This window comes from Podarcis filfolensis, assembly GCF_964270895.1.
Source record: "Podarcis filfolensis genome assembly, chromosome: 2".
NCBI lineage: Eukaryota > Metazoa > Chordata > Lepidosauria > Squamata > Lacertidae > Podarcis > Podarcis filfolensis.
In genome coordinates this window covers 84,977,547-85,038,880 of record NC_139605.1, presented here as the reverse complement: position 1 = coordinate 85,038,880, position 61,334 = coordinate 84,977,547, and the positions used below count along the sequence as shown (strand labels likewise).

At 45.2% G+C, this 61,334-nt stretch overlaps 1 protein-coding gene across 1 annotated transcript; it reads left to right on the top strand.

Moving 5' to 3' along the window:
- Positions 1-13,961: 13,961 nt before the first annotated feature.
- Positions 13,962-45,141, top strand: LOC310755256 (heparan sulfate glucosamine 3-O-sulfotransferase 3B1-like). The gene is made up of 2 exons (XM_083597779.1): positions 13,962-14,751; positions 41,680-45,141. The coding sequence occupies exons 1-2, from the start codon at positions 14,171-14,173 to the stop codon at positions 42,296-42,298; spliced, it is 1,200 nt and encodes a 399-aa protein (XP_083453905.1). The 5' UTR covers positions 13,962-14,170; the 3' UTR covers positions 42,299-45,141.
- The last annotated feature ends 16,193 nt before the right edge of the window (positions 45,142-61,334 follow it).

The window sequence follows — 61,334 nt, the reverse complement described above, 5'->3', positions numbered from 1 at the left end:
AAGGTAACATGCTGGTCTTGCAGGGAGGGATTTTAAATGAAACATTTAAGTGAGCAAGTTTCCATTCATCAGAGGGCTGTGAATGGTTTCCCTGGCCCACTTCAAAAGACCGGGGCAGTGTGTCCGCTGGGGTACAACTCATTCAGGGGCACTACAGGAGATGTGAAAACATCTGCTCAAGTCAGGCCGGCGTCTTTCAGGACTGTTTTCCCCTTGCTAATAATTGTCTGTGTTCTGTCATCTAGAAAGGGGACTTTGTATGTTGTCTCCCAGGTATTCTAATGCTAATTTGTTTAGTTAAAAAGAGAGGAGGCTAAACAGATGTGAGCCATTTGGTTAGGTTGTAGTTCATTTGTTAGAAAGTGCAAAGGCTTCTTGGGAGGATATTAAATATTACCTTAGCTATTCATGAACACTTCATATTTCAAGAGAGGGAGGGCGGCAGGGATTGCACTCAATAAATCAAGCTTTTTTAAAAAAAAAAAGAATAATGGAAAAAAGCAAACATTTGATAAATCTATGTCATTATGCCTGCAGATCAAAGGGCTTTACATATGTATTTATGCAAGTGGCAACCTAGGAGACAATAATAACAAACATAGATCTCCGGCGGCTTTGCGAAAATAAAAATTAGCCTGTTCTAATCTGTAATTATCTGGGAAATGTGCAAGGCAGGAGGTTGCTGGCTGCAGGAGTGTTTCAACTTGGTAAAACCAAAGGGATGAAATGGCTTCCACTCAGTTGCCAAATCCCAGGAAACACTGAAACTGGCAAATGTTGCTAAGCACAGTGCATATAGTTTGGGGTAGTTAGATGTCTGTCACTACATTGTACTAATATTTTTGAGCAAAATATAAATGGGGCTGGTTTAATAAATAGGAAATCAAATGTGCTCTTAAGATATTTGCATATATAACATAATCAGGCTGGAATCTTATGCCCATTTACCTGAGATTGCCCAGTGTTTATTATTCCTAAGCAGACATGCAAAAATAGCCAGCTCTTGAGTTTTGTGTGCTGTTGATGTGAGATAGAAATCAGAAGAGAGTCATTTTTTAATCAGTTGTACTCTATGAGCCGTGTTTGCATTCCATGTGCTTTTAAGCAACAGCAACAACAGGCTTCAGATGTTAAAGTACTTCTCAATTATGCTTGTAGAATCTCTGCTCAATCTTGAGCTTTACAGCAGCCTTTTAACTCTGGTGCCTTCAAAATTCCATCGGCACCATGTATATATAGCACAGTTGGGCTAGCTGATACTGATGCGAGTTATAGTCTAAGAACATTGGGACCAGGCTGGCAAAGGTTGCTTTACATTATGATCCTATGCAAATTAGAAGTCCCACAAATTTCAGTAAATATGCAGAGGGATAATAACAATGGCAGTTTGATCTTCCACTGGTTGACTTGGAAGTGACTCTCGCCGTAATCAATGGGCTTCCTTCCTCAATTCTAGAAAAATCATAGAAAGGACCACAAGGGTCAGCTAGTCCAACCCTCTGCAATGCAGGACTCTTTTGCCCAACGTGGGGCTCAAACCCACAACTCTGAAATGAAGAATCTCGTGCTTTACCAACTGAGCTAAGTCCCCATAACTTCTGATGCATTGGTTCCAGTGTAAATAGTTAATGAATGCGGGAAAGATCCATCAGTTTGATTGGCCCAAACATTAAAAGTTCATAAAAGGGCATTGTTCTCTCTGTCTGTCTGGCTCGAGTGAACACACTGTGTATTTGTGCTCTAAAAAGAGAAATGGAAGTGAAGGACTTTATTTATTTATTTACTTTTCTTCCTTGTTTGACGCAACCACAATTGTTCTCTGTGTCTTTCCATTCCCCAGCACTGTTTCAGATATTCCAGCCATTCGATTTCTACCTCTTCCCTCGAGCAATGTCCACACTCCATCCATCTAACTAAAAAATAAAAAAATAAAAAGTTATTTGACATCCAGCCCACATTTTTTCTTGACTCAACTCTGTCATGTCACTCCTACTCATCTCTCCTTGGAGCGCTGGAAAACACTCCTCCCCATTCAAGCCAAATGGCCTTGAGCCAGCAAAGAACGGTGTTTGCAGAAAGAGGGATTAAAACTTTAGGGGCAGGTCAAGGCAAAAAAAAAAGTATAATGACTTCCGGTTTCTTGGGAGAAGAAATGGAGCTGCCTGGGTGTTTATGACAGAGAATAAGAGTACACCCCGAACCCACTCAGCCAATGAAACCCAAAGGAGGGAGTTGTGTTACAACATGAAAATGATTCCCTTTGGCTGAACATGGCAACATTACAAAATGAAGTTAGGCCTGATTTACACATTACAGACATAAGACTATGGAGACTGCTTGAAATTGCTCCACTACTTGGCTGATACAACCACAGAGTTGAAGGAAAGATTAAACTGACAAACACCCTGAACTTCTGATATGAAACTAAAACCTGCAAGTAGTGTGGATTGGCCACAGAAATGGGGAAACAAATCCACTCAATCCATGCATCTCTATGATGCCCATTTGTTTCTGCTCCCCACTCAAAAGGACCACATTGCAATGTGCATTGGAACTGGGACCTGTTGGTCACAAAGGGGAAAGCTATTTGTATGAAATTTTCATCAATCAGTTCAAATCTCCAATGATGAAAATGGAGTATGTCCAATGATGAAATGTCCAATGATGAAAATGGAGTATCATATAGCTATGATGAAAATGGAGTATTAAAAGCCCACTGATTCAGTCCAGGACAACAGCCACATGGTAGCTGAAACATAGATATCAGCCCTTGTTCTACCAGAATCAGAGCAAATGCTGCTCTCTTTTTAGGCAAACCCAGGGCTAGGATAGCTCATTTTGAAAGGGAATTAGTTTCATTTCCATTTCATGCCCTCCAAAAGGAAATTCAGTCCAGTTCAAGATTGCCTCCTTCAAAAAAGAACTAATTCGATTTGAGTTCAATTCGCAATTCATTCATGTGGTACTTGGCATTTTCTCCAGCTAACGTTTAAAATATAGTTAAGCAAACTAAGAAACCATCTGAACGCACATGGAGTGTAATGTGAACAACGTTGTCATTTATTTTCCCAGTGATTGTACTCTTTCAGCTTAAACAGCAGCATCCGTTCTCAGATACTGTAGGTACAAATAGTAGGCACAGTGGCTGCAGTCAAACACAAGAGTTAAGTGTGATGAAACCTGTGTGTGTGTGTGCTGAACTGAATTTAAAATTACCCAAAGTTCCACCACAATAGGAACTTAATTCACATTCAGTTCACCCAGAAATTATCAGAACTCCTTTCAGATGTAATTTAGAGATTTTTTGAATTAATTCAGTAAATTAGTAGGAATTAGCTCATTCCAGGCACACTAGGCTGCTTAGATCAACATATGAAAGGAAATAATGTCAGAGGCACTTTGTCTCATACTCATTCTTAAGAGCATTGAGAGTCGGTCCAAATGCATATCAAAAGAACAACAGTACAGCTCACTCCAGGGATGGATTGGGGAAGCCAGGAGATGTAGAGGGCTACAAAATGTGGGTGGTAATAAACTCCAGCTCAGTTCTATAGTACATACTCAGTCCTTGGCTGGGGCTGCTGAGTAAGTGATTCCTGACCTGAGATTCCCCTTTTCTCTCTTTCTTCCACTGGCTGGAGGAACATGAGGGTATGTGAGGGGTGTGACTATAGGCACAGGACTTTTCTCAGTTAAGACACAAGCCGCCATTAGTGTGAAAGGGGAAAAACCACATTCACATTCTAATAACAAAGACATGAGACAAAAGATGCAAATAATTAGCTGCCAATTCACTCTTTAACATGTTGGATCAAACAGCCACCATGAGTAACAATCAGATTAGGTCAAATCCTACAGAAAAGACTAAATAAAGCACAGTCTTGCCAATCAAAGCTATCTAAGCAAACAAATACAAAGTCATGTCGACCTCTTTCCCTTTATTGGTCCAGATTGGGATTTTATGTTAGCCACTTGGAGACTGAGGAAAGAACTGGAGATAAGGGGAGGGGGAGCAACTAATAATCTAATATAGATGGTATTTAGGCTCTGAACTTCCTTGCCTACAAAAGACTCATAAATTGTGAAAGACAAGCTGCATCATTCCTCAAGTGACCGGGGAGCCCAGGTCCATCTGTGTACCACACACAACCAAAAAGAATGGCCGCATGAAGAATGGGACTGTTCTTACATACACTGCATGGAAGTTGGAACCAGCTTGCTGCATGATCCCCGGGCATCATTACTCAGAAGTAAACCTCACTGAGCTCAAGGAGACCTACACCCTCGTAAATGTGCTCATGACTGTAGCCTTAAATTGTTTTAACATGTCTTTTTGCACCAGACCTCAACCGGGATCAAATACACTGATCAGTTGCAACTCAATCCATCTGCAGCGTGAAAATTTTCTAACCACATATTTTTCTTGTTGCACAATTTGAGATTTGATGATGCCTGATTTGAAAAGCCTTGATTCAATCAGAGGCATTTTAATTTTATTTTTTTAAAAAAAATATTAAAGCTTTTCTTGGTTTACAAAAGTACATGCCTTTTTCAGGCTGTACAGTCTTTCTTACAAATCAGTTACATTTGTTGTGAGACATTAGTGTTGAGTACAGTATAAGGTTGGGGAAGAAGTGTGGGGAGAGGAGGGGTGGTGAGGCTTATATTCTTTTATATTTTATATTCTTTTATACAGTGTACATGTGGGGTTTTGTGTCATCATCAACTGGGTTGGTTCCCTTTCTATTTGTTTATTACACTTCCTTGGTAGTGAGAGGTTTTGGGGGGCAGGGTGTTGTTGGTTGTCTGTGGTTGGCTGAAGTGGGGTTTGTTTGCATTTGTGAGGGGGGAAGGGCTTGTTGGGTCAGGTAAACCAGATTGCTTTATATGCTGTGAGTGGATTCTTCTTGTTGTTTTGTTGGGCTGTATATGTGATAAAGGGGACCCATACTGGGGTGAAGGTGTCCACTTCTATTTGTCCCCATGACAGTTTCAGTTTATTGGTTAGCTTTTCTGGTAAGGCCATTTCCCATACAATTCGATACCATTGGTCCTTGTTTAGTCCTGACAGGCCTCTCCAGTATCTGGCTATGAGCCTTCCGGCTGCTGAGAGAAGGTATGTTATAAGCTCTGTATAATGTGAGTGGTCATTATGCCCTTGGAAGATGTTCAATAGGGCCAGTTCTGGGGTGAGTTCTAATACCTGTTTAGTTATTTTGCATATCTCTTGTAGGACTGCTGTCCAGAACGGTTGAATATACGCTTCAGGTTACATACGCTTCAGGTTACACACTCCACTAACCCAGAAATAGTACCTCGGGTTAAGAACTTTGCTTCAGGATGAGAACAGAAATCATGCTCCGGCGGCCTGGCGGCAGCAGGAGGCACCATTAGCTAAAGTGGTGCCTCAGGTTAAGAACAGTTCCAGGTTAAGAACGGACCTCTGGAACGAATTAAGTACTTAACCCGAGGTACCACTGTATTGGGCAAGCCTTCCTGGGCTTTTGTAGAAAAAATGAAATGGACCCCTTCTGTCACTTCCTGCCTCTTGGAGATGATGTGATTGGCTCTCGATGCTTCCAGGCAAAGAAAGAAGACAGAAGGGGATTCCACATGCCCCAATAAACTCCTGGAATAAAGCTGCCCTCCAAGTGGCCCATCTAAATAAGAGCCCTGGCCCTTTTCTACAGAGAGAAGTTACAGGAAAGGATCCAGATGCTGGCAGGTAAATCTGTTAAATGGTAATGAGGAGGGGGTATCCTCCAAAAAGCCAAAAGGTGTATGTCATCAGGGCCAGTTGGAGCTCTGAAGAATTGGCCTGGAGTCTCTGAAAAGTCTCTGTGCCTGCAGCCTGTGCAACAGAGCCAGGGCGGAGGAAGCCTTTGCATTGCACTGGGAGTATGTTAGCCATGAATCATTCCTGGGGGGGAGGCGTGGAAGGAGCCAACTTGCACAGCCCCTAACCAGATCCCCTGTGAATTTTACAAACTGTCCACGGCCAATATTATTTTCTATAAAGGCAATATTGTAAAGAACACGGTACTCACGTCCACTTGCTGTAGCAAAAGAAAGGTCATCCCCCACAAGCCCAAGCAGGGTGAGTTTGCTGCTAAGGAACGGCACCTGCAAGTTGACTTCAGAACACACACACACCCTCCACTGCCACATTCATCCCAGGCTACAAAGCGCTGCTTGGCCGGGGGCTGGGCTGGGCTTGACTTTCTTGCCGGAAAAGAAAGCCCAGCTGCTGATCTGCAAGGCTGTAACTGATCTACCCCGGGAGGCCTCTCCGAAGTGCCGTTCCGCGCAACACCACCCCCTTTCCCAGTATCTCCGCACCACTCGGGAGGAAAATGCGAGAGAATCTCTGCTTCGTTTTCCCCACCCGCAGAGAGTGTTGAAACTGGCTCAGGAACGCCTGTTCGTTTTGTGTTGACGGCCAGGAGGTGAGATGAGCTGAACCAAACTGAAGAGGTCCCTTCCTCCTCTGGAAGCTGCCTTGTGTGAGTCTCTACGGACTGATGACGGTGCCAGCATCGTCATGCATTGGGAATGACTCCTGGCAGGACCGGTGCGATCAAACGGTGAGGCGCGCAAATTCTGGCGCGGAAGCGAGGCCCTTCCCTTTGACCCCGAAGTACTGGGAGCGAAAGCGCTCCCCAACTATTCCCGGGAACACATTTCGGAAGAAAAGGCGCTTTCGTCCTTACGATTCTGTGCAGTTACTTGGGAATAAGCCCCGTTGCGATCAGTGGGATTTCCTTGCAAGGAAGCGCTCGCAGAGCTAAAGACTGAAGTGATGGGCAGCAGCCGGGGTTGCCATATTTTGAAGAGCAAAAAAGAGGACACATGAGTTGCCTACTTTTAACTATGGATCGCTATGACGATTCTACCCATGGAAGAGAGGACATGCCCTGGAAAAAGAGGACCTATGGGACCGCGAGGATCATCTAGTCCAACTCCCTGCAATTATTATTATTTTATATATTTATTAAATTTATATGCCGCCCTTCCTCACAAGATCTCAGGACGCTTCACAGAGTAAAATACAAGATAAAAACACAGGTAAATAATTTAAACAGAAGCAGCAAAACAATAACTCCCATTCCCACATAACAATGCATAACATAGCAATGCAGGAATCTCAACTATATCTAAGATTTAGGCACGTTTGCTGAATAGTTGCGATCATGTGCACATTTGTCCACAACTCAGTGGCGCTTACTTCTGAGTAAGGGTGCCTAGGATCAGGCTGGGTAGGCACCACCACCGCTGCTGCCTGGGACGTGGTTTTAGGACCGCGATCTTCCAGGGAACTGACTTGCACTGAAATCTGTAAGCGCCACCCTCAAGTGCCAAGCGGTGTCCACGTCAGTGAATAGCTACCAGCCCTTCTTGTTTCGCCAGGAACGCCTCTTCTGTCACTTATCCGTAAACCCACACTCCAAGACATTTCACCCGCAAATTGTTCGGGCCTTTCCGCACTTACTAGTCACATTGGCAACGTTGCTCTTTGAGCCAACTTTTTAAAGAGTGAATTCGGAGCTGTCTGTCCGCACCTTTGGTCCCATGTGGCTGTTATCGGAGTATGAGGGGAGGTTTTCTCTTCCACATTAATGGTCGGTTGTGCTCAAGTTGGGGAAAGTTCTGGGTCTGTAGTCCCACCACCTCGTGTTCCTCCAGCCAGCAGGAGCTATGAGCATTTCGAGGGAATAACTTTTTAGCATTGCTGGGCATTTTATGCTTTGCTTATATATAATGCCTAGTATTACTGGAATTCTAACCGCATGGGAGGTTAGAAGATATGTCCATCTGAGCTAATCCCCGAACTCTCTTCCCTACCTGTCATGTCTCTCCTCCCAACTGAAGGTCTGGCACAGGAAAGTAGCGCAAAACAGACGACTCGAAACCACACCCACCCATCCATTTTCCCCACAGAAAGTGAGCTGGTGCTTGTGCACATGCCACGCTGAAGAAAATATTGAGGATCCGTTCCAAATCTTTGACAGATGTCAGATGGTGGGGAGGGAAGAAAAAGCGTCCTTTTGAGGAAGATATTCCGGAATAGTAGCGGAATAATGATGACGTCGTGTGGCAACACGCCAAAACATCGCAAACAGCAACAACCCCATAAAGTGCGTGTGTAGAATGGCCCTTTACTTTGCACAAAGCCCCTCCAATGCCCACGAAGTTTTGCGCAAACTTGTGCGCAAACCCTTTCGCGTATCCAGACGCATCCCTTACTCCCAAATGCCGATTCTGAATACCTGCAAGTCTTTCATACATTCACCCGGCACTCAAACATGATCTCTCTTTCACACACACGCACACGCACAGCTTTTTCCACAGGCTCAATATTTTAAATATAAAAATAAAGTCAGGGAGAGAGAGAGAGAAGAGAGGAATTTCTCAATCGTTTCCTTCGGAAAACCCCAAGAAATTAAAAGTCAGTTTTCCTGCCCCGGAAAGGGAAGAAGCAAGATTAGGCAAGGAGACTCTCGGTGTCCTTATGAGTCAGGGAGCTGTGCAGATTTGGATCAACGGATTCCATTTCTCTTTGATCTCCTCATTTTGAAAGGATCTTAATGAATAGTGATCTTCTGGGACTCCTCATCCCCTTGTGTTCTTTGAGTGGAGATGCCTCTTTCGCCATCCCCCCACTTTTAAAGGATTATTGTCAAGTTCCTGAGAAACTGAGGACTGCTGGACAATGAAATACAAATCTCTTCCCAGTCCCCGAAAGAAAGCGAAGTGTTTTTTCTCCTAAGCAGGCTGGGGAGGGGAGCGAACCGGAGCTGCAATCCCGATCGCCCCGGCTGGGGAGTCAAATCCCATTGAGATAGTGGGATTTAGGGCTGGGCTAATACGCTGAGGATTGCAGCTAATGTGAAAATTAGGAACACCTTTGGGGCATCTTGAGAATGGAGTTAAATTGAGCGAAAGATTGGTGTGTGGTATTTGGAGGTGCGGGGAAACAAGGGTTGGTTTCTTCATTCCAGAGCGCACTCTTGCAATTTCTTTCCAAGACTGAAATCGTTAGAATATCCTGAAAGAACTTCACTTCGCTGGGGTTTTCATTTGAGAGAGTCTGTTCGTGATTACCAGCTTTTGTCGACTCAGTTGGAAAGTTCACGCTTGCCCCCCCCCCCCTTTCCAAGCTTTGGCGACCCATAAAATTTCTTTCACTCCAAAAAGAGGGTTGACGGAGGGGAGAAAGAAACTTTTCTCTCCCTCTGAAATCTTGCGGGGAGCCTTCTGTCATTTTTCATGTTGCCACCACAGAAGATTCGGATCACAGGGAACTGAATTTCCCTTCTAATCTGGTTCAGCCCCCCTCTACATGTCCATACATCCCTTCCCGTTCGCTCCCTTCGGCGCATTTATTGTCTTCATTTTAATGTTCGCTGGGAGCTTGCAGCAGACTTCTATTTAAACAGAATCCGATTCGGCTTCGCTTCGCTTCCACACCAGCGGTAACCACGGGATCGTTTTCGGGGATTTTGCCCCGAGTCTCATCTAGCATCAACTGACTCTTTGAGATGAAGAAAAATAAGCGGAGAGAAGGCTATTATTTGTTTACATTGATTTCACTAATTTTTATTTTTATTGCATTTTTGTCCTCCGCGATGGCCGTGTGAGGCAATGAGGTGATTTTCGTCTTAATGGTCTCTTATTCCTACCCCACCCCTCTATACCTCAAAATGTAGTTGGGGGGCTTTCTGCTCATCCTACTGCGTGGGGGCCCCCCTCTGGAATCATGTCCCCAAATCGGCACCGAAGACGTCCCCCACCCCCCGAAGGCAAGTTGCGCCACTATCGACGCGATGCAGTCTTTCCCCCTTGACAAGAAATCCATTGGCACTGGTTTGAAGCGGATCCGAATTATATCGGTTGTACTGTCCCTAGCTTTTAAACCTGTCCCTTCCCGCCCCGCGAAACAAGGAAGACATGGGGAGCGGGAAACTTCACACTTCGACGTGAGCTCTCCTCCCCCCCACTTTCAGCCCGGACGCTGAAATCTATTAGGCAACTGCGTGTCCTCTTGCGCGAGAGAATTTGGACGGCTTACACAGCCCCTTCTTCACATTTTAAGCGCCTTTACTGAGAAAATCCTTCCGACTCCAGTGGACGTGGCTGCAAAGCGGACGTTAATTTTTCTCCCCTCTGAAGTAAAGAAAGCCCCGTTGAGCTCACGGGAATTTGTTTCGGGGAAAATGTGGCAAGGATGGGGAGGCCGGTGTCCTTAGGATCCGGCCCAAGTTCGGCTAACTACAGGATCCTAACCATGTTTACTCGGAAGCAAGTCCCGGTGACTTCATTGGGGACTATCGAATATCTTTTTGCTGAAAACTTGTATGTGCTTGTATAACACACATGCGGCTTAGAACAGAAGCTAGATTGTACGTGACAGTTGAATATGAGGGGAATTGGGACTTCTAGGACCTGACCAAGAAAGAGGGCAGTAAATATAAATAAAATAAAATCCAAATTATTTCCAGGAGTTGGGCTCAAAGAACAGAAAACTTTCTGCCCCTCTAGAACATAGAGACTCCTTTCTTTTTTTCTAGCTGTCTCTCCTTATCCCGTCGGCAGCATAGATAATGTTCTGGAGTGATTTAAGCCCCAACGCTGGAAGACGCCACAGGGGCAGAAATAAAAATAAAAATAAGAGTTGTTTTTTCTTTCTTGTAAAAGTTTTCCACTTTCTGATATTCCTCCCTCCATTTCGAATAAACCAAATAATGTTACACTAATACAAATAATAAAAACAAGGATCAATTAACACATCTTGACAATTCCCCGCACCCCTTCCTTGCTATTTTGGACGCCAGTTCTAAATAAGCACATGAGCAAGTGAGATTTAAATTGGGCCGATACTACTCCTAAGTATTGACAGTTCGAATTTTTCGGCTCACTTGTTCCTAGCTGACTTTTCAGTGGAATATCTCCACCTTCGAGTTCAGAAGTAAACCGTCATGGCTGGAAAATCCTACCGTCCCCCTCAGTCAAGCCGAAGTACTTTACTCAAAGTATGATTTGAGCAAAACGAGCTGCTTGGGAGGAAGCCTCGCGGTTTTAGCCCCGAGGCACTCTGCTGAAAGTGCTTGGAAACTCCCGCGGCAAAAGCGCGGCTTCACACGAAACCAGCTATACCGCATGTCCGTCCCGTGTCACCGACGTTTCCATGTTCTGTACGTTCGATTTGCTCGCGCCTTTTTATCTGGAAATAGGCACACTAAATAGTAAGGGTGTTGTTGTGGTTTTTTTTTTTTTTTTTTTTTTACTTAAGAAGGGGGCACACACACACGCATTTGGGGCATCTTCGTAAAGCTAAAGTCCCACCAGAAAGGGGTTTTGAATAAGGTCCGCACGTGGCAAAAAAAAACAAGGGCGAAGCAGCTCCAGAAGCGTTGGGTGTGGAAACTGGTCTCACACAGTTATGCATGCCTTCATTTCACTACGGTTCTGCTTCTACCTTTGCCTAGGATTGCAGTGAAACTTTAAAAGTAACTTGACTTTGTGGATCAGTTGGCGTAATACGGTCCTGCAGTGATTTGTTCGGTAAGAATGGCAATGGGATCGTGACGCACTTAGAGCTAAGGCGAGCGCTGTGTGTGTTTGTGGTGATTTTTTGCTACTTTTCAGTTCCGGGCCAACCTAAAGCCCGTCACGTCTTCAAATGGATCGGGGCTCTTCCTGCTGTTCGTTTGAACCCAGCATCTGCCACCTTCCAAATCTCCTTCCTCGTGGCCGTGGGGGCTTCCCTCCCTCCTCCCAGGATGTGCGAAAGCGCCGCCCCCGCGCAGTCCCCGCGATCCGAGGATGACAGAAAAGGGCCGAGTTCCTTGGGGGTGTGGGAGAGTGGGAGTTACAGGAAATGGAAGAGAAACCGGACGATTCCCATCGACCCCTCCTTCCCTGGATCTCTCGGGAAAACGCTGGAAGCCTGGCAGACAGGCAACGATGCTGCAGGCAGCCGACTTCTTCAAGAGACGTTATGCACTGGGAGTCGTGCTACTCTAGAGGAAATAGCTCGGGGACACGGGAGGATCTGAGATCGTTTGCCAGGGGAAGACCGATCGGGAGGCAGGCGCGCCCTGGAGAATCAAGTCCTCCCCTCCCCCCCCCCTCATCATTTCACAAAGTTTTCATTCTCAGGTCTGGCACAAGCCATTGTCTGTGGACTGGAGTCCTTGCGGGGAGTCGAAAGAGGGATGAGGATGTGGGAGAGGGCCATTCATTGCCCCAAGGAGGGAGGGAGGGAGGATGGGCGGCGGCGGCGAGGCCTCCTTCCCAGTGCTCCTGTGTGGGAAAAGGACTTCAAGAAGTTTGGATGGGAAAGGGAAGGGAATGGACAGGACCCAGGAAGGGTGGCATCCCTCGAATATCCTCCCAAAGAAGGAAGCAAGACCCTCCAGCAGACCATTCGGTCAGACTTTGATGAGCTCAACCCGCTTTTTTAGAAAATTTCTAGCTGCTGCTTCTCCTCCTCCTCCACCTCCTCCGAACAGGTTCGAAACTAAGTTCTTATTTCCATTTTCGAGACGATCGTCACCTCCGTATTAGCAAGAGCACAACCCCCTTTCTTAGCCTCATGGGATGGTTACCCTGAGTGTAAACAAACGGGGCCCAGTTTCGAAGTGATTCGAGGACCGAGGCAGAGAGAAGGATGGAGGTGGAGACAGTTGGGAAAGGGGGTCTTTGTTTGCGGGACAGGGCTACACAGGACGGCTGCAGGGGGACAGAAGGTGTCGCAGTTTGAGATGGGAGCGGAGCGCTGAACCGGCTGGACAGGCGGAGCAGGAGCGCGCGGCGCCACTGGGACAAGGGCCTAAGTGTGACAGCATCACCTTACACGCTGCTGTCAGTGGTACCTCGTGCACTAGAAGGCCGCGCATTTGCGCTCCTACTCCGTGAATCCGGAGCAGGTTGCTTCGATTCCCTTTACTAATCCGAATCTCCACCTCACCCCACCCGCAGTCCCCAAATCTCGCCGTTTCCGGCTCTTTGACCGACGTGAGATGAAGTTAACTAAGCCCCACGATTTCGTGCTGGTTTATTCGACGTGCCCCTGAGTCACTGAGTGGCAACGAGTGGCCTTAAGCGATCTTGACCGCACCTCCCTCCCAAACCCGGTTAGACGGTTACTCAAATTATATGCCACTGGCATGCTTTGTGTTGCAGCAGGCTTTAAGCCACATAATATGCTGGTGTGTGTGTGTGTGTGTGTGTGTGTGTGTGTGCATGTGTGTATGTGGAGGTCTGGATGGTGCTGGTGCGTGCAGGTAAAGAAACCAGCGTGCTGTTTTGCTAGAGCTCTTACTTCCCGCAAGGATGATGAGAAGGGAAGCAGTTCACTGGGCAGCTGCCTGAAAAGCCATCCCGCCCCCTTCTAAGAGATTTCTCCCCATCCTTTGGTCAATTGCACTTGTTCACGAGGTTCCCTCGAGTTAGCTCAGTCAGTAGATCTCAGGGTCGTGGGTTCGAGCTTCACGTGGGACAAAAGATTCCTGCATTGCAGGGGGCTGAACTAGATGACCTGCGTGGTCCCTTCCACCTCTAAATTCTATGAGTTACTCCTAAAACCTTCTTGACTCCGCAGTCTCCGACGCCTCCAGGCCACGTTGGCTGCTTCTTCACCGTAAGCGCATCTCTGCAGCAGGGACGGGGCGGGCGCGTGGAAACCACGGCCTGCCCGACGGGGCGGTCTGGTCTGCCGCGAAGCCGCCTCGGAAGCAGCTCGCCAGCCTCGGCCGCCCCCTCTCCCCTTCCCTTTGCCGCGGGCTCTTTAACGGCTCATTAGCCAATAAGAATGGCTAATCGCCTCCCGCAGTTCCCCGCTCCCCGCCCATGGGGGCGGTGCGGTTAGCCATTGGCTGCCTTTGCTCCACCAAAGGGGGCTAATTACCATGCGGCGAGCGGCTCTTATAGGCTCCGAGGGGTGCCAGTCAGGCGCGCCTGCTCTCCGCCCTCCCGCGCTCCAGCCTGGCCGGCCAAGGAGCGCTGCTGCGCTCGCCACTCGCTGCAACCGCGAGCGGGACTAGACGGGAAGCGAGCGAGCGCTGCTGCTGCCGCCGCCTCGCCTCCCCCCCGCCGCCTCCTGCGCTTGCCTCGCCGTCCGGGCCCCGCGAGCCATGGTGCCGGGGTTGCCTCCCGCGGGCTGCAGCCTATGGGCCAGCTGCGCCTGAGCGGCGGCGCCCGCCTGCCCCCCGATGCCCCCGGCGCCCCTGCCTCGCCGCCGCTGCTTCCCCCGCCGGGGCGGAGGAGGCTGCTCGCGCTGCTGCTCTTCGCCATGCTCGCCTTGTGGCTCTGCGTGCTCTATTCGTGCGCCGCCGGGGCGTGCGCCTCCGCCGCGCCGGGTCTGCTGCTGCTGCGCGGCTCGGCGCCTCCTGCCCGGCGGGCGCACAACCCCGCGGCGCTCTCCAAGCTGCTGCTGCTGCGGGCGCCGGGCTCCAAGGGCCAGCTGAGCCTCGAGCAGGAGAACAACGACGAGGACGACGACGAGGACGACGACGGGGGGAATAACAACAGCAACGGCGGCGCTGCCGCGGATTCTCCTCTCAGTCCCATATCCAGCTTCCTCAACGGCTCCGGCACCAAGCGGCTGCCCCAGGCGGTGATCATCGGCGTGAAGAAGGGCGGCACTAGGGCGCTGCTCGAGTTCCTGCGGGTGCACCCCGACGTGAGGGCCGTGGGCGCCGAGCCCCACTTCTTCGACCGCAACTACGAGCGGGGACTCACCTGGTACAGGTACGCCCAGTCTTGGGGAGAGCGTCCCGGACCTTTAGCGTAGCCTGGCGCCCCCTTCGTCGGGGGCGAGCCGTTAGAAGCCGGTCAGAAGGCGTAGCTCGCCTCCACCTGAGACCCCACGACCCCACCAGGGTGTGAATGGACGGCAACCCGTCCACGTGTCTCCATCGACCCAAAGTGGGAGATTTCCCTCTGCCCCACTCCTAGGGAGAATGCGACTCGCTGAACTCTCTAGCAGTTTACTGGTTACTTCACCCCCCAAACACACAGGGCTTTTACTGGGTGTTGATGGGTAGGAGTTAAGCGGGTAAGGTAAGAGAGAGACCCGGGCCGAATCGTCCTGCTTTTCCGTTGCACCAACAGTACGCGCGGTGAAAGCCACCTTTGAAGCTCTTAGGAGTTTGAGCAGCCTTGACTCCCAAGTAACGGGTTTAGACGCGACTTGTTCGAGGGTTCCCCCTTCTCCCCGCTTTCCCTTCCGGGAAAGAGGGATGCGTTTAAAATGTGTCCGGGACTGTGGATGTGGATGGAAGCGGGAATTAACTGGCGTGGGTCAAGGTGGGAAGTAAGCAAGGGAGGCCGCTGGCCCTCCTGGCCGAGCCGCTTTGGAGCCTGTAAGTGGGCCTGCCCACACGCCGCCTCGAGGGTCCTCTCCAAGCCGTGTTGTTTCGAGGCTCCGGTGGCCTCTCCAAGGTCTCCCCGCGCGGCCTCCAGTGTATCAGGCATCAAGTGTCCGTGACCCTCATGATGGACGGGGTGAGACTCGGCTGCCCTGCAGTTATTGTTCAGACGGCAGTGAGGTCCGTGTGTATCTGAGCAGCGCGCCGGCGAGCGAGTTTGAAGGCAGCGCAAGGAGGCGCCGGCCGTGCGCGGAGAGGTAGTGAGCTCTGTTGGGCGAAAGGGAGCACTGCAGCTCCTGCTCCGCCAGCCCGCGCGGGATTCTTATTATTTTGACACGGGAACCCGGCGATCTGCTGTGCCGACTGAATCTCGGCAAACGCTAATGAAAGTTAAGCTTCCATAACTTTCCTAGACCTGCTTTGTGGAGCAAACGCGTCTCCATGGGGTGCTTTTTAAGGATACTGGGATTTAAAACGACAAATAGATCTGGAATGGTTGTGGAGTCCTTTGGGCAGTTTCACGCGTCCTCTGGGGGTGCAAGGATGGTTTTAAGGCCACCCGATCCCGCCGAGTTTAAGTTCTGCAGGACTGGGAGAAAGAGAGTTGCCCTTCCCGATCTAGACAGCGGCGGCTCCACTCCGTCTTCCTTGTCATTTTCAACGGCAGCTTCTTGCGCGCTTCACAATTCTCGGTCCTTGGCCGATGGACTTCTCTCTTTGAAATGACGCTTTAGAGAGGAAAAAAGGGGGAAAGTTTTAAACAAAAATGTCCCATTGAGGGCATGCAGGAAAAACAATAATCCAGAGTTCAAAACGAGAGCAGAGAGTGGAACGAAAAATCTTAGGCAACGGATTTTCTTAAGCGGGTCTAAGATCAGCCTGTGTGGTTTGACTTGCGAGCTTGATCTCTCCGTCCTCCTGCTAAAGGGGAGAATTTTATTTGCGGGGGGGGGGGCAGAAATCCTCCGCTACCTTATGGGGGAAAGTGCTGTAGACACCAGTTATCAAGCCAGCGGCAGGTGATTCTCTCCTCTCCCTCCTTCAGATATATGGGAGAGAGGGAGATGGTGCGATTAAAAAAACAACACCCTGCAGCTTTTAAACGGATCTGTCCACTGACCTTCTGCACTTCACGGGGACTGACTGCAGACCTGCGAAGAGAAGTCTCTGAAGTATCTGTAATGGGATGCGGCCGTCGTCTGTGCAACATGTGTCAGGGCATGGAAATGAATCCTTGTACAGTCGAGGTGTCCATTGATTTATAGGGTGGTGATAACTTGGAGGGAGAGACTTGTCTGTTATAAATAAAAATGGTTTTGATTTTACATTCCTAGCCCTGCACTCAGTCAGGTGACTTCCACTTCCACCCCCCCTCCAAAAAAACCCAGCTTGCAGAACTTTGAGTGAATCTGTGCAGGGAGATGGGAAAATTACAAATACAAAATCCAAACCTCTGCTATGCTAAGCACATGGCCGAGTTGCTGTTTGTTTGTTTTTTTATATAGAATATTCTGTTTTAAATAGGACACAATTTAAAACATCTCACAGGGAAGAAGGGTTTGATTAAGGAAGAGCCAGAACAGTGGCAGCAATTTAACGTGTACCAATCAATAGATGTAGTTGTTGCTTTCAGTAAAGGAAATTTGAGATGTATTTGTTTTTAAAGTAAAACGGAAAGACACAATATAAACGTATTTGGAGACGCCAAGCTTTTTCGCTCATTTAGGGTCACACAAATGCTGCTTGGAGGAATTGTGGGCCAAGTAAGCAAGAGTGCGAAAGCAAACCAAGGGCTTCCTGCCTTCTGCTCTGGCAGGAGGATCAAGTCCCTTGTTTGGTAGGCAGGCTGTGCTTGTCCCCGTCTTCCCGGCTCCTTCCTCCCCGGCTCTCCTTTGTCACTCCCACAGCCCAGCGCCACAGCCTTTGATTAGGGAGGCTAGTGCTAATTTTGTTAGCCGAGGCTGCGAAGAGCCGGATCTCTGTTATCCAGGGTGACGGCCTTCAAGGTTTTCTGAAAGATCCTCCCCAAACTACTGCTTGTAGCTAATGAGCAGAGCTGTCAGGAAGACGAAAACCATTAAGTGTTGCTAAAGGCCAAACTAGGGGGGAATTTTCAACTTGCTTAGAAGTTGCGGGTTGGGTGGATGGAATGGGAGCCTGCATTTAAAACTCTTCCTCAACTTTGCCTAAGTGGTTTAACAATTTTTTTGGGGGAAACTTAATCACTGGAAAGCCACATGCTTAAAGGTGTTCATTTGATGTGCAGTTTTGTTAAACGATGAAACTCAAAAGAATTAACACGTAAGGTGGCTGGGAAGAAGGTCTATGCTGTTTGTCATTCACAGCCTTATTAATGTAACTAATTTAAAGTAACAATTACCTCCCATTGAACCCCAACTTCACAGGATTTTTATTTGGCATTTGGCATGATTTTGGCTGATGCAACCACCTTTTGATCAAATGTGCATGTCCGCACTTTTGACAGTGCCAGTCTTATTTTCAGGATGGTTTTTAAAAAGCTGGGCCTTGCTAGATAAGCGCAGACAGTCTGGAGTGCCAGTGACTTGATCGGAAAAGTTTGCAGGTTATGCAAATATGAATTATGCAGATTAGCTGGATGTCCAATTGTTGCAGGCCTTGGAAGGATGCTAGTTGAAAGAATGGGAACCAAACATATGACCACCTTAATTGCCTAGAATAATATTCCAGCATCCTTGAGGAAACTGAAATAGGTTTAGCACTGGGTTTATGAGCTTTCCTCTCTTCCTCCCTCCAGCCACACAAGCCATGGAGCATGAGATTCTACCTGCTTGGCATATTCAGCACAATCCTGCTATTTTACTCCTTTTATTTCCTCTCTCTCTCTCTCTCTCTTTGGTCAACTCTTTCTCTTTGAGACTGGCTCAGTGTATGCACAGTTACTTGGGAGTAAGTCACTTTGGATTTGTTGGGGATTTCTCCAGAGTAGACGGCCATAAAAATAGCACTGTATGTAGCAGCATGTCTTTTTAAGACTGGCAGCCTTGCATATAGTATCCAAGCTTAGTTGAAGCCACTTTTATGTCAGCTGGGACAATGTTGCCTTAAGGAGATGACATGTCGAAATGGCAATAGTTACAGGTGCTGATCTGGCTGGTGGCTTTTATTTAACAGGGATGTAACAGTTTTCCTAATTAAGGCCCAACTGAGCCCTTCTACCCCCCCCCCCTTGCCAAATAGTCAATCTGCTGCTATTTAAAGGAAGGACTTCTGTGCAAGAGAAAAATCAATGTGTAGTTAGGCAAATGATAGTTTCTTAAGCTAAACCAATATACACAAACTTGTTCTTTTGAATTGAGGTGTACATTTTCCTACTAACATTTTTTCTTCTTTTTTTTGGAAAATAAAGACTCCAGCTTAGCACTGCTTTGAGTTGAAGCTGAATTATTAAGGGCAGCTTGATTTCAGCTGCAACGCACAACATGCTGCTTTAATAGGGGGCTTTGTTTTGTTAAATCACTGTCTACGAAAACTCTGAGAAATAGCTTGGTTCTCTCACAAACAATTCAAGCTGCTGTGAAGTTGTCACGTGACACAAACTGCCCGTGCAGCAACGGCAAACCATTTTTCAGCTGAGTTACTTCAATTTGATTATTATTGAAACTAAACCATCTTAGTCTCCTATATGATTTTAACCAGCTCTTGGATTGGGGTGTTAGTCCTGTTTTAATAAGACTAAATTGTCTTATGGTAGTTCAGCTGGGGACTGTGACTTGTGAGTGGAAGCCATGATACGTAAACAAGAATAGATTTGGGAGGGATCTATAACGGAGGCAAGAGCCTGAGTGGCAGATTAATGATTTCTGCTTTAAAATACTTTAACAGTTGCAATCAATTAAATGTAGGTTTTAATTTCACTCAGCAGCACCCCCCCTCCAAGAAAGGGCGTTTAGAGTATAACTTACTGTTGTAAACAATGCTTTCTTAAACAGAACCATGTCCCTTCCCTTCAGCAACCAAATATTAACAGAAACTAAACTACTATGTGTGCCTTTTCAAAAGTAGGCACCTCCCTTTCAAAAAAGAAAAGAAAAGTAAGCCCCATTTCAATTAACTGGAAATCTTTCCTAAAAGTAAAGTATCTAGGACTTCAACTTCGTAAAAACTCCACTGTCAAGTGCTTGAGCTGACGTATGTTTTTGAACGCTATCTTTCTCCAAGTTGCCAAAGCAACTTCAGAGTTGGCGATATGTAATGTGACAGCATGTTAGTAGAACCATACTGACTTTTCCTAAAGTTCTTTGTATACTACTGAATTTTATTTTGGCTTTGAATGGCTTCTACTTTTCCTCTTTACTAGATTGACACCAGACCATTGTAAGTCTATAGGTTATATTTTTATGGGACTCCTCCACCCTACCTCTGCTCTGATAGCTGAATTTGCTCAAGTTTTGGGTTATGGCACAATTACATTATTCATGAGACAATAGCCACAAATCTTAATTCAACTTACTTGATTTTATGGGGAAGAGAAAACTGTGGTAATATAGCCATTGAAGTAAATGAAAAGTCTTTTTTCAAATTCTGCAAAGGCTATGAGTTTTTTGCAGCTAACTCATCATGAGGAAGCCATTTATGCACAAGTGTGACCAGAATTAGGGGACTAGTTTAGGATATTATTTTTTATCAAAAGGCTCGCCTCTGAAGGGAGATGCAAGTGTTCATCGTCAGCAAATTCACCTCTTGTGCAATATGTTTCAGCAGGAGATCTGCCACTTGGACTATTTGAAATCTACAATTTTTGATGAGGATGGTTGGTTACAGCCATGACAGGCTTAATTTTTTTTTTTAAATTCATTTTATCACATTTTCTGTCATCATTCAAACTAATTTCCAAGTGAAAATTTTGTGATACTTTGGTTGGTCCTACTTAAAGGTATTGCTGTGGATTTTGGAGATTTTTTTAAAAAAACTATTTTTAAAAATTCTTATGGAAGACCCTGCCTTTGGTGAAAATTAACAAGGCATTGTAGGGGTTGTGTGTGTCTGATCAGTTAAGCATTCCCAAATTAGTCAACTAGCCTAGAACAGTTGGCTCTTAAAGGGAAGTGGAGGAAATAACTCCTTGGGATTTTCTGTTCATATTGACTGCAAAGCTTTCAATGTTATCTATGATTAACTTCAAGGTTAGCCACCTTGAACTATTGAGAAAAGGTTGTGTGTTTTAAAGCAAGCAAGCTTCCATATGTGCAGTATCAAAACTGACTGGGGGGGGACACTATAACACACCTAAAACATTTTCAGCCTCAGACAGTGCAGACATACATATCTGCTCAGAAGTAAGCCTTGTTGCATTCAGTGATATTTATTCCTCAATAAGTGTGTACTGAATTACACCTTAATTTCTGAGTTAAAATGTTAACAGTAATCTCAAATGGAAATGCTCCTGAGATCTAAACAGCAGCATTATCTCTAACTTTGCTTAGGCAAAGGCAGCAAGCGACTCTAGATATGGCTCTTGAGTTAGCAATAGCTAAACAGGGTAAAACTGATAAGAGAACGTGTTCAATAACTGCAGCATCTCTTTAGCTATTTTTGGAAAAGTTTGATCCTCAATAGCATCCATAGCATTTTAAAAAGAACTATGTGTGGCTGGCTAAAGAACTGGCTGTCATGGTTTTATTAGCGAAATTATGTTAAAGCATCTTGAGTTCTGTATTAAATTAGCGACCTAAATTAGACTGTAAAATGGTTGATTAATCCTTCCCATGTAAAGAATGGGTACGCAGCTAATTGCAAATGAGATTCCCAGATCCAGTAAGTGGAATAAGTCAATATTTAAGAGAACACTTTGCTTTAGGGATGGGATTGCCTGCACTAGCAGAACCACACTACTTACGCTTAAATGATTCACCAGAATAAAATGCCTCTTGTTTTAATTAATGTCTTATTAGTCTAAGGCCAATTCAGCAGACATGCAAGCAGTTTTCCTCCTGGAAAAAACTACTTCTGTGAAGCTAGTAATTATGCAGTTACAGATATGGGGCTCCAAGCAAAGATCATGGTGATTATAATAATCTTAAGACTATGAGGTATCTATTTTGGATTTGGCTTATTTCAGAACATGGAGCATAGTGGCACCTCTGAAGAACATCCTGTGGTATTCTGACAAATGTTGTCATGAAGTTGTACAAGCCTAAGCACATTTATGGAGTTAATTAAACTGAAGTTGCACTCCTAAATGTGTTTACCTGGGATTAAGCCCTACTGATCTTGACCTGTATGGATTGTGGTGCTACTCTACCAAGTGTGTTTAGGATTACATGGATGCTCAAAGGTGAGCCCTGCTGTGCTCATTTGTACCTACTCCAGATAAGTACACATGTGTTTCCAAGCAAGAAATTTCAGACCCGAATGCATTTTTGTATTCTGACTTTAGTCTGAATTGGTTAAATGGTAAAACACACACCCCTACCTTTATTTTGCGTTTGTAGTATGTACGCAATTGCTAAACTAGAATAATTTTGTTTTCGATCTTAAAATCTTATGCCACCCCGATCTCTCTCTGCTCAGTTGTTTGTCATGGGAAGAGATTGCTGAACTTCACACTTCAGGCAATGATTCTAGTGCAAGTTTCTTTTTGAAAATATGTCTGCTTCTGTTGCACAACTCCAAAAAACAGCAGCCTGATAGCTGAAGGTCTTTGGAACGTACTATTTCTGTTTAGTTGCTTCAAACAGAAATGTTTCGGCAGGAAAGGAAAGGAAACTGGATCCAGCTATTAAGGCTAAATAGCACTAGAGTTCCTGGGTTTTCTCTCTCTCTTCGGCACTGACTCTGGAATCCTTGTGGACAAAAGCGGGAGAGAAATGGGAGAAAATGGCCCTTTTTGCAGCCAAGCTTGAAGGATGCAATCACTTTCTTTATGCACTTGAAGGCTTCTTAAAACCTTCAGAATAACTTTCCTCGTATTTGAACTATGCTTTCAACCTAACTTCCCTGTGGGTATGTTACCCTAATATAATATAATGTAATTTTTTGGGGGTGGCAGCAGTTGTGAAAATGGGAGATGTGGGTAACTTGCTGAAATACGCACACAAACAGTCTACCAACCTCTTACCAAACTTGTGAGCACAAGTTTTTGCACTGTGAAAATGGTTAATGTGCAATGCTGTTTGGCCTTTTAAGAGTATAGCAAACTACACAATCTGTACATCTCGAGAATTTTTGTACCAAATGGTGTAAATTTTGAGGGAAGGTTCTCTGTGTGTGTTCTTATGTGCGGCTGCATGGTTTTTGGTTTTTGGGCCTTGGGCCTCTGCTTATCTTCTTGGAAATTGGAAATTCTTTCTACTTAGATAGAAATGTCTGGCTATGGAAGCAGTGCCTAGAATGCCGATGCTTGACTCCTAATGAGTAAAAACAACAACACCCAGACATTGACTTCTGAGAACTCCCAAATTTTAGTCAAATGCTAAAACAAGAACATATGATACAATAAAGTATCCCAGTAGTGTTTGGACAAATGTTGGATGCCATTTTTCAGTAACGGGAATTGATCCTGTCTGCCTTCCTATCGTGCTTGTTAGATTTTCCATATGGCTCCCAGGTTGATTAGCAAATATGTGGGAGAGAATGGAAAAGAGCTCATTGTTCTCTGTGTTGGATGCTTTGCTGAAGTTGTGACCCTTATGACTTATAAAACTCCTGGTGTCCTAAGCTAGTCCCACCCTCCAATACTGAGATTCTTTAGTAGGAGGCAAGCATTCTTTTGGGGTGGAGAGAACTTCCCCTCCTCCCCTGCGTCCAAATGAAGGTTGCTTGTGCATCTTAGACAAATAGAAGGAGGGCCCAGAGACTTGGGTTTTATACACACTATACCTTTAAAGCACATTCTTTCCCTCAAAGAATTATGGGTGCTGTAGTGTAGTTTATCTACCACAGAGATACAATTCACAGCAACCCTTAACAAACTACAATTCCCAGATATTTTTTTTTAAAGAGAAATGTGCTGCTAATGTGTTTTCAAGTTATAGTGTCTTCACAACATTAGTTGTAGACCTGTATTTTCTTCTCTACCGCAATTAATTCCATAGGGAACCCTCTGTTGTCACATTTCTGGTGGCAATGGTAACTTTCCACTCCCCCCTTGAGAATTCTGAACGTACTACCTTTTCCTACTTTAAACCTTGGTCTAGTAAGCTAAGTCTGTGGATGGATACGTGCTTGCAGAGTTGTATTTGTACACACTGTCTGTTCCTCGATTTGGGAAGGCTGGTAGTGGTAGCCATGAAGCACCCCTGTTCTCAGTGTATTGGGCTGGAGATTAATATGGTGTCAGACTGGTAGGATGCTGACATATCACATCGGGGGGAAAACCTATCAATTACTCCCTTGAAATCTGGCAACACGAACTCTGGGGCTGCTTCTGGGATTGGTGCTTAGATAACATTGGGACCTATAAGCAATTGATGTACATGTTTGTTAAGCTCTTGGACTGGGAATAAAACCACAGAGGGAACTTGGTATAAGAATGCTTTGTAAAAGAATTGAGGGTTTGTTTGCCACCCTGGGCTCCTTTGGGAGGAAAGGCAGTATAATAATAATAATAATAATAATAATAATAATAATAATAAATAAATAAATAAATGGGTTTCTTATAACAGCTCCCCCATCCAAAAAAATAAAAATAAAAAATACTTGAACTGAAAAGCTGGCCTTCTTCATTTTTGAAAAATGATTGAGTGGAATTGTAGACACTGCTTTAACATTCCGAACTTTGTCCAACTCTGTTCCCTGAAACAAACCGTAGAGCAAAGTTTTGTATCTGATTTCATGCTGCATCAGCTTCAGGGGCTCTTCACTTCTACTTCAGAATATACTTACAGCCTCTTGAATGAATGAAGCTCTTTGGAGACAAGAGCCTAGCACAATTCAAGATGGGGGTCTCCCTACTCTTTTTCATCCACTCTCCAAGGCACATAATGCCTTCCAGTTTGATTCCAGCAGGCCCCAAATCACAATGTCTTAGTCGCAGCATGAAGTTATGAGGAAAATGGCCCCCAAAGGAGGGACGGGCTCTTGTGATCCATCAGCAAGGCCCTTGTGTTTCTCTGGGAGCCTTCCTTCAGATTGCAACAGGAGCGTTGAGTTGTTCAGACAGATGGCAAAGATTATTTCGTGTTGCTGAGATTTCAGTGCACTACTGTTTCAAGCATGTCTCCCAGTGCGGCGCAAATGATGCGTTCTTCCCAGCACGGCGCTGACGGGAACTGCTTTGTCTTCCCTGATCATGTTTCACAGCCTCACCTGTTGAGGAGTTGATTCTTCCCACCCCAACCCCCCACCCCCGAAGTTGAGCATGCGCCGGAGCGGACATATTTGGCTGGTGAGTCCACCCATGGCTCTGAGTTGTGGTGAGACTCTGGGGCCGTCAGTGAAATGGAACGTTGCTGAGTAGCGTAAAAAAGTGATGATGAAAACTTTCTGCGTAGGCTTTTCTCTTGGTGGTTCAGGGATAGTAGCTCTTTATTAGAGACCCATGTTTCCCAACTCTTGCTCTTTAGCAGACCTGTTATTAAGAGCGGAAAATGGGCATTCTTATTTGGCCTATTCAGGCATGAGCAGAAGCTAAATAACTTTTTCTTTGGGTCCGTCTCAGCTGCTGCATTTGTCAAATCTGGATGTCTGCTTTATGTGCCATTTCTGAATAACATGCTCAAATAATGAAGGTGTGTATTCATGTGTACAACTGCCATCCTAATTCCCTTCACCTTGCAGCTATAGTTCAGATTTTAGAACCAGTTGTGTGGCACTTTCAAGACCTTAACAGGCCAGTTCTGATGGCTTGTGAAGCAAGCCTATGTGTTTGTGTAGTCTATCGTACTCTGGGCCAGTCCACCCATGAGGCAAGGTGAGGTGACCACCTCAGGTGGCAGGATCCACAGGGGCAGCAGAACACAATGTAGAGCCTTATTCCCACCCCCTCTTGCATCTGATGTAGATCTTAACTCATCCCTTCTTCCTTGGTGGGGAGGGAGGCACCATTTTGTTGTTCTCTTCAGGTGCCAAAAGGTCTCAGGCTGTTCCTAGATGTTCTTTATTTTGAGAGATTGTACACTTACAAGACGTGACTGGGTATGTATGCTGCTAACAAAGCCCTCTCCTCCGTCAAAATGGCTGCATTCATCTACATCTTGGGGATTACTGTGTTCATACACATGTACATTTCTGTGAGCATGAGAGGCCACCTGTGCTGAAAATGCTGGCTGTATCCAAGAATGCCATCAAGGCCTGCACATCATTCAGTCCAGCAACTGTGTGAAATGTCCAGCTTGCTCTTTTAGATGGAAGGCTAAAATGAGAAACTTAAATCTCCTGTACTGGATTTAGCGCCTGGACATTCTGCTTTGCAGCTTCCGATAGTTAGTGCTGAAAGATAACCAACATCCTTGCTCTTTTGTTGTTGTCGAGGACTGGTGATCAGTGAGTCAAAGGGATAATAAATAGGCCAGAGCTCTGCTGGGTAGCAAACCATATGGCCTCAAAGCACAACAAATTCCAGGTCCCATATATTCCTGTAGCCTAATTACAGGGTTGGAAAGCAACCAAGGCTGCTACCTGTTGTCATTGTGTGGTGTCTGAAATGATTGAGGAGCTCTGTTGCTCTGTTGTGTGATGTTTGCACTCTCAGCACCGAGTTCTGCTGCCCTCGAAACAATTTAATGCTGGGCTCAGTTTCCCGGGTTTAATGTGTTGTATCTGGCCTTAAAAAATATTTTAAAATCCTTGTGCCAAGAAACATGAGCTTCTTTGACTAGCGCTCGTTATATATAATGTGTGCTGCATGCTGCCTCATTAAGAAATGGGGAAATCATTTTGTCAACTGAAGTGATGACTGCAATGTATATGTACATGAAATTGCTTGCCAGTTCTCCGGATTGTCAAACAGATTTGAAAGCCAATAACAGGCCAGCAGCCCCATGACTGGAGAGATCAGGCTTGCTTTGGCTGCATCAGTCACTGACATCCACTTGGCCACCCTTGTGTGTAATGCTAAAAGAAAAAAGAAAAGAAAAAAGGTACTTCTGTTTTGGGGCAATGCGTAGGAGGGTGAAACCTCTCCCATTTGCTTGAGGACAAAAAGAGCAGCTGAGAGCAGCTCTTTCAAACAAGATCCAGTGGAATATATAAATTTGCATTAATATCAATCACCAGCAAAAAATTAGTTGCATAAGTGGCTGTCAGAGATGAATGAGATTACTTGCTGCTTTTTGTTTTAAGCAGCAAATCAAACTTAGCATCTTAACTGCTGCCTTGGAGGTGGGGAAGCTGTTCAAAAGGTTTGACTTGATTCCTGACAATTAATCACTGGCTTTACCCCCAAATACGGCTGGGTGATAAATTGATATACCATCCAAAACTGGTTTGAAATCCATATCGTGAGATCTGTTTCATAGTTCTTGACCTGGCAATATATTGTGAATCATGGTGTATGTGTGTGCTATGCAAAAATCAAAACGTGGGAAAAACCCTTCTCCAAGGTCAGGAAGTCTGTGCCCTTCCAGATATTGCTGGACTACATCTCCCATCATCACTGACTGTTCGCCAACATAGGATTTGAGTCAACAACATCTGGAGGACCTTGCAGTACCCAAATTTGAAATGCATATCTAGTGTGGTGTTTGGAGGTGAGAGAAAGCGGTGGGGAGGCATGGAGGACGGAAATGCAGTTGGGAGTGTAAGCAAAAAAACAATAAAAGCCTGGTTGGTAAAATATGGATTTGTTACTAATTTCTCATTCTTGGTGATGACATTCTGTCTTCTGCTGAAATGTGTTTTCTCAAGTCAGGCTTTTTGGCTCCAATTATCTCTTGAGAGAACAGGAAATCTCTCATTGGATTATTTGTGAAGTGAACACACCAAATTAGAACAGTAGAAAAAGCAAGCCCCGCAGCTGTGGTTCCTTGCAATGTATTGTTTATATTGATTTATGCATATGCAAGCAACGTTGGGCAGCTGACCACAAGTGCTGGGACCAAAGAAGGTTTATTTCTTATTTAAACATCCATAACAAAGCATCATTTTGCAAACTGTCATAAGCCCAAACAAATTCTCTTCCCATCACTTCTCGTTTCCCAGAAAATTTCCCAGAAAACAGTGCTCCAACTTTGCTTTATAGGAACTTCCGTATCTTAGGATGTTGCACCCCTGATTCATGACTTGTGTTGTAATCCTTTTACCATTTTACCTGCAATCCTTCCATTTCCACCATCTAAGCATTCTGTAGATCTGACTGGGAATGTCTCAGCACAGTCTGACGAACGAAAACAGGAAATGTGGGTTTGGGGTTTGGGGGGGAGGAAAGAACAGTTACCTGGAATATTGAAGTCCCCTCATTAGAAGTTGTAGTTTCCGGGTGTAACCCAGTATCATATGAATGGACTTCCACTTGCACAGTGAGATTCACCCTCTTGTTCTGCCCCCTGTGTAGAGGGGACTTTTGGGGCCATTTGGGGGACTCCAGAGGTAGAAGAGGACAGTAAAAGTTCTGTTCTGCATTCACATGGACAGCTTGGGATGCAACCCTATAGTGAAGATGTTAGGAGATGTGAGCTAATGGCTGAACTTGTTAGTGCATCCTTCAGGCAGGAAGACTGAATCTCTGGCATCTGCTTGAAGGAGGAAAGTTGGGTGCTGGTGCTGGGTGGAGCTGGCATGCGGAGAATAGCTGGCATATCACTTGTCTTTTCTCTTAATATACTAATTTGCTTAAGTGTTAGGCACAGATGTGGTGGAGGAAATTCTGATCTTTTTCCATTTATATGTCTTAACCATCATCTAGATGGTGTTTGGCTGATCTTTGTTGGGGAGGGTGGGGTGTGGAGCCAGAGGGCGATGACTAGACAGAAAGAGGACCAGGCATTGATAAAGTGGGAAAGCAGGCTAGTATTTCACTCCATGCCTTGATGTGGCTAATCCAGAATGCGGCAGCTAGACTGGTGACTGTGAGTGACCTCCGAGACCACATAACACTGGTCCTGAAAGACCTGCATTGGCTCCCAGTACGTTTCCTTGCACAATTCAAAGTGTTGGTGCTGACCTTTAAAACCCTAAATGGCCTCGGCCCAGTATACCTGAAGGAGTGTCTCCACTCCCATTGTTCAACCCGGACACTGAGGTCCAGCTCGAAGGGCCTTCTAGCAGTTCCCTCACTGTGAGAAGTGAAGTTACAGAGAACTAGGCAGAGGGCCTTCTTGGTAGTGGCACCCACCCTGTGGAATGCCCTCCCATCAGATGTGAAAGAAATAAGCAACTATCGGACTTTTAGAAGACATCTGAAGACAGCCCTGTTTAGGGAAGTTTTTAATATTGGATGAATTATTGTATTTTAATCTTGTGTTGGAAGCCGCCCAGAGTGGCTGGGGAAACCCAGCCAGATGGGCAGGGTATAAATAAATTATTATTTTATTTTATTTTATTTTGTTTTGTTTTATTTTATTTTGTTTTATTTTGTTTTGTCATGTCATGTCATGTCATGTCATGCCAACTGACGGGGCAGGGAACTCTTTGCGTTCTTCCATGGTTGCTCAGGACTGTCTCCTGTATTCCCTGGGTTTGCAGCAGGGTATAGCCAGTGTGAAGCCCTCCAGCTGTTGTGGACTACAACTTCCACCCTTCCTCACTATTGGCTGTGGTGTGGTTGGGGATGATGGGAATTTTAGTCCAAACATATGGAGCACACTGTGTTGGCTACTCCTGGTTTGTAGGTGAGGTGCGGACCTTTCCATTGATGCTTTTTGTAGCTGCATGATTTTTGACTATTTGTATTGTGGCTGTTTGCTGGCTTTGTAAATTTCAAGGAATTTGGAAATGGCTTGTTCATATGGTTTATGCCAAGAGTTGGGAACCTGTAGCCATCCAGAGAATGAATGCTGTCTGCAGTGAACATGACAAGTGGCTGGGGATTATGAGGATTATTGTCCAACAACATCTGGCCACAGTTCTCCATCCTTTCCTCAAGTGGTCTTGCATCTTCTCCAGCAGTTTTACCAAGGCTAGCATAGCAGAGTTGTATTTTTATTTTTTGGATGGGGGAGTATATGGAATATTCCCTTAGTGCTGTTCCTTCCTTCAGCAAATATTTCACTCCCCCGCCCCCAGACCATGGAGCACACTGTATGATTGGGAAGGAGACACAAACATCTCTCATCCACCTGCCAGCTTGTCTAATGCTAAGCTGTTAGCCACTGGATTCAGGATACAAAGAGTGCTTGTGTGTACTGGCACATCCCAAGTATTGAAGGCCATTCCTTGTTTAGAGTCTGTTGGCACACACTTAAGAGCGCCTCAGGATGCTTCCACATAGCCTTCTCTCCCTCGCCCCTCTGCATATAGAGCCCATCCTGCACCTTCAACCTGTGAATCTAGCTATTGGCACCATTCACTTAACTGGTTTATTCCAGAGAATCCCAATGACGTTCCTGTCTCAAACTGTTGCACTCACACTTTCCCAACATGTCACTCCATTTAAAAAAAAAGTGGCAGGTTCAGATTGCTTTTGGAGTTTCTTGCACGATTGTAATGCTATTTCCTTACTTGGTTTGAAGGTGTGGCTTGCAATGTGCTTGGCGATGGGGCTGGTGTGTAGCCTTTCTTCCTCTCCCTATTACCTGCTTGCTGCTCCATCATGTGGCCTCTTCAGAACCATTGCCCTGCTGTAGCATCTGGACTGTATCTGAAAGTGAGTTTAAAGGGGGGAAGGATGTAAAATGACCACGGGTACTCTTATGGGAGGGACATGGGTGGCACTGTGGGTTAAACCACAGAGCCTAGGACTTGCCAATCAGAAGGTCAGGGGTTTGAATCCCCGCGACAGGGGTGAGCTCCCGTTGCTCGGTCTCAGCTCCTGCCAACCTAGCAGTTCGAAAGCACGTCAAAATGCAAGTAGATAAATAGGTACCACTCCAGCGGGAAGGTAAACGGTGTTTCCGTGTGCTGCTCTGGTTTGCCAGAAGCAGCTTAGTCATGCTGGCCACATGACCTGGAAGCTGTACACCAGCTCCCTCAGCCAATAAAGCGAGATGAGCGCCGCAACCCCAGAGTCGGCCACGACTGGACCTAATGGTCAGGGGTCCCTTTACCTTTACTCTTATGGGGGAAAGGTGGGCAGGGAAGATTTACCCTAGTTGTAGCAACTGGTAGGAATTCTTGTGTCAAGGGAGAGTGAAAAGAGAGGACAGGCTCCTTCCATATGTAATGAATTGTCTGCAAGATGGAATCTCAGTAGATATAGTGAGTTATGCTGAAGTTTTCCCTTCTATACAACTACTAAATATGCAAAGCCTCTTTTTTTCACCTGGTCTGTATTGTGCAAATAATAGCACATTAGGCTCATGCTTGTACAACTTTGAGGAAGTTGCAAAGCTGTGCATAATTCCCTTGAGTCCTTCCCTGAAAGAGAGGTGCTGGGTGCTATTTGATCTCAGTCTCGTGGTTGGTGACAAATGTCTAGCTTAAATGTGAGTGGATGTGAAGTGGCCTGAGAGCACCCAAAATATCTGAATGAAGTTCAGGCAGTGGGGGCTTCCCCTGGGCCCAGAGCCCTCCCAAGACTCTACTGATTTTGGCAGCAGTAGCAAAAAGAAAAGAATAAAAGAATAAAAATAAAACAAGCTGGGATGGGGTTCCACAGCACGGAACCAATATGTTCAGCACCCTAATGGGAATGTTAATAATCACCTGTAATCAGCTGAAGTGTACATGTGAGGGTCACACCCATTGCTACTGTGGAAGGTTGGCCAAGGGTGAACATGATCCTCAGGCAAAAGGAAGATTGGTCAACTCTGGAAGGGATGAACACCACAGACACTCTCTCTGTGTACTTCCAGGGATACGTTGCTACACAGGCATGTGCTTGGATGATTCAGATGAGTGGGCATTGACTGGATTCAAATGCTCCTCCTACATACCTCTTCTGAACGCAATTGCTTCTCTGGAAGTGGCAGCTTCCGGTAAGCCAAGAGGAAGCGGTGCCTGCATCCTGATGAACAGCCAGTTTCTTAATAATGGTGGAGGAAAAGGGAGCCTTTCTTAATTACAACCTTGCTCTGTCCCTGTCAAATTACTGAGTTGGAAATGCAGAGTCTTTCATTAAAACTTTATCTATGTAATTAGAAATTATATATACCTACAGCAGAGAGCACCTTCATGCCTCAGTCGCTCTCTTTAAAGATACCTTGATGCTATCTGACTAAAGCCGGGGGTGTGATCAGAATCCCCTTTCTTCAGATATTGGAGCCTTTTTGTCTCCCCAGGAGGGAATGTAGTGTGGTGCTCACATTTTAGTTCCAGCTTTTCAGCCTCTAAGTTTCTGAACTCTTCCCCTCCCAGCCACTCCCAAATGCGTCCAGTGCATCATTGTTTGGGAGGCAGCTGTTCTATTATGCATTCACCTCCTGAGTAAGCCTCGCTTACACAACCAAGAGCATAACAAGAGCCCTACTGGATCAAACCAAAGTCCTATCTAACAAGCACGCTGTTTCCTACAGGGTCCGGCTAGATGCCTCTTGGAAACCCAGAAGCAGGATATGACAGTAATAGCCCTCTCCTGTTGTTTGCCAGAGGCAAACTGTATATGGTACGGGAGGTAATATAAAGCTGAGACAGCCTTACCCTCCACAGCACTTTCTTGTCCCTTTTTAACACATCTAAGTTGCTGGCCACAACTGCATATTATGGTCACAATTTCATAGCTGAGCTGCCTTGGATGTAAAAATATTTGCTTTTGTCTGCTCACAATGTAACTTCATTGATGGTATATGAGATAGGGAGGAAACATTTTGCTTCAAAGAACTCCAGACTTCTAATTTACTCATGTCATTGGTGCCAATATGCTGTCTACCAGCTTATCTAGGCAAAGGTTGACCTCTACAACTTTCACATCAGGCAGGCAAGTGGGCATGCAGTCTACATGCCCATCACAAACCTCTTTCTATTGACTGAATTATTCACTATGAGGAACCCTCTCCCACTGGGGGCACATCCTTGTCACAGGAAGATATTGGTTCACCCCACCACATGGAATAGGTTCCTTCTAAGAGATTCCTCTTTCTTGGGACACCATCCTCTGCCCCTGAGACCGTCCTAACAGTACAGGTGATTACCCTGGATGCTGCTATCTCATCCCCAAAAGGACTCTTTTACCAGTCTCTGTGTCTCTCAGCTGTGTCTCTCACCTTGGCCTCATTTCTCTTGAGCTCATTGCACCAAGCATGGTTTTTGTCCAGCAGACAGGTAGTGTCACATGTATAGCTATTTTCATAACTGTTTCGATTGGGTGGCGGGAGGGTGAGTTTGAGGGCTTTTGCCTTTTCCACCCTGTCACTGAAATCACACAGGTGCCTAACTTGCTTGTCTGCTATACTGTTTATCTCAATGCTTTAGCGCTGGGGTGGAAATGGTTTGTCTGCTGGGCCTCCCCTTGTGCTCTTAGCGGATTGTTTATCCCCTCGCAGCTCTCCTGTGAATCCTTGTCTACAGGAAGGATTTTGATAAGTCTACTTCCCTCCCTGCCATTGTGTCTTGTTTGGCTATCTTGGGTTATTCACAGGGGACCGTGCTTCTCTAGAGAACCCCAGTTCACCCCACCCACTCAGACTTAATAACCTTGCTGCTGTTATGCTTGTTTATCTTAGGAAAGGGAGGCGAGTTGGAACAGCTGATCTTGCCAGAGGTTTTGGACACTCTGCTGCAGCTCTTGCTTCTGTCGAGGTGGCAGTTCTGAGGGCACCGGCTTTGTTCTACACCCCTGAGCCATGTTGATTTTCTCTCCAGGCATGCCTGGGAGCTGATGTTCTCTGTTCATGACCAGGCTAATTCAATTTCAGATGCAGTGTCTGTCTATCTCTTTGACTAATCACCAATCCAATAATGGGAGATTGGAGAAGGCAATCCCATTTGTATTAAAATGCATTTAAGGCTCAGTGTGCAGAGAGGATCAACAGTGTATTAATTTGCTAGACCTCTTATTCCGGCGTGAGGAAATTATAGTGCAGCACACATTGTCTGGGTCACCTTCTGGCTGCAAAGTAGTTTTAAGGAGTGACCTTTTCAACTTCTGACCATTTGGTACCCCCTTGTGAAGCAGGTGATGTGGTTAACGGTACACGTCTCACATCTTGTCCATGCACTGACACCTCTGATGTGGTTAGGAAATATAAACCCTCTCAGAAGCTCTTGAGAACTTGTAATAACTCCAGCTACGATTGTAAACATTAAAGATTGATTAGCCCAATATCTCCAAACATGTCTCTACTGCCTTATTTGCACAGGGATACAGGAGGCTGCCTTATACTGAATCAGACCATCAATCCATCTAGTCTGGTGTTGCCTGCAGCAACTGGCAGTGGCTGTCCAAGTTGTCATTCCAGATTCTCTCCCAGCTGTACCTGGAGATGCTGGGGATTGAATTTAGCACCTTCTGTACACAAAGCAGATACTCTGCCACTAAGCTATGGCCCTTCCTCATTAGAAGCCACAGGCCAACAATAAGGAAATCGTAGTACTGTGCAACTAATGCAAACTGCAAAACATGCATTTGAAATGACTGCTGTTAATGAGTGAGCTGTCCTGGCTCCGGTGAGTTCCTGTTTTAAGAACATTCAGGAAGCTGTGTACTCAATCTTCTGAAGGAAGTGAGAAAGGAGAATCTCAGTTCTGCTTCTGGTGATCTGAATGCAATCTTAAAGAAGGTCATAACAACTGTGGCGGTGGTTTTTTTAAAGCTTCACATAGAGAAGTCCCCTTCTTGACCTCTCGCAGCTTCTCCAAGGTGGGAAGCCTGTGCCATAGGGAGAAGTCAGTGAAAAGGCTTTTAAGCAGCTGCTCCTTGAGCGCCTTGGTCCAGTGCACCACGGCACTGTTGGATAAATAGAACAGCTTCTGGCACATTGAAAGCTTGCTTTCCTTTTGTGTGCTTTGCCACCAGAGTGGTGTTGGTACCTCCCGTGAAGACGGGGCCCTAAACAAAGAGCTTGATAGCAGGCCGGTCACATGGCTGCTGCCACCATGCAGCCAATCCCGTTCAGGGGTTTCAGGCTTGTGCAAAGTTATAATTGGCCTCTCCACAGCAGTGTGACTTTTTGTGCTCTTCCAAAGCTACCTCTCTTTTTATACAGAGGCTGACTGAGAAGGTGGGAGGGTGGCTTTTGTTGAGGGAGGACACAGAGACCCAATTGTGAAGGTGGATGGGTGATGCTAGGGTGGATATATATATATATATATATATATATATATATATATATATATATGGGCTGGCTCTTGTCAACCCATTCTTGAAAACAGCCCACAGGCGTTGAACATGGCTCCCTGGAAGGAAGAATATCCTGCTGAAGGGAAACAAAAAAAGCAAATCTTTCCGACAAGAACTCCTGTGGCCAGCCATTATTCTTTGGACGTCTCACAGAAGCTTGTGTTTCTGCCTGGCTCCCCCCCACCCCCATCCAGTGAAAACTCGTTTGGGGTAGAATTAAAGGGCCCATTTCTCAAAAGCTGTAAATAAGAATACTGAATACCACAAATCCTGTCCTTGCATTGCGATTGTCAAAGGAAATGACGTAACAATAATAACAATGGACACCTTTCCTTTTCAGTTTATTTGCTAAAGTGGGCAAATAAACAAAGGTTAACAAAGGTGTTCAGGCCATTTAGGGTTTGCCTTAGGAGTGTTTTCTTCTGCACCATGCCATATTCTTTGATGCTCACCTGCTATTGGAAGGTGGCTGTTGAGCAAAGTGAACCATTGCATTAACACATTTTTTCTTCATTTTTTTTAAAAAAGTGTCTGTTCCCCTAAACTCAGGTAGTTCTTCAATAAGACCATTTTAGCTTTACTGTGTTTAAAGTTTTGTCTCATAATCACCTTGGGCTATATCAGACAGATGTCTGTTGTAAGGTTAGTGCTGCATTTTTGTTTTTGATTTTTGCAGTGTTCACATGATGTCACTGGCATAAAAATGCCAGACTATATTCTCTCTCCCCACCCATCCATTTAAACCTGCTGTATGTAAGCCCAATCTTTGCTTGGTTTAATTTAAGATGGTAGAGCAGTGGCTTTTACAATTCTCACTGAAGTTTACTTGGCCGAGTTGAGCCTTGCTTGCAAGATGGAAGGAAGGCTGCTGGCAAAAGAAGCTTGGTGGCAGCAGGAACAGACAGGTGGGTCAAAACACAACTGCAGACTGCATGCAGAGCATCTTCTCATGGCCAGTTTTTGATATGCGGCTCTTGAGAGTAGCATCCAACATGTCTTCTCAATTGTTACCCAGATGGTTAAGTTAGTTGTCCCAGTTAATGTGAATGCTTTGAACCTTATAAAGAAATAAAAAATGCAGTTATTGTGTGCCTGAGATATGCCCCTTTGGTCTATTTCCAAAACTGGCTAATTTGGTTAAGTGCAGAAGGTACTGAGTTTTTCTTACCTAAAACCTGGTAGTGATTTCTTCCATTTTCTACAGATTTTAGTGAAGAGCGATTTGGAAACAGTTTTGGGATGCTGTCCCAATGCTACCACATTATTGCTGTCTGGGGGGACAACGGCAGGACAATGATAAACAAGAGCATGTGTGTTATAAACAGTTCTGGGATTTCAGCACGAAATTCTGGGATGGACTGTGGTTGGAAATAAACCACCCCGAAACTTCTTCAGGTACAAATGGTATTTTAACAGGTATTGCATATAACTGACCTGATAGCATTGTGAGCCCCAATCTTTTCTTTTATTTATTGTTAATGTTGCTTTTTCTCCAAAGAGCTCAAGATAGCAGACACACATCTCCCCCCCTCCATTATACCATTGCCACCCTGTGAGGTAGGTTAGGCTGAGAGACAGTGTCTCTCAAAGTCACCCGATGGGTTTCATGGCAGAGTGGAGATTTGAACCCTGGTTGCCCAGGTCCTAGTCAAGCATTCCAGAAAGAAATGAGAGCTCCAAAGAATAGTTGTGGCCTTTCTCTTTTCTTAATGTTCTTACAAAGATGAGTGCCTTTTTTTATTGGCCGTTTTAAATGTTTCTCTTCTCCCCTGCTGCATAGTCCTGGGTGTTGTAGTCTGTAGCTGGGATATTAAACAGACTAAAATATTTATCACCACAAATCTCTAATAGTGACGGTGGGACTTACATCCTGGCAGTGAGTAAGCGAAATTGAGAGAGTAGCTTCATGTGCCCTGGCAAAGAAGTTGGAAAATATTTTTTTCCTCCGCAACCCCCAAAGCATCTTTGTTAAAATATATCAGTCCTACACATACGCATTCAAAAATAATACAGTGGTGCCTCAGGTTACATACGCTTCAGTTTACATACGCTTCAGATTACAGACTCCACTAACCCAGAAATATTACCTGGGGTTAAGAACTTTGCTTCAGGATGAGAACAGAAATCGTGCTCCAGCGGCGTGGCAGCAGCGGGAGGCCCCATTAGCTAAAGTGGTGCTTCAGGTTAAGAACAGTTTCAGGTTAAGAACGAACCTCCAGAACAAATTAAGTACTTAACCCAAGGTACCACTGTAAAGTTTTGTACAATCCACATGCCCTCTTCCTGCTTAGTGGCTAAACTTTATATGGCCTTTTGAAATCTCTAGAAGACATGTCTTCTCTTCAAGGGCAGGAGAAATATCTTTTTTCCCCAGGTCTGAATCTTCTGCACTTCTCAATCGAACGCCTGTTAAATCTGTTCTTGTAGGAGAGCTAAATCCATAACCGGAGCGATTAAACCAATTTGGCTACATGGAAACAGGGTCTAATTAATCACGCTGTCCAAACTCCTCTTGCTTTATGGAGCCGCTTCTTATTTTACATTCCTTTCTTGCCACTTGAAAAGCTTCTATGTTAGTCTTAACTTCTTTGAAGCAGATCTTATTGAATTTAAATGTATTCACTCAACCATGATTGCTGCCGAAAAGCCCTTGTCTGTGCTGGCAGTCCATGGAGGAGGAATAGTGTTTGGTCTCCTCCTCCTTTCCTACCTCTTTCGCCCTACTGCCTGCCCCCCCCCAACATGCAGCAGTCAGGGTGAGGAGTTGAACGATTACTCCCTGGCCTGGATAGGTGGGCAACCATAGGTGGGTGAACAAACATGGGGGGATATCGCAATGCAGCGAGAAGCTCTTGCCTACACAGATAAGTGAGCAGTATTCCAAGGAGTCCTGCAGATCCAAAGCATCAAATGTTGGATCCAAAATGTGTGAGTGCGGTATAGGCTACCAAAATATGTAGAAGTGATTCCTCCTCCTCCTTTTCTTTTTTAATGACTTGTGGCTTGCTTCCTTAGCCGCCTGTAAAAAAGCTGCTGGTGCCTGGTTTTTTTTGTGGGGGGTTCTGAGCTCTTGAACCAAGACAGAGAGAAGCTTATGAATAATGCAACTTCAGCGAGCAAAGGGATTAATGAAAGCACAACCCATTTGGTCCGATGGAGCCAGAGTCCTCATTGGATGCCTCTGCCAACTGAAAACATTAAAGAGGCCACTGAAAACTCCTGTAAACTATGCGTATAATTTTTGGTGCCTCGTCCTGTGGACTTTGCGCAAGAAAATGGAGCAAGCAAGGAATGGTGGTTGAGATGCGCTTGCATTTCTCTCCTAGAGCACAGGCCTGGTTGTGTTGTGCAGATGGAAACATACGTCCTGGATGTTGGTGGAATAGCGACTGTAGTCGCAGGACTAAGTAAGTAATGAAGAAAAGGGGGGTGGGTGGGAATTAGCACATTGAAAAGCACCTCTTGTGTGGAAAGTGATTGACCACTTTTTTTTTATCTCTCCCTCCCCCACCCCCAAAATTGGCTCTGTCTGTTTTGAGTCATTTCATTTCCAAGAACCCTTTCTCCTCCTCCTCCTTCCCTTAACATGACCTGAAAAAAGCCCATGCAGGAAATGGCTGCAGATTACTCGACTACCCCTCTGGCCAAGCCATGTGAAATGAATCCCTGATAATGATGAGAGAGTGTCTAAAGGAACGGCTCTGTAAACAGCAGTGAGCTTTTAATCTAACCACTATCCAGTCATCTGCACTTATTTTCCGCTCCTTCCCACCACCTCCTTTTCCCAGCAGGCATAAAACCTTGTAGCCATTAAAGTGGTACTGAGGGGATCCTTCAGACAATGTAAGGGGCGCCAAGTGGGACAAAAGGAGTTCAGATGCGCTCTTGTCTCTTGGGCAAGTGGAGAAGCGAGGGGAGTTCTTGTAAACGGCAGTGGAACTGGTGTGTCTTGGATGATGCTGACAATTAGGAGTGTCCTGCTGGTTTTTCTGAAACAAACCAATACAAATACCCTGCATAAAGAGTATAATATTCCTTTGCATTAATCATCTCCACCAAGTCATTCAATCATGCAGAATATTTACCGCTTAATTCTACCTATTGCCCCAAACAGTTATATTAATAAGACAGCCTTCTCTCCAGGAACATGGTTGGAAGTGAAATCCTATATGCCATGAATCAAGGAATAGGATAGCTAGTATGGTAGAGCTGTGTATGGTCAGCGTTTGGGCGGGAGGCTACCAGGGAACTCCTTGTACTTAGCTCAGAAGGAAGGAGGGATATACAACTGTAATGTGTGAAAGGTTCACAGCCATGTGGCTGACATCGTCTAATTTGTTTTTACTATGGCAATCCCTGTTGCACCTATAGTGCTGATATACCTGTGGTGGGAAATAGCTCCAATTCTGTGTTGGTTAGGAGCTGTTACCACACTCTGTAAATAAACTTGCACCTGTCTGAAAGCTTTTCACATGTGAAGGCTACCTACAGATGACCTGGCTTCTAGCAGCAGCCTTATTTGAGTCTCGAAGGTACATATGGACCTGCCGCTTTCTGGCAAAAAGATTGAAGGCCAGCAACGAGCTGATGACTATGAAGGGTGCTGTTCTATAAATCTGCTTTCTGCTTATTAAGTTGAGTCAGGAATTTCCAGCCATTTCTAAAAAAGCAAGAAGCTCTCAAAGCTTACGGTGGTCTGCAAGTGAGAGGATGACCTGGCAATCTAAATTCCAGTATATGATGCTTGTCTCTGAAGGTGCCAGGCTAAAGCATGAGGTGATTGAATCTAGTCGAAAGCCACTTCTGCATTATTCCCCACCTTGTAAGCCATGTCAGGGGTGCCATAGCAGTAGATTCCCTACATCAACAGGGCATCGCACAGTTGGTTTCCAGAACTACCCACTTACTCTTACCAGGCTCTCAAGAGCCCTTCCATCTCTGCTGCTACACCTGTGCAATTTGCCCCTTAAGCACATCTTTTCCCCATCATTGGAATAGCTGAAATTTCCCCATCTTCATCCCAGTTGATGCAGTTGTAAAGCATCTGCAAAACTGCTAGCAACCACTGCTGGAAAAGAACATTATTTCCAGTGTCTCCAGCTGAAAACCATTTTATTTGACCCCCCCCACTTGCTTGCTTTTTGGCTGTGGAGATTCTACCACCTTACCTTTGATAAAAATTAGAGAGGCCATTGAATGTGCAATGACAGCTAAAGTGGCTGTGGAAGAGGGGTGGTGAAGTGAAACAGAGCAATTCTTGAGGTGGAAACCAGGAGAAACATCAAAACCAGTTGCTTGCTTTTAACAAGCAAGTGGCCATATTCTCTGACTGCCCCATTGGTTAAAAGGAAAACTCTGCACATGCATTTCTGCAAAGGCACCAGATCACTCTCTTCTGTTTCGTGTCTGCTCTTTACTCTTGATATATTCCTATGCATCTTGGTTCTTCTGTGAAAAAGAGTGTTCCGACCTGGATCATCTCAGCTGTGCTGCTGCCTGGCACTTCTGTTTTTGTAGCTTCTGGCCTTGCAATAAAAGCTCAAGAGCCTGGTTGTTTGTACCTGTCAGCTTGTTGTTGTAAACCCAAGACAGCAACAGCATGTAAAATACTTCTCCTCCCCCCCCCTCTTCTGCCACATCACTAACAAGAGCCCCCCCTCTCAATTTTCTTTATTGGGAAGTGTCAACAGATTAGTGGAGAATCCCTCTGTGCAGACAAAAACCTGCCACAAAAGGTATTAGGCTTTCAGCTATTGGATTACCACGTGGCCACCTGTCAACTGACTTTGTAAATGTATCTGTCTCCAAACTGTTTTTCGCATTAGAGGGCTGAGGTGTTTTTTTCCTCCAGGAATGTGTGTTGCTAAATGACTATTTCAGCATCCTGCGTTTAAGCCTTTTTGGGGGGTGAGGGAGGAGTTGAGGAGATTAAAGCTGTCTTGTGCAAGAACACTAATGTAATAAAATCTTAAGTGGTTAACAGGCAAAGCGGGCCAGTCTGTCTGCACGGTAAATACATTGCTTCACCTAGCGCCAGGTGCCTTGTGGGGGAAATCTTTATGAAATGAGTTCTCTAGCTCCTAAGAGTTCCTTTGTCTGAGATGGTTCTAGGAGGTATGGCTCTATTTCTACCTGAAGCAGTATGCATGGAAAGGGGTGTGTGGGGTGCTTGCATCTCCTGAAGAGACTCCTTCTTTCTTGCACTTCTGTGACCATGCCCCCAATTTAGAAAATATTGGTGATTGTCAAAGGTTTGTTTTTTGACAGAACCTGTATCCTTTGAATGAGCTGCATCATTCCGTTGATCACCTGAATCACATTTAAAGTCATATAGTGAAATAACCTGTGGTGAGCCTCAGACATAAACTCTGTTCTCCTCCTTATCTCCTCTCGTGCATACAAGGAGATGGGTGCATGGGCGTAGCTGGAGGGGGTGCATGGGGGCAGCTCCCCCCCTTCAGGTCAAGTAAATAAATAAAAATACTTAACTGACCAATTGCATGGCAGATACCTTGGTTCTGCCTCCCCAACATAAAGCCTGCCTCCCCTAAAATCAGTCATTGCTATGTCCATGGATGGGTGGACATTTTAGAACAAACTGTCTTGTTATTCAGAAAGGTGGAACTCTTGGTTCATTCTAACCAAGGTAAGCTTAACTCAGCTAGAGTTGAAATGTGGTGGGCACCAAAATTTAAGCAAGTTATATGTGGCACAGTTCATAATAAAACTTCCTGAAAAACCTCCTGAAGTAGGAGTGCTTAAGATACCTCATGTGAAGTGATTCATAAATGAAATAAACAATGTCATTACGGAAGAGACCTTTGGGTACACCTTGGCCTTTTGATTCATGATGTACTTAAGTCTGAAATGATGCTCTGTTGTTCCTTGGCTGAGTAAGTAATCATGCTGGGTATTGTCAGTACCAAGAACTATAAAAGAGTGCTGTAATTATTGCCCATTAGTGTTTCTAACCACTCTGTGCTTTTCTTCTCCCTCCCCCCCTCTCTTCTTTGGCAGGGATTTGATGCCAAGAACTCTCGATGGGCAGATCACCATGGAGAAAACTCCCAGCTACTTTGTCACCAAGGAAGCCCCGGCTCGCATCTCTGCCATGTCGAAGGGCACCAAGCTCATTGTGGTGGTGAGAGACCCGGTCACCAGAGCCATTTCTGACTACACGCAAACTCTGTCCAAGAAGCCTGACATCCCCACCTTTGAGAGCCTGACCTTCAAAAACAGGACTACGGGCCTCATTGATACCTCCTGGAGTGCCATCCAGATCGGCATTTACGCCAAGCACCTGGAAAACTGGCTCCTGTACTTCCCCATTGGGCAGATCCTCTTTGTCAGTGGGGAGAGGCTAATCAGTGATCCAGCTGGTGAGTTAGGCCGAGTCCAGGACTTTCTGGGCCTCAAGAGGATCATCACGGACAAACACTTCTACTTCAACAAAACCAAGGGTTTCCCATGCCTGAAAAAGGCTGAAGGCAGCAGCAAGCCCCACTGCTTGGGCAAAACCAAGGGGCGGACCCACCCCAACATAGACCAGGAAGTGGTCCAGAGGCTGCGGGAATTCTACAGGCCCTTCAACATGAAGTTCTACCAGATGACTGGACATGACTTTGGCTGGGATTGATGGTTTAATGCCGACGTTCTTGCCAGAGTTAATCCCCTCATTTCAGCTTGCTATCCCCCTTATATATGTAGATAGGTCTATATGTAAAATGTACAGAAATCTATTTTATAATAATTTATTTTTAATTCTTAAGCAATTAATTCACTAAGCTGCCTAACCACACTGTAGCAGCCCATAGCTGTGTTTTTAACATTCCACAGTGCTGAATCCTTACTCTGCTCTTTCTCTTTTTTGTAGCCTGGTTCAGTTTGTGCTGGAGAGTGCTTCCAAGTATCTTCTATGAGAAAAATTAATATAAAAGAAAGGTTGGTGGGTAAGGGAGAAAGAATTTTTAAAAGCACAATTTTATTTTCCAATACGGGTACTAGGCATTTTGAAACACTTTTGTGAAAGGCCCTCCAGCTAGCATATTTTGCCTTCCCTTTTCCAGATCAACCCACTTGCAATTGAGTTTTTGGTTGGCTATGAAATTTCGTGGAACTCAAAGCATTTAGGCCTAGCTTAAGCCTTTACAGGTGGGCATGGCACGAGTGCAGAAGGAGATTCTCTCCAGCTATATAGCTGCTGCTGCCTGTTTCTCAGATATGTTTTCCTTGATGTGTACAACTCTCTCTCCTTGTAGAAAGCTTTGCTACAGTAGTTACTGAATGTTCTACAGTTTTTCCTTCTGCTTTCTTGACCTTTAAGCAGATTTCCTGGACTGACAACTATGCATATTTGGTCCAGCTTTAACTTGTTCCTGCTGAAAATGTGAAATGCTTCCTTCGGGCACAATTCATATGGGGTGCTTCTTCTTTTTTAAAAAAGCTGGTCTTGCAGAAGAAGACCATGCAGTCTGAACTTGTATAGTGAACCACTCCCTGCTATGTATAACTGAATGATAGGCCTGATTGCTGATAGCCCTGCAGTCAGGGTGCTCTCAGATTAGAACATGCAGAGTTACATGCCTCATCAGCCTTTTTCTAAGAGAGTTAATTAAATCCCCCCCCCTCCGCTGGTGCTGAGCTGAAAGTTTTGGACTTTCATATGGGGTCAAGTGGGATGTGGGGGGAAGTATGCACTTCATTAAACCCTTGAGAGAGGGGTTGGAAATGAACATGCAGGGACCATAGACAGTCTGAACCTTGCCAAAGAATTTCACACCCGCCCCCCAAGACTAGCAAACAGCCTGTTCCTGCCCCTGCCCTCAATCACATTATGCTAAGGTGAATTGAATGTAACATCTTGGCACATTATAATTGGACCTCCAGGAGAATTGCTCCCAATGTAGGTACTTGAGAAGGTTGGGCATGTCTGACTAATGTTGCAGTGAGTGAGCTACCATCTTGTATTAAAACCTCTGTTCAGCTGTACTCTTTCTCTCTTTCTCTTTCTGTGTGTGTTTCAGTTCTCAACACATTCTTGAAGTGTCCCACATTGGACACATCTTGAACAATGCGGGCATAACTGTCAGATTTATTTTGAGAAGTAACTGCATATGGAATGTGGGATTCCTCAGAGGGCTGTATACAATTTGTGTGTGCATGAGCACATGCACATTATTCTAAGGATGTAGACATTCATATGAACATTCAGCCTCTGTGTTAGCCATCTTTGGACATATGATGTTTGCTATCACCTGCTGGTGAGGCAGCACTCTAGGACAGGCTTCCCCAATCTTGCACCCTCCAAATTTTGTTGGATGGCAATTCCCATCACCCCTCACCATTGGGCACCTTGGCTGGGGGGATGACCGGGATTCCAAAAACATCTGGAGTACCAGAGGTTCCCCTTCCTGATTTAAATGTTGAGCACTACAGAATACATTAAATAGACCCCTTGCTGTAGACCTCACTCCATCCTTTGCACCAGGGTTGGTCAGCATGGTGTCCTCCAGATGTTGCTGAACCACAACTCCCACAATCCCATGCCGGCTGAGGCTGATGGGAGTGGGATTTCAAAAACACCTGGAGGAATGGTACTATAGAAAAAGTTGCTTGAACCCACCTTCTTCCTACTAAAGTGAGATGCAACACATGTGCCCTTAGTCTCCTCTTTCTGGACCCCCCCAATAGAATCTGTGACATGCTTATGTGATAACCATGTTGTCAAGCCATGCAGCTTCTCTCGCTCCAGGAAATTGTAGTGGGTTTTTCTTTTATAGCTCTCGTTTGTTTTCCATTTCCAAACCTTTTTCTTAGTTGGACTGCAGAACACAGTGCTTGGACTTTCTTCTTCTTCTCTGAGTAGGTTTGTAGCCAGATGCCTTCCTCTCCATTGCACAAATCAAATTGGCAAAGTAGGTATTGTATCCACAGAACCTGTTCCGAATGATTTTATGAAGTAAGTTGAGTGATAACTCTGCCACTACTTCACTGTTCAGTATCTTGAACAAAATTGGCTGAGCAGATTATATAGCAGAAATATTATGAAACCAGTTAATTTAAAAGACCTTACCTACATATCATGGCAACCATGGTGGACCTTGTACCATACGGCATTTGAAACTGTTCAAGCTAGCTTCCATACATTAACTTTTTAATGTTCACGAGAGGGTACCCAGTTGAAACTCAGAGGTGTGGTTGGACTTGTTTCCCGCCACATGGTAACATTAATTTATGGCTGAGTTCCATTCAGCAGTACGTCCAGATATTAGCAATATTTTTGTGTGTGTGTTTGCTGTAACATGATACATCTTAGACTAGTCTACTTGTAAAGGAAAGCAAAATGGCAAGCAAAAACTGTAAATTGAGTATTTTGTGGTATGTACAACACAAATTAATTTTACACAGAGGTTTCTAGGAAAATGAAATTTTGATTCATACTATTTCTTTGTATGAAGAAATAAAATATATTTTACCAAACCATGGAGACCACCTCATTTTCCTTTTCAGCGTGTGGGTAAACAGAAATCAAAACAAAAGGTTTGGCTATCAGAGGAATCCAAATTGGGGAGTGGAGTGGTGGATAGACTAGTGCAGTGACTGATGAGGGCAAAGGGCGTATCCCCCACTACTGTTTTGTTTTTTAAAAATAAATGTTATGTATTATTTCAGTTTTTATATAATACCCCCCCGGTACAAATCTCAACAGTGAAATACAGAGCAGTTATACATACTCTTATCAGTATCGTTACACATTGCCTTGCTGCTTGCATAAAGAAGTAAAGTGCCACATGTAAAATAAAACAATTTAAATTCACAGTATAGGAAATATAAAGATGCAGATGTCCTCATGAGAGCTTTCCATAACATTCTGTGTTGAAGAGGGATTCTCTCTGAGGTACAGATGAAATAAAGCCATACTATTTTTCATGGAAATTGTCCCCCATTATTATTTACTGAAGGGCTCTCATCCGGCCTCTCTGAGGGGAATGGAGCAGCTTCGGATTGAGCAGATCAATGGTCCACCCTGCTCCATCCCCATGATGCCTTGCTTTGGGAACTTATGCTGGCAACTGGCAACAGGAACACCAATAGCATTTGTGTTCTCTTTGTTGCACATTCTTCAGTAGGAGCCTTCATGGTGGTGGAGCCCCCTAGCTGGACACCTCTGCCATATCCTAACCCCCTCAATTATGGGTGATCAAGGGACTGCTCTCAGGTCTACTTTTGGGATTATTATTCCACAGAAAACAATATTCTACACAGGGATGTTTGGAAGAAATCCTCTGGATGATGTGAGTTGGTGGTAAACAAATTCTGCCCCTCAGCCCAATTTCAGAAGCCCCATATAAGCAATCGGATCTCTTGCAGGAGTACGCTATCCTTCCCTTGTGGATGTACTGGGCAGAAAGAAAGAGGGAAAGAGAAAAAGGAGTATTCAGGAAAGAGAAGGGGAATGGTTCCGCTAACTGCTGGCACAGATGGATTATCCCAGAGGGAATGAACCCCACATTTATTCATTCATTCTGAACCCCCTGATCTCAGTAGCACTGCCCCGAGAGAGTGTTGTGGTGCATGTCCTCTATTTTGGTGATGCAAGGTCTCAACAGCTTCCGAAACATTTTGTGCCTCTGAAAAATAACAGGATACTGGTAGCTCCAAATACAGGATAGCTCCATTTTAAGGTGACTCATTTGCAAACAGTTCCTTGAGGTATTGCAAACAGGTTGTTAGGAACAGGTTTTTGAATTAAAAAACATCAACCAGATTTTCTCTAGAAAGTGTAAACTGACATTTTGATGCTGATGCTGTTGTGAACTCTGCAAAAAACAAAATCACAATGCATGTACGAGGAGAAACAACTGTACAATAAGTACCCATCTGGAAGCACCCCTGGCCAGAGATCTGGCAACCTCAAAGTGTTAGTGAAGAGAGAGAAGAAGGGTTGAGACAGACCTGGACTGCTTTCCAGATAGAAATCTCAAAGCAAACTCTACTGTTTTAAAGCCATGAATGGATGTTTATTTTTCATGGCCTACAAGTTTCCCAAACCCACCTTGAAATATAGCCTCTGCTTCAAGGCTACTCTCATCCCTGATTGGCGATTTTGCTGGGACCAAAACAAATGCTTCCTATTTTACAACATATTAAGATATCAGTCCCCCTCTTCCCATAATAAATTAGGAGACCCGTTGCTTAATGATTAGGGAAATACAGATGTTTGTAATGCAGACACCATTTCTTGAAAAAGCAGCCTTGTTTTCATATTTGTTCTGGAGGAGGATAGTGAAAGATGCTTTTATGCTACACTTTTTTAAAGAAGGAGGGAAAGAAAATAAGCTTCTGCATATCTGGGTGTGTGCGTGTGGGGGAATGGAGCACTCCAGACAAATCCAAAATAGTCTGCAGCAACTGACCCACATGTACTTTTGGCATGTGTACATTTATCTCCCCCCGACCCCCAGCAATAAAAAAAGAACTATTAGGTTTGCAAATTAATGCAGGAAGTCACAAGCAGGTTAATAGTCTATTTTCCTCACTGAAGAGATTTGCTTCGGATCCATCTAGTCTGACAGCCTGTGTCCTGCTGTAGCCTACCAGGTTCCTCTAGGTAAGAAGTCGCAGCTGCATCTAGACTTCTACATGTGGTTGAGAGAGAGTGCGTAAGTGTAACAGCCTTCCTCTCCTTCTCCACTGTATATTCAGGCTTACAAACTGAGACCAGGCGTAGTTCAGCCCTAAGTCTTCAATTGTGTTGGAAGAACTAGTCATTCACCCTGAGATGGTGAAGTAGAGGAGAAATGGTCCAGCATGGGTTGTACCAGAAAATGATTTGTCGCCATGAACCCTTAGCTAATTAGGAGACCTGAGCCTTCCATTCAGGGAGAAGAAAACAGTGAAGCAGCATTCACAAAGCCTTGTTATTGCAGCTGATTCCCATTGCATGCCACAATCTAGGCCACCCCTATGTGATCACACCCACTGAAGACAGATATAAACGGTGGTTGGGGATTGGTAGCACATTAATATGGATGTGAGGTGATAGCGGTAGCCGATCCTTCATTGTGGCGGCCGCCTCCACTTGAGAACTTCCAGCCCATTCATATTAAGCAGTCACCTTCACTGCATAGTTCTCAGTGCCTGCTAAAAACTTTTTTTTTGCAAAAGCAAGCCTCCTCAAACATGTAAATTTGACATGTATTTTACTACATAACTGTATTTTATTATATATCTGTACAGTCATACCTCAGGTTACAGACGTTTCAGGTTGCGGTTTTTTGGGTTGCGGACCGCCGAAACCCGGAAGTACTGGAATGGGTTACTTCTGGGTTTCGGCGGTTGTGCATGCGCAGAAGCGCTAAATTGCGCTTTGCGCATGCGCAGACGTGCCAAATTGCAACCTGCACGTGCGCAGTTGTGCCACTGTGGATTGCGGACGCTGCAGGTTGTGAATGTGCATCCCGCACGGATCACGTTTGCAACCTGAGCATCCACTGTAATTGCATATATAGCTAAACCACTGAGTTTAGCTTGAGTTTGCCAATCAGTAGGTCGGCAGTTCAAATCCCTATGACAGGGTGAGCTCCCTTTGCTCTGTCCCAGCTCTTGCCAATCTAGCAATTCGAAAGCATGCCAAAAAGTGCGAGTAGATAAATAGGTACTGCTCCGGCGGGAAGGTAAACAGCGTTTTCGTGCGCTGCTCTGGTTCGCCAGAAGCGGCTTAGCCATGCTGGCCACATGACCTGGAAAGCTGTCTGTGGACAAATGCTGGCTCCCTTGGCCTGAAAGCAAGATGAATGCCACAACCCCATAGTCGAATTTGACTGGACTTAATCATCTAGGGGTCCTTTACCATTTACCTTTACGTACCTTATATAGATATACCTGATTTTTATCAGTAATTTTAACATATATTTTATATTCTATGTAAAACACCGAGAGGCTTTAATGATGAAGCAGGATACAAATCCTGTTACATAAATTAATACAAATGTTGTTGGAAGAAGTAAATGCCCTCAAATGTCACTGCTTCTAAGGGGAGTGACATTTATTTTTAACAGGGCAATGAATTTATTTCTTGCATTCCTAAACCAATTCCCAGTAAGAGCCCTGAAGCAGTTTGCAATAAAATTAATTAAATTAACAATAAAATATGATTGCACGCTTTTGAGCTCCATACAGCATGATAAGCAAGAAGAATGACATTTGGTGCATCAGTGGCATGTAGCAGACAATTCCTCTGCAGTGTGGACAACTGTGGGTACCAGGAGAGGATATGCCCACTGGCATCCTTCGAGACTTAGGAAAAGATTACACACTCACAAACAACAGCAAAAGTTGCCTTATCATCAAATAAGTGCTGGTGATCAGAGGAACAAGTAAGAGTAAAACCATGACACCTGACACTTCTACTTGCATTGCCAGGGCATTCTGGGTTCATTCACACAGCCGCTGTGTGGCCACAAGAAATGCCTTTTAACTGGCACTGGCCAATGTGAGCTGTGAGTTAAATCTTGCAAATGGTGCTTCTAGGAGTTACACAGCAGCTCATCGCAGCCTGGGAACTGGCATGCACATGGTTTTCAAATGTTCATCCAGTGATTGTGAATAATGTTGGAGTTTGGCAAATGCACTGCAGCCTTGTGCAGAAATAGTCTAGTATGACTGCTGGCTGAAAGGCAAAAGAAAACATTTTTTGTCACGGCAAAGAAAGCCCTAAGTTTAGGTTTCACCGAAATGAGGTGTAGGTACGCATATATTGATAAAAGTGCCGTGAGTGTCAGCACAAAATGGCTGCTATGACAGCAAGAAAGAGCTACTGGTACTTTATACTGGTGAGTATACAGTGGTACCTCGGGTTACAGATGCTTCAAGGTACAGACGCTTCAGGTTACAGACTCCGCTAACCCAGAAATAGTACCTCAGGTTAAGAACTTTGCTTCAGGATGAGAACAGAAATAGCGTGGCGCCAGCGGGAGGCCCCATTAGCTAAAGTGGTACTTCAGGTTAAGAACAATTTCAGGTTAAGAACGGACCTCCAGAACGAATTAATTTCTTAACCCAAGGTGCTACTGTACACACATAAAGCCCTGACTTTTAAATGTGGTAAAGATGGAACTAATAAGTTAACTCTGCATCTTGCTAGCTCATACTGACACTGACTGACTTGGAGAAGAAGCAGGAAAGCAGCAAATGAGGAAGTGATCTATTTTACCAACAAGTAGTTACTAAAACAGAATGAATCCCTAAGGAGGAAGAGCAGCTCGCCTTTCTGCCTATTGCCCCCACCCTGGTTCAGATAGCTTATTGCTAGCATTGTTGCTTTACTCCCAACATAGAAGGCATTCAACTGGCATGGGAATCAGGGCCACCCCAAGGCATTTTGCTTCCTGAATCAGAGAACAAGATGGTCCCCTCCCATTCCCCTAATAGAATCCCATTGGCCTGGTGGTTGATTCTTATGTCAAAATTGGCAACGGAATGGCATCTCCCACTGTATCTGAAGGCAATAGGCAAGCACAGGGCAGTTTAGCTTAAGGGACTCAAGCGGAATAGAGCTGCTGCCTTACCTCCACCCACCCCAAAATCTGCTGCCTGATTGGGAGTTTAACATCAGGGTGTGTCAATCAATTGATTCACAATGTAAATAACAAGAATAAATATGCACAAGCCTACTAGAAACATCATTTACTTACCAGCAAAATGCCCATCTGTTGGGGTTGTCATGGAGTTGATGGGCACCATACATCACTGGGACCATCAGAGCGCACAAGCGCTTGTGTATATACATAGACCTTTCACATCCAATGGACTCTTTCTCTGTAGACATCAGATTACCCAGTGTAAGGGAAATGCAAACCAATTGCTACAACGTCCCCAAATGCAGCACTGAATCTCCCCCCCCCACTCACTGCTGGGTTGAATTGCAGTCACTCATCTATTAGGGAAAATAAAAACATACAATTTCTGACACCATCTGTATCTGACACTGATTACTCTGATTTCTTGGAGCAGAACACCTTTTCCCCTACTCTACAAGTCTTGCCAATTGCCATCAGTTTACTTAGCCCCGGAGAACACAAAAGGACCAAGCAAGAATTCAGTGCGCACGTTCTCCCACTCTCCTTGAAATAGCCTACTTTAGTTCCATATCTTGGTGGTGTTAGAGTATGACAGAAAGACAGACTCACTTGTGCTTGTAAAATGTAACACTTAGAAAATCAGCATGTAATGTGTGGGTCCATTATTAGGATATGTGCCACTGGCTGGAGTGGTAAACAAGCTTATTATGGGGATGAAAGACCAATCCCTAGGATGTCTCAGCTGCAATACCCTTTGAAAACCCTCCTTAAAAATATGAAAAGCACCCTGCTGTCTATAAAAAAAAATTAAATCAAATTTCAGAATTATATGTGTGTTTTTCAAACGACGTGAGTGAAGAGCTATAGCTGCCTGCTTTGACATCTGAGATACTTAGCTCAGAATTTATGTGTCAAAAGCTTAAAAGCTTAACCTAAGCAACTTTAAAAAAGCACTATATTTCCAACTAATTAAGTCATGTCAGCCAAATATGATTTATTTACTGCCATCAGTCATGTCTACAGCAGAATTATCTCATTTTTTGATTTCTAATGATTTTCCCTCTCCTCATTAATCTGGTTGTGAATTATTTTTAATATATCTTTCTGGCATGAAAGCAAATCAAATCATTAAAAGAAAAATAGCCAAAGGTAATTCTGCACTACAGCTGAATGATGGACGTCAGAGCTTAGTTCTGTTCCTGTGGTTTGACACAAGCCCTTCTCAGCCAAAGGGGAAGAGTTTGCTCCACAGCCTCACTGAGAGCTGCTGCTTCAGAACTCCATCCCACTTTAGCTGCTTCCAGGACCTGGAAGCAGGTCCTTTTACTCAGCTGCATTTCTGGATTTCCCTTTTCTTAACAGGTATCTCCTGTGCCCCTGGCAACCCCATTCCTCCAGAAAAGAGGGTAAATGAGAAAGCCCAGCATTTGTCAAAGAACACAATGCCTGTGAATGAGATAATTAAAAAATATAGAACATAATACACTTTTTTAAGACTGGGAAAGCTGAGAAGGAGTACTTCATTAATGCAAAAACAGTTAGCTGGCGCTTCTAACAATGCACAAGGGTCAAACCTGGATTTCTCCCCCGAGGAAGTAGCTGCAGACCCTTAGACAAAACCTCCATGAAGAGATCATTTCCAGCCAGAGCTGCTGCTGGTACAATTTCCATGTCACAGACCTCTATTATCTCCATGTGAACCATATTTCTCTGCAGCTCACCTAAGGGCAGATCTTTCTAAGAGCTTAATTGCAGGTAGTTTGTTAGTTGGTGACATTCCTGGCAGAGAGCGTTGGCCTGCAAACCTGTTGCACAGCATGGTTATTAAGGTATTGAGGTATCCTTGCATATATCACGTTTAAGTAGCATTTTTACTGCTGAGTGCTGCGATGGATGTTTAATTTGCATGAACAGACAGGATGCTAGTGCAGGGAAACTACAGATGTCCACTTAGAATGATATATTTGCAGTTTTCCGTTCTGCATCTCAAACGTGGATGTTCAGCATCTTCAAGTTCCGTTCGGAGCCAAGACACAAAAGCAGTCAGAGTGTCAGAGCAAAGCTGGGAAGGTCTCGGGTTTAAATTCCCACTTCAGCAAGAAACTTCCTGGGTGATCTTGAGCCAGTTGCTCTCTCAGTCTGGCCTACCTGACACGGTTGTTCTGAGCATAAAATAGGAGGCAGTTGTGAGCAGTCATGTCACTGGCTCCCACCATGTAGGCTTAGAATCCAAAACCAACCTTGTAAATATGAAAAAACCCCACTAAGTAAAGAACCGTTTTTTCCCTTCACCAATGGGACTTCTGTGTGTTCTGTTTACCTTTTTAAGCAATGCTGGTGATGTGTGAAGGAGTGAGTAGGGGGCTGGGACAGGGTAGCTCCAGCTTCCGAGCTTTTAACTCTGCTATATACAAATCAATTATTTTTCTTTGTTTTTAAACCCAAGTATCGGTTAGCAGCCTTTTCTATTACCGGCTCCCTGACCCTTTTTATTGGAAACACCTGAAACTGAACCTTTATTCAGTGGATCAGGCCCCTGCTTTGCCACGTCTTGTGTCATTATATCCCAGGTGAGCAGCTTCTTTAGTAATGTGGGCCATTTTCAAGTGCATAATGAACCAGAGGGCTGTACGTAATTTGCATTTTTATGCGCATATAATTTGGATGAATGTGGTAGGTATTAAACCATAGCTAATGAACATGAAGCATTTCTCTGCTGATGCCACTCGAGCCATGAATCTTTTTACTCTGAGCCTTCATCTTCATAATATAGTTCCCGGCAACTATGTCTTTCAACCACCAGAGGAGACCAATATGAGGTACAGTGGTACCTCAGGTTACATACACTTCAGGTTACATACGCTTCAGGTTACAGACTCCGCTAACCCAGAAATAGTGCTTCGGGTTAAGAACTTTGCTTCAGGATGAGAGCAGAAATTGCATGGCAGCGGTGCAGCAGCAGCTGGAGGCCCCATTAGCTAAAGTGGTGCTTCAGGTTAAGAACAGTTTCAGGTTAAGTACGGACCTCCGGAACGAATTAAGTACTTAACCTGAGGTACCACTGTAGTATTTACTACCCCAAATATTCAATAGCAGGCAAGATGAGCTGAGAAACAAGATTTTTTAAAGCACACACAGGCAGATTATCTTGTTTGCCTTCCGAGCCCTATATATGCTGCTTAGACATCTCTTAAACACGAGGACTAGAAACCTAACCTAACTTTCAGGATTTCACCACGTTGCCTGTAAGCAGTATGTTGACCACCCCTGGCTTACACTATAAGGTTGATGACACAGGACCACTAGGACCAGAGGAAACACCGGCATATAATTTGTGATGTTATGAAATACTGCCCTTGATCAGGGGAGTAGCAGGAAAGGGAAACAAATCTTGAGAAAAGGAAATTCTGGGGGTGAGTCTGTCTTCCCAGGAGGCATACCCTTGCTCCTGATATGTTCTCACCAAGAGTTCATTGAAAAAAATCCTCAAAATGCTCACTGCCGCTTAATGCAAGATGCCAGGCCCCAGGTCTATCATGTGAGGAAGAATAAATTCCTTTGACAGGCCTGCTTTCCACTTCCCAGCACAGTTATTCTTAGTGAAGCCTTTGTTATAAAAAGCATGGCTGAAGAGTTCACCGTAACATAACATCAATTGACCCAGAGATCAAGTATTGGATAAATAATAAATGGGAATAGCAAAGTATCAATGAGCGGTGTCTGTAGCTGACATCTGTTTTCCGACCGGCCTGCAGCTATGCTGCTCCAGGCTGTGATCTTGTACGCTAAGCAAGGTCAGGCTGGGTCAGTGCTTGGTTGGAGAGAAAGATGCAGATTCTTGGCAATTGGGAGCTGTTCATGGTAGCTTACAGTGTACCTGCTCAGGCCAAAGTCAGCAAGAATGATACGCAGCTTGTGAACTTCACCAAGCAGAAAGGTTTGAAACACTGGACAGGGGTCTCCAAAACTGAGTCTGTGAATGCACACCTGCTTGCAGACACCTTCACTGGTCTCCACACCCTACTGAAATTAGGTTTGAGGGAAGCATTCTGTTGATGCCAACAGCACAGGTTGCAGCATGTGCTTGGTTGTGGCACGTATGTGTGGTGCCCACAACAGTTTTTTCAGTTTGCAAATGTGTGCGTGGGGCCCCCAAAGGCTGGTGACCACCTCTACTAGAAGCTGCAGATAAACATATAAATAACTGGGAAATCGTGTCCTCCTCCCAGAGAACACGCGTTGCGGTGAGATCATTAAGGCTGACCTCACCACTGTTGTGGGTGGGAGCGATTGGATAGCCACAACAACCCAATTGGTGGTCCCTCAATTGCTGGGGTAATTCTGGCCAATGGGACCATTTCATGCATTAACCAAGGGATCTATATATACCGCTGCACGTTGCATGGAGCTTCCTCTTTTCGCCTCGTGCTCCGGATCACCCGCTCACCCTCTCTACATTTAGGGTATTGCTACGACCTTGCTAGGCCATTGTGGGTTGTCTGTTCTTGGGACAGGGACCCGATAGGAACTTTCCCATTTGGCTGACTGGCTGGTGCCACTTGGGTTTCACCTGCCGCGTAGCAAATCATCCAGACTGGATTATTGTAACTCGCTCTACGTGGGGCTGCCCTTGAGACTGACCCAGAAACTCCAGCGGGTGCAGAATGCCGCAGCGAGACTCCTTATGGGGTCTTCGCTGCGAGATCATATTCATCCGGTACTATACCAGCTGCATTGGCTCCCGGTGGAGTACAGGATCAGGTTTAAGGTGCTGGTTTTAACCTTTAAAGCCCTATACGGCCTAGGACCCTCGTACCTACAGGACCGCCTCTCCTGGTATGTCCCACAGAGAAATTTACGGTCTGCAAATAAAAACATCCTGAAGATCCCAGGCCACAGAGAGGTTAGGCTGGCCTCAACTAGAGCCAGGGCTTTCTTGGCTGTGGCTCCAATCTGGTGGAACGCTCTGTCACAAGAGACTAGGGCCCTGCGGGACCTGACATCTTTCCACAGGGCCTGCAAGACAGAGCTGTTCCACCAGGCCTTTGGTCAGGGCGCAGCCTGACTCCCTCCTCTGGCAATCTGCACAGAATTTTGCTTAATGGTTGCCATCAATTTGATTTTAATTTGATTTTAATTAATTTTATAATGAATGTTTTTAGAATGTTGGATTATTTTGATTGTTGTTAGCCGCCCTGAGCCTGGCTTCAGTTGGGGAGGGCGGGATATAAATAAAATTTATTATTATTATTATTATTATTATTATTATTATTATTATCACAACTTTTAAAGGTTTGGCGGTTAGGCATTGGTTCAATGAGGAGGGGAGGGGAGGTTGTGACACCTGCCCCTCCAATGCGCGAAAGGGTATTCCGTTAAAGGAATCCAGGGGCTCGCCTTGCTTTTGTCCGATCCCCTTCCAGGGGTTAGGGCCACACCAGAGCCCCTGGGAGCATTTGGGGGTGAGCTTGAGTCTGAGCCTGGTCTAATGCTCCCCCAGGATGTTTATCCTTACTGACTTCTGCTGGAGTCCAGTCGTCAGTGCTGCCCTGCCAAGGTCAGGTGCCGCTAGTTGGGAACCAATGCCTAAATAAACCACTCACGATCTGTAATCAATAAAGTTGTGGCCAAAATTATGCTAATAACCTTAAACTAAATTTTGTGTCAATTGTGTCTTTATTTATTGGGGGAGGTCTTGGGATTTTAAAGGTAAAGGGTAAAGGGACCTCTGACCATTAAGTCCAGTCGTGGCTGACTCTGGGGTTGTCGCGCTCATCTCGCTTTATTGGCTGAGGGAGCCAGCGTACAGCTTCTGGGTCATGTGGCCAGCATGATTAAGCCACTTCTGGTGAACCAGAGCAGCGCACGGAAGTGCCGTTTACCTTCCCGCCGGAGTGGTACCTATTTATCTACTTGCACTTTGACGTGCTTTCGAACTGCTAGGTTGGCAGGAGCAGGGACCGAGTAACAGGAGCTCACCCTGTTGCAGGGATTCAAACCGCCGACCTTCTGATCGGCAAGTCCTAGGCTCTGTGGTTTAACCCACAGCACCACCCGCGTCCCCTTGGGATCTTAACATGCAATCAAATCTGTCCAGATAACATTCTGGCAAATACAAGTTACATATTTGCAATGTACTTAGAAGGTGACAAATTGGAGCTCATTGTGAGTGCATTGTGAAGTTGGGGAAGTGAAATGCAAACCAAACCAGAAAGGGAAACCCAATGATCCCCAAACAAACAGATGTCTCCTATTCTATCGCCCTGCAACACAAGCAAACTTTAAAAATATACAGAGCCGAGAGGATTCTTTGGCTCCTGATAAGAAAATGTCAAGGGCAGTGAGGAGAGGAGACTAGAGATAACAGATTTTGCACATGAGTCAGTGTGTGTTGGGCATGGTGATGAAAATAACTTTAGGCTGCAATCCTATACACACTTGCTTGGGAAAATAGACATGCTTCTGAGTAGCTATGCATAGAACTGTATGGTTCACTTTCTAGACATGGAAATTTAACCTTAAAGACATGTGCATGTTTGTTGCAGTTCCAAGTGCTGGGATTTTGTTTTAACACACTCACATTGCTATTGATAACATATTTATGCATTTCAGATCACTCATGGTCCCTGAACCCACCCAGGTTGTGCCTTTAAACTTGGAATCTTGGCTCCTCCAAAATATTACATGATGTACACTGCACACAGAGAAATGGATGAACTGGATGGCATATACTGCTTTTTTTAAAAGAAGGTAGTATAGCATTGCATGCAAAATCATCCTTCATCTTCCCTGATTCTCTTCTAGTGTGGCCCCTCAACGTGTTATTTCAACATGGTTAAAGGAGCATCTGAATAGGACTGCGGTTTGCCATTTTATACAAACTGGGTACTGTGGTTGATTTTAACTTTGGTTTATCCCAAGAGGCTTGTCACTTTATACCAGCTAGAAACTTTGGTATAACTAGCATTTATCCTTGGACAAACCATAGGTAAACCTAATCACACTTTGTCCTGGCTTGCAAACTGTGGGTAGCTGAAAGCAGAAGCAAATCCTTCCAACCTCCCAACCTTCCACCCATACCTTTGCTGAAGGAAAAGAAAAGAGTGAAGAGGAGAGAGTACAAGTCCAGGACTCATTTATGCAAAACCTCACTGCAGTTTAGTGTAATGTCTGGATGCAGTCAATAAATAGGGTCAGAGCATAGCTTGGGATAAGCAGTCCATTGGAGTGCTGTGCACACCTTATCCCGATCACCCACCTGTGAACTTGTTACAGTGGTACCTCGGGTTATATATGCTTCAGGTTACAGATGCTTTAGGTTACAGACTCTGCTAACCCAGAAACAGTACCTCGGGTTAAGAACTTTGCTTCAGGATGAGAACAGAAATTGCGCAGCGGCAGCGCGGCAGCAGCGGGAGGCCCCATTAGCTAAAGTGGTGCTTCAGGTTAAGAACAGTTTCAGGTTAAGAATGGACCTTCAGAACGAATTAAGTACATAACCAGAGGTACCACTGTACTTAGAATATCTGTCTGCTCTTCGTTAGCAGCAATCATTGGAAGGAAGATGAAAGCAAGGATAGCAGCGGGCGGCTGAAAGGATTTGTGACCGAAAGATTCATTGCAGTGTGGGCTAGTCCTGTATAGGGGCCACAAGAGTGCATCCATCTCATGTCAGGTTTTCTACCTCTCATGTCTTGCCTTCTCCATTTCACAAAAGCCAGGTGGAAATGGGGCCAATATCAACCACATTTTTTATTTGATTGATTCTATGTACTAATTGCTTCCTGTGTGTTTTAACAATAAAAACATACATAAAATAATTTCATGTATAACATGTAAAATCCAATAGAGATACGGACTGGGATTGGTTTTTTTTAAGGGTTGCTGAGAAAGGAAGGTCTTCAATGGGCCTTGAAAAAAACAGCTCTTGTCTGATATGTAGCGGGAGGGTGTTCCAAAGCATAGCTGCCACTATGCTAAAGACCTACCAGTAAGTCCTACACTGTATGGAATGGGCTCCCTGATGGGATGGTATCTGCCGGAGGCCCCCTCTTGAAGTGCAATGGCCAATGGGGCATGTAAGACATGAGATGATCTTGCAAGTGTCCCTTTAGGTAGATTGTTGCAGGTGGGATGGGTGTGCAAAGAGTAAGAGGCACAATACTGGTAACATATTGCCTTCTTATTGGACCAGTGCCTGTTGATATATAAAGATTGTATTACATCTTCCGCACCGCACGGAACGCTTTGTCAAGCAAACCAACAGAGTCTTTATTCTTAGTATGCCCTTTTTCACAGTGCTGCTGGTCCATTTCAATCCCTGGAATATGAAGGAGGTGTTAGGAAACAGAACACAGCCTTATGCAGCATCCAGGAGTGCTTTTACTTCCCAAGGCAGCGCTGGTATAGCATGATCTCCTTTTGTACCCGCACTGTCCTGGGAAGGAAACCATGGCATTTTTGTTCCCCAGGGCACTGCAGGGAAGGGAGAAAATTGCTTCTTCTTCACTAGTGCAGTACTGGTGAAAATCAGTATTTCTGCATCCCAGGGCAGCCCTGGGGTAGTAAGAGAGTAGTCGCTCCTCCTAACCCGGCATGGTATGAAAAAAAAACAGGGAGAAGGAGCCTCTTTTCCCTCTGGGACGCCACTATTGCAAGAGGGTCTAAGTTCTCTGCAAAGAGAGCATCTCTCCTTGACAGATGGCTCAACAACCTCTGCTTAAATACCTTCAGTGAAAGGGAGTCTGCCACCTTCCACTGTTGTCTTTTTCATTACATAGTTTGAATCATCAGGGAGTTTAGCCAAAATCTTGGCAATTTCCACTCATTCATTCTCATCCCATCCTCTGGAGTAACATGTGGAAGATAGATCAAAGGTACAATCTATTCAAGGCAGGCCTTATAATTCACATTATAGACCAAGATATGCCCATGTGTCAAGAGCATGCAGACTCCTAACGAACTGACATTTTCGCTTGCTCAAAACTGTGCGCATGTTGATGCATGCAACCGGATGATTTTAAATACTCAGATTTGCAAAACGGTTAAGGGAAAGCTGCAGAATTGTTAGGAAAGCAAGACTCATTCAGTCCAGTCCTTAAAGGTCCACTTGGTCTTAAGTAGTACCTGAGCCCAAACTGACAGTGTGGATATTGACTTAGGAGCCAGGCAACTAATGGACTCTTCTAGGTTTTGTCTCCCAGGCAGAAAGTTAACAGAGACAAGATCTAGTTTCCACACAAACAGGATCTCGCACCATCTGTCCTCTGTGAGGAGGGGGAAGTAGCCATTTGTGTCCAGTGACTGCGCCTAACCTGAAAGGGGCTGATGAATGGGGGGTGGAACCTTTGACCTCGAGGTCACCAAAGGTTTGAACTATGTGCAGGCCAGAATGCAAAACTCAGGTTGTTAACAAGGGGCTTCCTCTTCCCAAAGTGCCTGCCATCACTGGTGAGGGAGACAGATGACTTTCCTTCAGTGAAGGATGTTTCCCTTGCCTCTCTTGCTAAATCAACCTCCAACCGATCTTTCTTTCTCTCCTTGGTTTCTCCGGGGTCAGAGCAGATGACTTGGCAGCTGCTTAAAAAGCCTTAACTGTGGCTGCAATCCTATACACACTTTCTGGATCTGTTTATTTTATGTGTTTATATTCTGCCTTTATATCAAATGATCTTCAAGGATCCTCAAGGGATTATAATCACACACATACACAAACTCACTCCCAACAGCTACCATCGTTGCCATTTATGGAGACACAGTTTGGGACAGGGAGAAGGTGGGGGCACTGGATTGGCTTGCCAGTGCAGCCAGTTTGCCACTGCCCACCAATAAACACCAATAAGACACCAGTGTTGGGATGGTGACTCCTTCGCAGCAGCCCGTCACACTGATTACCCCTGCACCCAGCCCAGCAGCTCTTAGTCCCCTGACTGTTGGCTGAGTCCAGAGTATGCTTCCTTTCAGCCCTGCAGCCCCAGGGCAATCAGCAACAGGACCTTCTGGTGGGGAAGAGGGAGCTAGCTCCCTGTGGCTGCTTCTTCTGTGGCTGATGGATGGAGCCAGGCTGGTCTCCCCATTGCAATTATATTGTTTCTAGAAGGCAGGGGGTGCAACTTACCAGTGACCTTTTGTCACCTAACTGACAACAGAGAGAAGAGTGTACTTCCCCTGGAAGTAGAAGATTGCATTGTTTAAACCATGGGTGGCGCTGTGGGTTAAACCACAGAGCCTAGGGCTTGCTGATCAGAAGGTTGGCGGTTCGAATCCCCGTGACGGGGTGAGCCCCTGTCGCTCTGTCCAAGCTCCTGCCAACCTAGCAGTTCAAAAGCACGCAGTGCAAGTAGATAAATAGGTACTGCTCCGGCGAGAAGGTAAATGGCGTTTCTGTGCACTGCTCTGGTTTGCCAGAAGTGGCTTAGTCATGCTGGCCACATGACCCAGAAGCTGTACGCCAGCTCCCTCGGCCAGTAAAGCGAGATGAGCACCGCAACCGAAGAGCCGTCCGCGACTGGACCTAATGGTCAGGGGTCCTTTTACCTTTATTTGGAAAGAAGGGTGCAATCACAGGAGTAGTGTCGTGTGTTCCTAGACGATACTGATTATTTGGATCCACTTCAATCTGGGTTCAGACTGGTTTCAGATCAGGCAGAAGGAGACCCTGATACTCGCACTCACCTTTGGTTCCTTCGAGCATAATATCCTCCTGGAATGATTGTATGAGATGGACAGTGGAAGCACCGTCTTACAATATTCCCATTACAACCTTCATGGTCAAGTCCAGAGAGTGGCATCAGGGAAGTGATCTTTGACCCTTTGCTGTTGGCATCCGTCTGTTTTGGGAGGCAATGGAGGAGTGTGCCTTTGCGGGTGAAGTCAAACTGTTGGAGTTACAGTGTCTCCCGTGGCTGTAGAGACAGATATGGAAGAGACTTGTTTTGTCGTAGCTGGGGCAGATGAAGGCATTCAGTTGTGCTGCTGCAGATGAACAATGGCATTTATTCTCTCTGCTCTCTTCCCAGTGGTTATTCCTCCTTTGGTCACTACAGTTGACACATGACCTGACTGTGATATTGGGTTCCACAAGGCACCATC

Bases quoted from the DNA above. Each gene is read 5' to 3' on its own strand.
- LOC310755256 (XM_083597779.1), top strand. From the start codon at position 14,171: ATGGGCCAGCTGCGCCTGAGCGGCGGCGCCCGCCTGCCCCCCGATGCC. The intron at 14,752-41,679 runs GTACGCCCAGTC...CTTCTTTGGCAG, and splicing joins CGGGGACTCACCTGGTACAG to GGATTTGATGCCAAGAACTC.